This window comes from Stegodyphus dumicola, chromosome X2, assembly GCF_044657685.1.
Source record: "Stegodyphus dumicola isolate Sdum_Otavi_A_Nest chromosome X2, ASM4465768v1".
Classification (NCBI taxonomy): domain Eukaryota; kingdom Metazoa; phylum Arthropoda; class Arachnida; order Araneae; family Eresidae; genus Stegodyphus; species Stegodyphus dumicola.
In genome coordinates, this window is record NC_140781.1 from 58,092,102 (window position 1) to 58,164,190 (window position 72,089).

At 33.9% G+C, this 72,089-nt stretch overlaps 1 protein-coding gene across 1 annotated transcript; it reads right to left on the reverse strand.

The window, feature by feature from the left end:
* Window positions 1–14,687: 14,687 nt before the first annotated feature.
* LOC118183288 (uncharacterized) lies at window positions 14,688–42,574 on the reverse strand. Its single transcript, XM_035352765.2, has 4 exons — window positions 42,501–42,574; window positions 35,258–35,342; window positions 24,656–24,846; window positions 14,688–15,293 (listed from the first exon to the last, which is right to left on the reverse strand). The coding sequence occupies exons 2-4, from the start codon at window positions 35,322–35,324 to the stop codon at window positions 14,799–14,801; spliced, it is 753 nt and encodes a 250-aa protein (XP_035208656.1). The 5' UTR covers window positions 35,325–35,342; window positions 42,501–42,574; the 3' UTR covers window positions 14,688–14,798.
* Between the last annotated feature and the right edge of the window lie 29,515 nt (window positions 42,575–72,089).

Genomic DNA, 72,089 nt, shown 5'->3' on the forward strand with positions numbered 1-72,089 from the left:
ACGTGGAACAATGGTTGTCAGAGCCTATTCCAAACACAGGTTGAACTTCTATTTTCCACCCCAATTTTGAGGGAGAGCACTCCAGGGGGCATCCGGTGGTCTTTCATCACACGAGAGAACTATCGGCTTGCCGCACATTTAGAGTGACGCCATGCCGCACCGACATTATACATTTACAAACATCCATGTCTTCTCCGGGATTCGAACCCAAGCCCTTTGGTACTATAATAGGCTTCCCTAACCACTATACATTCTGGGCGACGAATGTTTCTTGTATATAGATTAAATGATGTTTTGCAGTGGGCATATTGACACTAATAAATATTATTTTAATAATATTTACATATATATGCATAATACGTTTTTCAGAGTTCTGTTTACTTGTTGTTAATTAGGTCTTTTTGTACATACCAAATACGCTATTACAGATCCAAAATCTTTATATATATATACACTCTTAGCAAAAAAACACCCATTATGAAGGAGTTTTTCGAATGAGACGAAATTCGGAGATGTGATGTATAGGTATGAAAAAGAAACGATTAAAATTTTAGAGGAACTGAATGCTTTGTTTAAGACATATCACTATATATAGCAAATAAATAATAATTCATAATAATAATGAAGATAATCAGTAAAAGTGATCGTCGAATGAGGTCGCCCATTAGTCTGCTCAAATATAAAATCGGAGTGCCCCGAAAAGAAGGGCAACGCAACGGAGTGCATAATATCGTCAATATACCGCTATGCTGTAAAGGTATCACGGATGAGAACTAGTGGAATTAGTCTAAATGAAGTGACACCTCAGACCATATTTTTGTGTTGGAAGAACAGTCCGATCAGTACTTTACCTTTATTCTGAACGTCTTCAGACACGCGCTTGATGGTAATCATGAGTCATTTTTAAAGGAGATTCATTACTGAACACATTTTGTATTTTAATCAGTGAGATTCGTCGAACGAGCCTGTACAGCTGCAAACGCGTTTATAGATGTGTACAGGTAAGAAGTATTCAGCTTATGGGGCATTGTAAGCGCAGATCCCGTTTTCTGAGTCGCCTGTCAATACTACCTGCGCCTTTTAATACTGATGTCCAGGTCACACGTCGGATCGTTGATAATGAAGAGTGCTGCGAAAATTGTTCTGACAGTCACTCTTTCCTAATGCTCTGTCGCCATCTTAGATCGACCGGCTCCTTCTCGACGCTGTTTTTTGCCATGGTTTAACATTCCTGACAATAATCATGGAATGGCGATATCTCTTCGACCCAAACGCCGAGCGAACTTTCGATTTGGTCACTCTGCTTCTTTCAGGCTAATTGCACCTTCTTTCTCAACTAGTGATATATTTCCATAATGCACTAGCTCGTTTGCGAGGCACTATCCAGTTGATGTGAGTACACAGGACCAATTTTAAGTAGAACTTATGCCTTAGAACTAGAATGTCTTCTCTTTTATAGATCATTCGCATGCTCGGTTGTGATGTTCTATAACTCCAGTTACTCCTCCATTGGCTTCCAGAAGTTAATCATTTATATGTCGGATCGAAAGGTATTTGCCTACAAATGTTTCTTACAATCATGCAACTCCTTCTTGCTGTGTCCGAATTTTTTTCCTTTTGTATATGTGTGTCTTATCTTGTATATTCACTAGCTATCATTATGTATGTGTTTTGAAGTACTTCAAGTTCTACCTTATCACATCCAAATTCATCTCTACTTAAGCTATTCTAAGCTTGTATTTTAGAGACGAGCATTACGTAACCCTTAAGCATTATTTTCTTCGTTATTAAGCTGGAAACGAATGATACATAATAGAAAGATTCTTTTTCTAAAATTAACTCATTATAAACAAATTGCAATGCTATATAACTTAATTCCGTCTTTTATAGTTTCCAATTCACTAGTACTTGAACATTTTATCTTAATGCACATATTCTCATAGTTATTGGAACCAATCAGCAACCGCTTAATAGTAGATGTTACTATCACAAAAATGTGAATCGAATAAAATCACTGGCAGTTTCGTAAAGGGTATATTTTGCATTGGCTACATGAGTGTTCTTATGTGGTTGGTAAATATTAGAAAAGTCTCTAGAAAGGAATCCTTCCTGAAATAAATAGAGCTCGAATTGCTTTTCATATTTCTGATTCCTAAAAGTGAAATGTTACGACAGGCAAGATATGTAAAACGTTGTATTTATCAGTTAACTTACAATACGAAGGTGAAATGGTTTCAGTTGCAGATCAGGTCGACCAGTGTAATATGAAGAAATTAGTGTTTCGTAACTATCATAAGCATCAATAATTGCAGCTACACGGATATACGCAGAGAGGAAGAGACAATGGATGAGTGCTTAGAGTGTGTTAGTCCAAGCGGTTTTGAAACTTTGCGAAAATTCCTCTGCAGTAATTTGTGGTATACCAGTCATTGTGTGGATGTGGATCAAAAGTGTCAACAGGCGATTAATGCGATGAACGCTTAGGTGAAGAAAGAAATGGAATGTGATGACCAATCAAGAACTATTGGATGTTATGCCCTAAAGGCGGCTGTTCATTGTTCTATTGACAGTTTACCTTGATAAGGTATGAATATAAGGGACAGTACTTGACATATGTAATAATAACTGTTTAGCGTATCAGAAATACATTTTCGGTATAAGTGGCACTGGAAACCTAAGTAATTCCATCTCAAAGCATCAGGTGTTTTATGGGTAAAGTAATACAAGACATATTATGCCTGCCACTACGATTATGTGAGACAGAAATCATGGTGCAGCAGAGAGAAATAATAATCGTCAAGAACGATTCGTCATTCCATTCGCGATGTTTTAATGCAGCTGGAATTGCAGGCATCTGCGGTGTATAATCAAAGGTAACCAAAGCAAAGAGCGTTTTTAAAACATTCTTCGAAGCCTGCAGATGACGGTAAACCGCACACTCGGAGAGTAGTTGCTCTGTTAAAAGTCCTTCTTGAGCTATGTGTTTCGTAATGTGAATGGGTGATCTTTAGAGCTGTGAGCATATTTTACTGTAATGTGCTTTACATGATAATTATACCACTTATTGATATAGTTATGATGGAATTAATTTCTAGGTCAATAAAAACGTGATTTTGCTATATAATCAGCAACTATTTTTAACATATTTGAAATTGATTAAAATAGTATTTTACTTTAACTGCATATTCAAATTTTTATTACTTGTACATTTATTCTCTTGCATAAACTAAACTGTTCGATTTTTCTTCGAAAAAGAAAAACCCGGATTTATTATTTCATCTTTGCAAACTTTTATTACTTCTCATAATATGTAGTCTATCAACTGTTAATTTTTGAATGAACTTTGGATATGTCTGTATATAAATCAACGAGACTAGTTTGCAGCTGGAATCATACTTTTATTTTTAATTTTTTTCCTCTGTTCTACAAAGTGATTTGTTCTGACTGCTTACTTAAAATGGAGTTTAAATATGTGCATATAGGCTTCAGGGCTATTGTGCATATAGGGCTCAGAGCGCAAAGCGGTATTCCATCGCACACAATTTCGAAAAAAATACCCTGTTATTTAAAACCATAAAATCGTGATAATAGTTATGTATTTTGTTTGGTATCAGCTTAAAAAGTGATGGTATTGAAAGAAAATACATTTTGTCATAATACTGGTAGCATACAATATACATGATCTTCATCTGTGTTTTATTTTAGAATTTGGAAATTCCCGTAATTTAAAAATCAATATATGGTCGACTTTAGACTGGAAATCTGAAACAATTAAATTGTTTACAATTAAAAATATTCAATAATTTTCACCTATGCATTGCAACAAGTAATCCGTTTGTGATAATTTTACATAAGTTGGGAGAATGTTTTGAGAAAAAGCATGAGGTACAAATATCTTGTTTTGCTGCACAAACATGAGTTTTATTAGACTGAATACACTTGCAGTGGGCCATATACAAACAGTGGATTTCTACCATCAAATTTGAAAGATAAACTCCAGCCTGTATTTAGTGTATAATAAAGAAACAGCTAATTGGCTAACACCTTTATCCATTATCTGAGAAAAGCACAATCTCAGTATACTGCCAGTTTGTGTATAGGAGCAAAGCTTCCCAGAAGTGGACAAAGGTTATATTGGACTCATTCTTGTTGCTTCTTTTAAGAGGTGAAGCTTCATTCAAAAGTTTTCTTTTAATCTTAATGTGCATATCATTCTATACTAAAATATTATATTTCTATTTAACTGTACATTTGACTTTTTGTGCATCAGACTTAAAAGAAAAAAAGGAAGATTATTTTGCTGATTTTGAGAGGAAGCTCTCTTCTGGATCTTTATTTTTCAAACTGTTCTAATAGTAGACCAGGTGGCTTTCTATCATAAAGGATGTTAATTTTGAGATATAAGGCGTAATGTTGCAATTTAGGGTTCAATAAGCTTTCTTATATATTTTATACAGCTTTATGGAAACCAAACCCCAAGTGAGCCACGTGGAAAACTGCTGATATTCTAGTGGCCCATTACTACAGCAAACATGATTAAGCCTTGTTGATATGCTTATTATATTTTATTATAGGACAAAGGAAGCGAAAATGATAAAAATTATGAAAAGAAAAAGAACTGAGAAAGAGAAGTTACGAAACTTAAGAAATATGATAGTGTCATTTATTGGTAAGCAATAAAATATTGAGAAAACAGTTTTGTAAAAGAAGCTGAAAAGAACAAAGTTAGCTAAGAAAAACCCATGGAATTTCTTTTCAATTGGTAAAGAAATTAACATCACTACGTGGATTAAAACTAAATCAAACGCTGAGTTCCTTTTTTAAGAAGAAACATTTAGTGTATGGCAAAATAAGCAAAACTATAGCATAGCGAAACAGCCGACGAAATGTTAAGTTACTTTCTCAGAAGAGGACAACATTCCAAGAAAAAAGTAAATTTAGACTTTTTTGAAAGGCTATTCTGATATTAGAATGCAGACCAACTCAAAATTTCACTACAGAAGAGTATCCAGAAAAGATAAGCAGCTAGTTTTCAGAGGCCGGCATTTTCTAAAATACGACTGACTTAAAGATGCTGTATATTATCCACAGAGGTTTTTTGATTGTGATGAGACAGCTTTCTTTTTAAATCGCAAACCAGAGAAAAATAGTACGGAAAGAGGGTCCAATAAAGCATATTACTGCAGGAACTTATAAAAATTTTTAATTGTACTTTTAATTATTTGCAGCTGACTTAAACTAATTATGTTGGTTTTAAGTAAACTGAAAATTCTGTAGATCTAGCTCAGTAAACTGATATTATTAAAAGGGCTCTTATCCCACTTTCTGCAATAAAGAGCCTGTGATTGGAAGGGAAAAAAAGACAGAGAAAGAACAAAGGAAAAAAAAGAAAAATGTTGAGATGGAGTAACTATTCAAGAAAGACTACTTTAGCATGTTAGGAATGCAGTGCACCTAATGTCATTGGATACTCTCATAGCTGAATCATCCATAAATGTAACACCTCCTTTCAGAAGACCCCTTTTCTGGCAGAATTAGAAGCTGATAGGATAAGGAAAAAGAAAAGCCAAGAAAGCCTCTATTGTGATATGTCTCCAAATTCTTCAACTTGTAAGGTATATTTTGATTTTATAACAGTTATTTTAACTTAATTCTGCTTTCCCACCATTCTTTGTTTCCAGAATAAGTCCTCCCTACCAGAATAAGTTTTTTAAATCGCGTTGAATGCAGAGGAGTAAGAAGTAGTATTTAAGGAAGGTTCAACGCGTGCCTTTTGATATTCTTCGGCTAGTTTAAAATTAAGGCCCAACTATGTTAGATTTGAATTAGCTTAGGCTAAATCTCTTAGTTAGATATAGTTAGTTCTTATTTCTTATTTTTGTGTTTAAGCTCAAGTGAAAGCTTTATTGTAAGCCCGAAGAAAGGGGCCGAATGTTCATCTTATTTTGAGTGAAGTAAAGGGTAGTTAACATTTTTGAAATAACGATTCCTGTTATTTGAACTAACTGTTAACATTTAACAGGGTTCCTCGCCATTTACTTTAGTAGAATAAGAGTAAGGAACTCTACAAACTTTAACAGAAAAAAAAATGTTGAAAATATAAAAGCTGTAGAAAAAGAGGGGACAAAAGTGAAAAAAGAACAAATACAGATAAAAGGGAGAGTAAAAAGAAGAGCCAGAAATGTTTCTTTCGAGTCTTCCACCTTTCCCATCTGAGCTTCTACCTCTAAAGAATAAGACGATTCGATTCATTTGGGTATTAAACTGATGAAGCAAAAGAATTTTTAAACACAGGGGAGACCTGTATTTCAGTGATGCTTAACGAAAAAAAAATATGGGAAACTGGTTGTAAGAGAAAAAATATCATTAAAATAAGACTGAAGTTCAATAACCCTGAGCAATTTTCTTAAAATAATTTGTTACGTAATCAATATATCATTTTATTATTTTTCATATATTTCAACAATTATATCAATGAATATATACATATGGTAAATTGTAGCTATTATCCTTTCAAATTTGACATATTTGTGTAAGTCATATAACGTGGGCTTCTATAGGTACCTCAGAAATTTATTATGTCCAAAACAGGAACATAAAAAAGCAAAACATTTAATATTTTAATATAATTTTAATCATATTATTTGCGATTTAATGTGACAGTTAGTGAGAAGTGCGAATTTAAATAAAGAGAAGAAAATAATTTATTATAGAATTTTCTAATAAAGCTTCGATGATATTCGACTGAATGCCCTCAAGTGGCCCATAACTGTTATGTTTAGCCTAATTTTTCTAAATCAAAAATACTGTTTTTGAACATCAGGTATTTTACTTTTAAATTCTTGTTATTTTAGAAAAAAGAAAAAGGTTATAGCATATGATTGTACTAACTTAAAAGCAAATTGTATACTTTTTTCAATAACACTTTTCATTTTCTACAAAATAAACACATTTACAATTTGATTCTGTTTAACAGATTAATAAATTTAGATTAAATAAATTTTTGTTTACTTTAGTGCTTTCTCTTATTGACTATCATTGATTTATAACTGTGACATATTCAGGAGATGCAAAATATCCGTAATGAATGAAAAAATAAAAAATATACTAAAAAATTGTAAAATGTCAATAACTTACAAGTAAAATAACTTCGATACACATTTGTGTATTAAGAGGCAATGCATTTTTATTTTCATGTAAAAAGTTATTGTTTGGGAATAATAGATTTGATAATGTTTTTTACAGCTGGATCTTGAAACTTTTCATTAACTTTTTTTGTTAATGCGCACTCTAACTTTTCCATTATTAGTGGTTTGTATACGTTAAAAATATCCCTTCCTACTTTTGGCACGGCTTTTTGGAGTACATCTGAAAAGTCTCCACCTCCCAGGAAATTTTCCATAAAGATAGCCAAGTGCTCCCAATGTAGATCTAACTTCAAAAGACTCATCTGCATATTGTCTGAAGTAAAGCCAAGTTGTCCTGTGCCAGCGATGGATATTTCTGTTGCATTGATATTAAAATATCCCTGTCCGTATATTGGAAATATCTTGAGAAGTCTTCCGTTGACATTATAATGTCCTCTCACATATATTTCAGGTAAACTTAAGTTGATTCTAAGAAAGAATTCTTCTAGGTTGGGCTGCAGGTTTGATACATTGAACAGTGACAGGCAGCTGACGGTCAACTGAAAATGCAAAAATTCATGCAATATAGTTATATTTTTCATACATGTTGATTCAAAAGGTTTATTATAAACTTTTACATATGGCTTGAGAGTACTGATAACGAAGGAAAGCATAACCCATAGGTACCTATATTCTCTTTCTTAAATTCATTTTGGATTTAATTATCGTTTATTGCATTTTAGTTTTGAAGGAAAATAGTCAACCTTGTTATCTATCTGAATTCATTTAAGAATTTCAATGAATCTTGTAGCAGTAAAATTTTATCAATAAATACACTCTTTGCAGTATTTTATACATTTCTTTATAATTCCAAATGGATACTTATAGCTGTCTCAGTGAAGAGAAATCCATTTAGGAGAATGCTTATTTTGTATTCTATAGATGTTTTAGATAGATGCTTGAGCATGACAAAAACCGAGGCTTTTCTTTTTTATATTCTTGATACTTTTCAAAATTTCGTTAGTATTCAACACTGCATTTTCATTAAATGCATGTGGTTGGTTTTATTGTGATCTCGGCAGTTTACAATAAATTAATTTCTTTCCATTTTGTTGCAAAAATACTTTTGTGATGCATTTTTTTTTTTTACTTCTTAACTTATAATTAGGGACTTTAAGTATGTAAGTTTGATTAAACGTTTTATATAATAATGAATCAAAAGTTTTTCTATTCATGACCGGAACATTTTTCATAGTATATCTGAAACTTCAGAAAAGAATTTATTGAATGAGAAATTTATTCATAGGAAACAAAGTTAATATGTTTTTAGACCTAAAAGATTATTTTCTAATTTAAAATGCATTACTTAAGCCTTTATTTGGAAAATGATGTAGAAGATCCTGTGCTTTAAAAAAAAGAAGATATTATAACTTATATTTTAAGTTCGGAAATATAAATATATTTAAATTCGTTATATATTTTGAAACAAAATATTTTTTTGCACTATTTGTTTGAATATTTCAAAATATTTGCATGATGAAGTCCATCATATGTTAAAAGCTTTACATTTATCAAATAACAAATAATTTTAATTATTTTCATAAAAGTTATTAATGAAATTTCATTTTTATTAAAACCATTATATTAAATTTTGCCGTTAATGTTTAGAGTATTCAGAATAATATCAGCTGTTATTTCTAAACTATTTGTGTGTCAGTAAAACACAACGCAAAATAAGTATGAAATAAAAATATCTCTGTTAATAAATTTTAGTAGTGTTTGGCAAAATTATGTAACGCATTTTGAAGAAAGTGACTTTATTCAATGATTTCCTGATATTTTGACTAATCAGAAAAACATATAAATAGTTGCGATCATAACAGTTTACCATACATATTTAATTTCTAGTGATACAGAAGAAAGAGACAAATGGGCACTTCTATATTTAAATGAAGATACCTAATTTTGTTTGAAAGTCTTACAGATTTTACTTTAAGTTATCTGCGTGGGCCTGAATTCAACTTAAAGACCTAGCTTAAATTACTAAACCATATTATTATTTGTATAAGAATAAATAATTTACAAAGGCAACAAATAACAATATGCTTATATTTATTTGAACAGTCATTTGTGGGGGTATACAGTTATTTTGCAATACTAATTTTATCCCTCAAAGCAACACTAATCTGCAGTTCTAACTACCAAACCAGTTTTCATCTAGATGTAATTTACCTCTCTAATATTAATAATCACTTACTTTAAGTTTCTCAATTCACGATCAGCGAGTAGAGCAAAAGCAGTCTGTAAAAATGGACGAGGATTTCCTCGAAATTGGAATAATCTTGGTAAGACTTTATCGTAAGTTGCAGCTAAGAAATCACGGTATGTGAACATACTCTTGCGTTACTGAGATTTGAAAAATTTCTACATCAAGCAAATTAATTTGATGGAAGTCAAGGAAAAAAGAGATAATGCAAAAGTTTAAATTTTAGCTGTTAGGAAATTAACATCAGTTGCTAACAAGTTAAAACGTTTTGAGACCTGTATCATTGAAAACCAACGTGTACTATTTATTTTCTATCGTAATACATAACCGCAGAATTATAGATACTTTCTACTAGAATTTCGTTGAATTGAGTTTATTTGTAACATTGATAAATTTTTTAGTATTAGATTCGTATTACATTAATATTAAAATTACATTATTTAAAATTATTTTCTACTGAAATTATACAACATTCCTAATAGAATTATAGTATTAACTAAGAGCGTTTCCTTCCAGAATACATCTGTAGCAATTTTTTTCTGGTTAGAATTAAACTGCGCTTTTACTACAATTTAACTAATCAAAATAATTTCCTACAGAAGTACTTTTCTGATGCATATTAATTAAGTGTATTTCCTATTATTTATTCATTATGACTATTTTACTACTATTACAATTAAGTATTTGCTATTATCATTTACTAGTATTATTAACTAAGTATAATGTGCATGATTAAATGTGTTTTCTACCTCTGCCTGAAAGGCTTGTACACAGAAGAAGTAATTTTATATTACTATACTTTTATAACAAATATCAAGAGGTTACATTGCGCATCTTATTATAAATTAGTAATAAATTATATATTATTATAAATAAATAATAAATTTATTTAATCTTGCCGGTTATCCTGATACCTGAAAAATAGTGCGCGAAACATTTTAGATGAATTTTATAGAATAATTTTCCCAACTACATTCGAAATGAAGTCAAGCAGTTATGAAATGAAGAAGAAATTTAATAATAATAATAACTGCATGAAATCAAAAATAAAAAGCATAACTTCCATCGCCTTAAAACTATTATATATCGTCTAGAAATTCGTTAAGGAACAAATTCACTACGTTCTTGCGTTTTAGGAACATTGTAAACGTATTAGAAGATGTTTCATTTGCTAGTTGTACATGTTATCACTTGCAGCATAAAAGCATTCACAGAATATTTATACATGGAAGAAAATATATTCATTAATACCCTAAAATATAATTTTTTCCATCGTTCTAAAGAGCATTTTCCAGTTAAAATCACCCGCAATAATCTCACGAGGGTGACAAGTGTGAATCATCTACATCTAGCGTATAATATTAAAGTCGTACAGAAATGAATGACACACATGCTGCCACCAAGCCCCGCCGGAATACAATTTATTAAAAAAATACTGATAGTACTTCAGTTAGAAATAATCCCCGCCCAAGTCAATACACTTCTGCTATCTGGCTGGGAGGTCCGGAGGGCTTTGGTAAGCTAGTCTGTGGGGGTGTTGGTGCACCACCTACGGACAATTACATGCAATGCGGCAGAAGATTCAACATGTCGGCGCCTGACTGCGTCCTTCATCTTGCCAAGCAAGGCGTAGTCCGAGGGGGACAGATCGGACGAGTACGGATGGTGTGGCAACACAGTGAAACCCAATACCTCCTGAGTGTTACGTGTGTTCTGTCTGGTGTGGGTACATGCTGCAACAGCACATGTTGTGCCCGTTTGCTCGGATGGCGCTGTCGCAGCTTTCTGGTAAACTCACAGTACCGGTCGCTGTTGATGGCGCACATGGGCTCCAGCCAGACCACGAAAAGAATGCCCTGGACATCCCAGAATACAGTTGCCATTTGTTTCCTCGTGTTCAACGCCTGCCTAGGCTTCTTGGAACGTGGGCTTGATGCATGCTTCCACTCCATGGAGCTGTATTTTCTTTCGGGAGTGTCGTGCAAAAACCAAGACTTGTTTCCCGTGACCAGGCGGCCGAAGAATTCATCCGGGTGGACATCGTGTAGTGCAAGAAGTTCGTTGCAGATGTCGACGTGCTTCTCCTTTTGTTGTGGTGTGAGTGCATGGGACACCAACTTTGCACACACCTTTGTCATCTCCAAACCACCATGCACATTTGCCTGCAATGTTCCTTGCGCAAGCCCTGTCTCTTCCTGCAACTTGTTGAACGTTATGCGCTTGTTCGCCATGATCAAATCCGATATGGTTGCCACATTTGCTGCTTTTATTTTTATTTATTATTTTTTATTTTTTTAATTTCATTTTAATGTTCCAACAGTTTCATTTACCTACGCAATACTGATGGACGGGAGCTCCAAAGATTATTACACCTTCCGTCTTAGAAAAGACATTTATTCTTACATTTATGCTTTTGGAAGCATCAGTTGTTGAACTTTTCAAGGACAGTGTTTTCTCAATATGATTTGTATACGCTAATAATACCAGAACTCAGTTATCTCAGAAAGTCCTCTCAAGTGGTTGATCGTAAAAAAAAAAGAGGGGCGGGAGAACCTCGGATCACCCCCGGGGTGTTCTCCCTCAAAATTGGGGTGGAAAGTTTAACAGTTAGCTAGGTTCAGCAATACCTCAATTACCTGTGCTACTACGGAGGTGCTGGCCTAGCTTCTACCTGTACCTGTATGTGAATGTTGCTGGTCGTCCCGCGCTGACACATTTGGCTGCGGTCTCCATTCCACTTCTGAACTTGGCCAATCAACGGGATACGGTACGTCTTGATGGTGCTTTGTTTCCGCACACCGACACCATGCGACGATGGATCTCACTACCATGTATCCATTCCTTTCATAGGAACCACGCTGTCCAACGCTGATCGTGATAGTCGCCTTCCACCATTGCTGTCCACGCTCTCAATGACGCCGCGGAAAGGGACGGGCACTGACTTATACCGTTCGGGGTATGCGGCTAGCGCCATCTAGTACAAATGCATATGTTTCGAAAACTGAATCTCAGATTTACGTTTTAATTCGACTGCTATGAATCAAAACACTTCCTGTGAAACTGATGGTTATTTTGTGTAATTTAACCATCGCTTTATTCGAAATTGCCATTAAACATACGCATCCCCCACCTCTTTTGAGAAATAATCTGATTTTTCATGGAAAAGGGGCATTTTTAAACAAAACGGTGCACTGTTACTGGAGTAAAGAATTACTATTGTCAAATTTTTAATCTATTACTATAATCAGTTATATACAGCCACCGTGAAACGCAATAATCATACCAACGTTTAAATATAACGGAAATTTAGTAATTGTACCCGAAAGTGCTATTATCATTGCGTCAAGACTTGATGATTAAATTTAAGCTGTCTTACTGGTGCAACAATGACATGAAATTTAACAAAAATTTTGAAAATGAAAATTCAAACTAGATTTCTTTCAATTCACCGAAAAATCTGTATTTACAAATTATTTTTAGTTTGATTGTACTTGAAATATGTGGCCTTAATCAAATACACTCGTGTGCTAAATTAAGAGAATTTGCAAATTATGATTGTTTTTACGAAAAGAACTGAACAAAAGATACTGATTATGCCGCAGAACAATTATGGAAATATTAAGAGTCGAATATGTAAGCATACACAGGCGTGTTTGCGAAGCTGCGTTTGTGGAGAGGGTATAAGCGCAGGATGTGTTTTGGGCGATTCGTCTGCTCGTACTCTTTCACGACATTCTCCATGAAGAGTTGGGTAAATTTGATAAGGTATCGAATAAAATGAGTAGCCGTAAACAGATGGATTACGGAATGAGATGGAGCCGCTGGTAAATTGGGAGGCCCGTCCGAATCGCAGGTTACTGAGCTCATTTGTAACGTCTAGCGCCTTATGTAATTTATGGAAACAGTTTCAGGTCCCTTGATCAATATTGAGAAGATCGAACAAGGACGAAATGAGGATCGTAACTTGGCACTTTCAACGCGGCGATGCAGGACTGCTACAGCATCACAGATCACACGGGAGTTGTATGCTGACACTGGGACCAGAGTTTCAGGATCTACATTTGCCCCGAAAGCTCCATGAGATAGGGTGATCAGCTGTTTGCGCCCTGCTCACTGCAGAGCACAAGAGAGCTCGTTTAGCATGGTGCAGACAATATGCCCCTTGGACCAGAGTTCTGTAGAACACCGTTCCTTTAACGGATAAGTCGAGATTTAGCCTGGACAATGATTCTCAGCGTATCTGTATCTGGAGAGAGCCTGGAACATGATACCATTCCTCTCTCAGAGAAACACCTCGAAATTGAAAATTGCTTTGTTGCATCGACTGCAACAAGGACTCCTCAGTCGCCTCCTGTTTAATATAACGTCACGCTGCACGACATGTCTGGCTATGAGAAGAGACCATACCTCATATTAGACTTATTTTCAGTTCAATATCATAACGTAGATTTTGGACATTCATGTTCATCATTGCTATCATGCGTGCATAAAATTGGGAACACTGCATGTCTTTCTCTGTTATAAACGTATATTCGTACCAAATTTCATTATAATTTGTCCCTTAATTTTCAGAAGTTTAACATAATATGCAAGTTTTCTTAATTTTTACAGACGAATGTGTTGCTACTTATTAGTTTTCATGAAACACTAATTTTCAGAATTGCATAACATGACAGTTGTACTGAATGATAACTTTAATTTCTGAATTTAATACAGTAAAACTTCTCATAGCAGTTACATACCTAATGTTACCGCTTCCGAAAATAACTAGCATTTGTGAGAAAATAATTAAATAACTGAATAGAGCAGAAGTTTTCAACATGAAAACCTCTCACAGTTTCAGGAAGGGGGATGCGGAAAGCCTTTTGATTCCCTGTTAAGCATTTAGTTCTACTATACTACTTTTATTTCTACAAACTAAAATGTTTTTATTCTAATTTGGATATTTATCAACATTTGATGCATTTTTCCTGTTTGATTTGCAAAACTCATTAAAAAGTAGTCTAAATTTATATAAACGTAAATGTATTTGTCGAGTTTGGGAAAGAAGAGGGTGAAAATGGTCGTTTAACAGCAGTGAAAAGCGTGCATGGGGCAAAAAGGCTGAGAGCCCCTGCTGTAGAATATTTCCAAAAAGTATTGTTCTGTCAGAGCCCACCCCCCGCCTTTGCAAAAATCAAAATTGTCGACAACGTAATTATTGGTCTTATGCTTTTTACCAGGGTGCTTTTTTACAATGAGCCATGAAGAATTTGCAGTACAATGAAATGCCTCCAGAAAAAGTGACATACCTATATGTTCGATAGCATTTATTATGAAACATTTTTGAGTACACAATTTATTTTAATGAGAATGACTCAAAATTTCACTTTTAATAATAACTTATATTGTATGAATAGTGATCACTAATCACCAGATTCCATATCTGGTAGTATGCCTTCAATAATCTTTTTAACCTCAGGCTTCTTTAACTCCTTATTTACTGCATCCATCAAAGCAGTGTTCATCATTCTTAAAATATCTGGTTTAAAGTTGTCAAAGACACTTTTGCCAACTGCTGGAAGCATTCTTTGCAAAACTTCTGCAAATTTTCCTCCTCCAAGAAAATTTTCCAAGAATATATCCAATTTCTTCCAGGTCAAATCCAATTCCAGTTTTTGCATCAGCAAAGTTTTATTAACAAACTTGAGTTGTCCTACTCCACCTATTTCAGCCACAGTTAGATTTATCTTAAAATTTCCATCGCCTCGGAGTGGAAATATTTTCAAGAGCTTTCCGTCCAGATAGTACTTTCCCCATGAACTCACTTGAGGAAGTGTAAGATTCACTTCTAAAAAGAAGCTTTCGAGATCTGGATATATATGAGGAACTTGAAACGTAGATAAGTCTGTCACGGTTATCTGAAAACAAATAAAAGTTGAAATTGGTTTATGAACAAATTTCATGAATAATAGTATATTTCTCTGGACTTGAGGAGATTTACCAATATTTATGATTTTTCACCAATATGTGTTATAAAATTTCGTTTTATTGGACAATGATTCGATTACATTTCAAGAAAATGAGAAGAAATATATTAGATTTCAGTAAATTAAAATAAGGTAATTATAAAACTGGAAAATTCATGAAATTTTTTATGAAAATATTTAAATTTCAGCTTATGTATGCCTTCTCTATTGTCAAAACAATAATCGAAAGCTTCTTTTTATATTTCAGAAATTACTAGGTATTGACTACTTCCTTTATCTCATATTTTTATATTGATATTTATTTGCATGTGCATAAGAATATAGGAATTAATTACTGAACGGCTCCTTTATATAGCCACTTGTTCACAACGCACATTCTTTTATATTGAAGAACAAAATGGATTTTAACTTCTAATTTCATTCTATTATTCCGATTTATAATTTATTTCATATTATTTGAAAATAATGATTTTACGATCTGTTATATTATTTCAACTTTTTTCCTTTTATTTGAAACTGAGGACAAAAGTAACTAGTAAGAATACGAGAACTACTGTTGTAATTTTTTTATCATTCATATCAAAGGGTAAGGCAGAAATAACCTTCTCTAATAACATGACTCGTTTACGCATTTTTGTGATTCCTACGCACATTTTAATAATTTTTGCTCTCCATAACGCATAAGCTTCGTCTTTGTTTGTAAATTATTAATAGTTTTGAAAATGTGCAGCTTTAATATAGTTTGAATCATGCATATTGAGAAGGGGTTAGGATTCAAAATAATGGGTATCAGCAAAGAAAGCCACAAAATTATTTATGAAACAGAGGAAATGTTGAAGTACTTTCATTTACATTCATACAAGTAAGAGAGGGGAAGATACATCCAAGTAGGGAGGCATGAACATTTTCAGTTCGACATGGTCTTCATCTCGATCAAAGAGCTGGCAGCATGCATGTTTTCCTAGTTCTCTTCATGTGCAATGTGAATGCCAGGAATTTCTCTTAGAATGACCATCCCGAAGGCATATTACTACCTTATTCAAATAGTTTAGGCATGCTCTCCGCAATCGAATAAAAACAAATAAACCGCAAAAAGTTAGCCTTTAAGAAACAAATTCACATTAATTTAAAATTCTGCCAAAAAAATGCAATCTTAGTTTGGAATAGGTTTTTGAATAAAACTTTTATCAATTTTGAGGACAAAAGAAGCAGTTCCTTCTTCTTCAGAAGTAAAATGGGAGGAGCAGTAACCGTTTTTATACTGAAAGCAATCTTTTGAGGAAACTAGTAACGATACCTGAAAAAAAACTAAGATTTCAGAACTCTGGAAAGTGGTCGGATAGATTGGTTTGGAACTAATGTCATTGACTGAAGAAAATTAATTTTTGTGGAAATGGAAAGCTTCAAGAAAATGCATTTCACCAAATAAAGAAGCTTTAGGGATAATCTTTCAAAACTAAAGTTGAAATTGTGATTAACGTGTCCAACTGCAATTAGCTATCGAGGATCACGTTTGACGATAAACATTTACAAGATATGTTATAAATTCTACAAGAATTAAAGCCGGAGATGGGATCTCAAAGAATCGAACACAGACTTTTACTGACACATGAGAAAATTACTTGAATGTTGAAATACTGGACAATCTGAGCGATTTTTGAACTGAAAGAAGGATGGAATGGAATAACGGTAAGATTATTACGGTTATTTCTAATAGCGGAATGCCTTTTTGATGACGAAACGAAAAATTTTTCATAGGCCTTTATCAATAACTGAAGGGAAAAAAATCCTCTGTCAAGAGCAGCGAGTTGCTATTGTATCTGTTACTAATGACAGAGGATTCTTTGATTGAAATTTTCTTCCACAGTCGCTGATAATGCCTGATTACACTTGTTGGTAATGCCTTTAAAACATTTTTCTGTAGCCATTAAAAGAGCACATTAAAAATAGTCATTATAATCTTGCCATTACACGATTTCATTCTTCTATCAGTTATAAAATGGCTAGAATTCTTCAAGAGTTCAACTTTCATGTCAGCTTTCTAGTATATTACTAAAATTCGACGTTTCACTTTAAAGATTCCATCTCTGATTTTAATTCTTGTGAAATTTACGCCATATCTTATATATGTGGTATGTCATACGTCAGCCAGACTAAACGAGTTTTAAAATTTCGGGTCAACGTACAGGAATTTTACATTCGAAACGGAGAAATAAACAAATCTTCTAAAGTTAGTCATAGTCGGACACGTAATCACTGTTTTGACTTTGGTTTTGCAAAAATTATCCGTAAAGCTTCTTTAGCTCGAAGATGGATTTCTTTGAAATTTTTCAAATTAAAACATATCTTCTTTAATTAATGACATAAATTTTAATCCAGTCCTTCTGAAAGCTTTTAGAATTGTAAGTTTTTTATTCCTTACTATTTTCTTTGACATATAATGCTACTTTACTGTTTGCTTTACTTCTTCATTGCCTTCGATATTAAAATTTTTGTGACTTCTATCTCGCGAAACATTTTTTTCTTCCAAGGAAGAGGGAGCTGTGCCTCATAGCTCTCGAAATCGATAGCGTTTTATTCAAAATTTGAGGTTCAAAAATAAAATGCTTTTTATAGCAGTAAATTGTTTAGATCAAAGATAACAGTGTCTTGAACTGAATCTGTGCAGGTCGGTTTGAGCGACTAAATAAGCCATTCTTTCTTTGGCTAAAAATGTACTAAAGTTGTAAGGGACCGTGATAAAATATTCTAAATCATCCAGCTCACGTTAAAAGCAAAAAATGAAGGCATTGTTTACAAAACGATTTCTACCAGTGATGTGGGGGCCTCTCTGTTGATCTTTCTTAAACATCCATACATTGTGATACTAAAACAAATCTTTTGGATCAGATTTAATGAAAATTGAGACAAATTATTGACTATCCCATTACCATAATTGCTAAGTGAGCACTGCACCGCTGCAAGAAGATGCCTTTGTCCACCGATTTATATAAAACCTTCAGAGTTTCCACCATGAAATTGGCCCACCAGCGGCCGAGCGGTAAAGTCGCTGAACACTGGTAGTTCGGTCCGAGGTTCGAATCCCGCGAACGGGCTGGCTGCATGGGTGTTTTTGTGGTTTTCCCCATGTGTAACGTGTATACGAGCCAGTTCCCCTTAAAAAGTCCTCCACGAAGGCGTCCCTCCTCTTAGGCAGATAGCCCTAGTGTGCTTTGCCATAATTAAAATACACTTCACACTACACCACCATGAAATTGATTTAATATGTAAATATGTCTACTAACTAAGGGAAGGCAACGAGTTATAGAAACTATTGTATGGCATCAACACTTGAATTTGGAGATAGGGGAACAAGGAAAACTTCATTGAGTTCGATAAAATATCTCACTATAGCGCTGGAATTAAAAAATTAACTAATATACGACTGTACAATTTAATGTGTATAATTTACTTAAAAATTTGGATCTTCTTTTACAGTCGGGGATGATCAAATTAATCCGACCTTCCAAAGAGATCTGACGGGGATCAGAATGCACAAAATAATCAATGACGTACTATATTTCAGTTTGCTGAAAATGTTGAAACTAACTGTTACGTGAGATGTTTGCTTCAGGTAAAAATAAATTTAAATGTTTTTAAGTCAAGATTCCTGGTTGCAATATGGGTTGTACTTGGTATTACTTCCAGCTCTAATTTCATGGAATCAGCGGAAGTTTCAGGAAATTCCAAGCATAGCTGAATTTTTCCTTTTTCGTCTTCTCTCAACTTGAGTATCTGTTATTGCCTCCCTCCAAACCTAGCTGTCATAAACCGATTTGTATATGCTATGTATATACTGCCAGCCATTAAAACTCTAGCACCAGTAAGGCCATTAAGATTTCAGGTATGTTGGAAAACTAAATGAACTCCAAATCTGGCCACCATGAATTAGAATAATTCTTGCTCTATCGTTGCCAGAATTCATTTGCTACAGCCGCTGATAATCTGTACTGTGCAGAGTATGTGACTTCATAATCCAGATGTATTAAATAGAAAAAAATCCGATGCACGTACCGGGCAAGGCGAAACCTTAAACTTTATGTATCAAGGAAACGTTTGACTTTGTTCGATGAGTTTTCTCGCATTGTACTATTAGAAGGTAGTTCTATAGTACTTCTTAATTGGATAAAATTCTAAGCCTTAATACACTAAAAATGCAACGCTGGTTGATTAATTTGCCGGACATGCGTATGCGACCCGATCAACGGCCGTATTCAGTCGCAATTATGATGATTAATAAGGCAAGATTCCAACAAGCAGCTCCCGGAAGCGCCGTACGCGCATCCTTCATTGTGATATTACATGATAATGATGGACTTGTCTAACAAGGCTATGCCATATCATTCAGGCTTCTATGCACATTGTTGAAAGCTTCGCTATAGCAGCAGAAGCCTGTGCTGTACCATTAAAGTACAAAAACAATTTTCACAATGAGGAAATTCTGTGGGATCCTCAAGACGAAATCTTATCATGCATAGAGACACTTCTTGTCGTCATATAACGTATGGTGCTAGTTTCCTTGATGTCGTTCTACGTTCCACATAGGTGTTAATCACACAAGATGCTTGTCCTCTCAGGCACTGGGACATCAAGGTCCATCTAAGTGTGAATGTGCGTGTCGCTTCTTCCTTCCTTCCTAGACCAATTAATTCCGTATTCATATGATAGTCTGAGGACTTCAATTAACATGTGCAGCAGCTTTTCGGTGTAACAATCTTCAACTAAAGCACTCTATTATTCTCTCATAATCAAACTAGGGCACATGCTGCTGTACATTCCATCTTCTCGTTCGTGCTTACGCTACACGTTTAGTCAAACTGCGGCATTATGTTCAAGTTCCACTAATTATTTTTATTTAATTTACATCTTTTCTTTTGCTTCATTTCGCCACGAGGTTTGCTCATTCCAAAATTTATGTAGATTTCAGTAGCGAGCAGTTCTATTGGAAAGTTAGGAAAAGAGCTCGTAACTCGTATGAGAGGTTTGGCGTTAACGCTGCCTGCTTGTCACGGAAATGCTCTCCTGACGAGTAACCGTTGTTTCCCGTCAGACTCAGAGTCGTATGATAGATTTTGCTTGGTAAGTTTACAAATTCTGAGTAACTGTAGCCTCTGGTTAGCATGAATCAGACATTGTAATTAGAAACAGTGTAGCAAGAGTTTCCAGCCAAGTCAAGGTGCCTGATATTTCTGTGTTGTATCACTTTCGTTTAACCCTCATAAGTAGTCTGATAGAATAAATTTTTAATTTAGGGAGGATTTATTCAATTTATTTAACAATTAATTTATGTTTAAGCAGCCTTTACTATCGCCCTTGCTTTCAACTCAGACTTTCTTGACAGAATGTAAGTGATTTAGCACGCATGTTCAAATGAAGTAGAAAGGGAAGGTTATGGAAGTAGAAATCAGACCACGTTGTTATCGTTCTTTACCAGGGATTAGATTTCTGTGGCGTTGAGCGCTTCTTGCCATTAGGCTTGTTTGCGTCGACTTTCAACTTGGCCATAATTGGGCAATTGGGCCGTAATTAACCTGTGAAGCCGTTAGGCTAACTTAATTTAATTTTAAGTTATTACTTATCTTTTGAGTTAAGCCAAAAGTGTTGGCTTTTGTAAGTAAGAATTGGTGCCATCTGTGAACTTTCATTTCAATCAATTAAGGTTCTTTATACCCTTCTTATGACTTTGCCCTACTTCAAGGCTTAGGGATAATTTCCTAAACAGTCTTCTAACGTCGAACTTATTTTAGGATAACAAACCACAAAGCACGTTATAGTTCATTTGTGTCTGTTTGTATGAAGAAGATGAATAATTCTAGTGTTGAAAATTAACCCACAGAATACGCGTAGTACTAGTTAGACTCACAAAGTAAGCTAGCTGAGTTAAGCTCCAGCTAAGTATTACAAAACAAGCAATGAGGAAACAACGATAACATTAAGGAAAATTGCTCTTTTCCGTATTGTTATTAGCTTTGTTCTAGGTGGCGCTGTAGGTGTCCTTTATTTTCCTGTGCTCTACATTGCTAATCATTTTCCTGCTCTACCTGTTAGAAAAATTACATGTTGATCGGCTGCTTCCTTCATGATATAGCAGTTTTAAAGGCCAGCAGTGTACGAGCGAGTTTCAAAACGCTACAGCATGGTTAACAAGTATGGCACCAGAGCATTCTTCATAATTTAGATTCAAGAATCAGCCCCAGAAGCTATGGGTGGTATTCTAAAAATATCATATAGTGCAACACTGAAAATTAATGGTGTGACGACAGATCTTGGGCAGCACGTATATAAAACAACTTCGATACCAGAGAATTAATTATTTACTCTGACTTCAATATAGAACTGACTAAACAATTTCTCATTCATCTACGGACTTCCTCTCTCATTACAATCTTCAAACTCTGATATAAAACTTGCTTTGCATTTTATTAAAAGCATACTTAGAGTCTACGAAAGTTGCGACTGAAATCCATTATAAATAAAACCTTCGTAAATATAAATAATAAAACATAAAAGAGCACTGGTGGTACTTCTTCGCGGAAGAAATCCAAACTTTCCGCAGTGTATCAAGTTAAAATTTACCAGTGTCTAGCTTAGACTAAACTTTTTTTATCTTTAAAATAATTTCCCAGAGGAAGCGATGATAAAAATGGGTTTGCTAGTTCTGACAGTTTCTATCATCTTTATTTGCATTTAAAGAGAGATGATTGTCGTCTGCTTCCATTAGTTAGTTACGAAACCATAGTCACCGATAACATTAAAAATATTCAAAATTTCTGAAACAAAATTGCTTTTTCAAGCAGATGCTTTTGCCATTAAGCTTCTTCCATTATAATTTTTACTTGATTAACATTGGTAATTTCTTGAGTGACTTCCACGAAAATTTAAAAAAAAAAAAAAAAAACCTTGTAATAGATTCCTTCATATGGTGTCACTTCAGACAACGAAAGGGCACACACATAGAAACTGCCTGGTGTCACGAGAAGGTCCACTATTTCCACAGATAATAGAAATCTTCCTTTAGTAAAAACCAAAATTAATACTATTAGCTCTGCTTTTATAACATATCATGAACTGAATTTTTATATTTAAACTTCGGAAGAAACAACGTGACCATCTTTATGAGACTTAGCACTAGATGTCTGAAGTAAGTGGCTTTTGTGGATGGTATCGAAATTTTCCTACAGTACACAAAAAGTGAAAGCACCCCAGATTCTCCACAGCATATACTGCGGTGCACAGGCACCAAATTCTAAATATCTGCTTCAAACGTACCCCAAATGCTCTTAAGTTAACTCTGTACAGATGTTACAGTGTACCACCTACGCAATGGGATAAATACTACCATACTAAGCAAATTAAGGGACTAAAACATTTTTTAAAGTATAATATCCCATGGAGAGGAATTATATAGCTCAGAAAAAGTTATTATTATCCCCAAAAACAAAGTGAGGCATTTGTTATAATCATGGATGTCAAAGGAATTTTGCAGTTTGCCCTGAAATTCCTTTCTGATATGTTTGAGGTATAGTTGCTAGACTAGATTTTAGGAGACCTCATTTATATGCAAATTTGTTTTATCTGTTAACTTACGTATTTGTCCAACTGAATCAGGAATATAACTAATTTTAAAATTAAATTATCCCTTATTGACATAAAGGTTTTCATAAGAAGCAGTGCTATAAGTGAAAAAAATTATCAATGAATGCCAGTTATTCTTTTTGCACCAGTTATTCTGTTTGCCACTGTTCTTTTTGCCACCAGTTATTTGTCACTATCCACTATTGCACATCAGAGTATATTCTTATATTTTAATAATAAAAAATAAAACTTTACGCAAATTTTTACAATTTTCATGAAATTAAAATTTGAATTTTAAAAATAATATTTTTTATTGTAACATTTCAAATTCGATCATGAATTATTTCTTAAAACAGAATAATTATACTACAGAAAAATTTAGACTCTAAATTGGCGTTCATTTCACGTTTTGTGAACTACAATATTTAAATCAGTAGTAAACCTTGAATCCTTTCAGATGAACATGCGTTGATTTCAAAACGTATGAAACTTGATAAAGAATATAATGAAATTATTACTAACATTAATATTTACATCAACCCTCTGATTAAATTTAGATTGGAGAAAGATATGGTACAAAGAAATATTTCTATATTGAATAACTGAAAAATAGTACCTGATTAATGATACCTTTTAATGATTGTAAATAATATATTAATCAGGGTTGGAACATTTTACAAGGAAGAATAATATTCACATATTATGCGACGTTTGTCTTAAAGATGCTTGACTTCACTTTTCTGAAACTTTACTCAAACAATGAAATATCTTGAACTGAATTAATTATAGTACTTAGTACGGTGTAATGTTCTGCACTGTTCTTTGTAACTTACCTATTGAATAGCCTGTTCCATTATATTAAGGATAAATAGCTGTATCCGTAATACTTAAGGAAGTTTATATACTTTTGTCCTCTGGCCAGAGTTTGTCTTGTATGTATGAGTCATGATTATAGAAGGCTTGAAAATTCTAACTTCTCGACAATGACTCGACGGTTCTAATAGATGGTAGATTTGTTTTCAACTGAATCAGTAATCATCGTATATCTGTTTATCAGGATGATTTACTGCTTTCGCATCAAGCTTTCGTATCTTGCTTAATTGCATACTTCCTCTATCCATCAGTACATCAATATAGTATACTGTAAAGAAAAAACTGTTAACATTTCCCATTATGTGCATACTACAGTTCTCTCTGCATTGAACAGTTCTCTCTGCACTGCATTTTTCTATGAATTTCAGAGGATTTTAATGTTTTTTACTCCCCAAAAAAAGGAAATTATTTCTTTCATTATGCGATATTTACATTCAATGGATACATACATGGAACGCAAGCAGTTTGCAAATAGCGCAATATATTCTACGTCGTTAATATTTTTCGAGATACTGAATCTGGGTGCAAAGGTGGTTTTTAAAATCATACTTAAACGCTCTTAATTATGGACAGCGGAGAAATTTTTTTTATTTCGTTGCTTACGCTAAGTCATATGTACTTTACTTTTCAATTTTATGCTCTGAAAGAACAATTTAAATTTAGAATAGGCACATGTTAAAAATATAACAAGCGTAATCAATACACATGCTAACTTAACCTATGTTTTCAGCAAGTAACTGCTGAATTTACAGTGTCGAATAGAATTGCTTTAAGAGAATGTACTGCATAACATTATTATTTCTTACCTCCTTAATTTTTAATGTCATAGTTGCGAGATTTTCATGGACGTTTATGTCTAGATTTTGCAAATGCAGGGGATCTAGAACCGGCATATTGATAGATGGAATCCCGGATTTCATCTGCTCTCGAAAGTTTTCAAGTGCTTCTCTCAAATATTTTTCCAAATCCGGATCTGGTTGTACGTGTAGGCTGTTTTCTGCAGATGATACAAAAAATATTGATTGTAATGATTTCAAGTCTTAGTTCAAAATAAAAAAAGAAAGAAACGAAAAGAAAATCTTTTAATGATAATTTATTTTCATGGATTCCTGCTACCAACTAATCCCCTTGGGCTCATTTTGTACAATGCATAAAATTAAAGGAAATTTAGAAATTCACTTTTACTTGTTAAGTACTAAAAAAATTCTTCATTTCTATAGAAATTTTATCACAGACATATCATATTACTTACGTATCGGAGATTTTGACAGTAAAAATTTATATAGGACATGCATGCGTGACTACAAATAAACTGTGATACTTTCATTATCTTGGACATCAATAGTTTGTTAATTATATTATCATCCTGAACCCTTATGCAGGTAATATATTTACACAGAATAACTTATATCTCGAATTTAGCCAGTTAGGATTAAAACCAAATTTTCTAGGCTCGTAAATATGAATTCCTGGAGCAGATGGGTTGGCTAAATCTTGACATCCTGAAGACATTACGAACATATTCAAAAGTACTGGGATCTGGAAATGTTGGAGCTACAGACCATTGTAAAGTTTTGCTTCGATTACAGAACTTTACCAGTGTACCTGTGGCCAGTTGCAGAATTTCTTTTGTAAAATCTATAGACCATTGAGGCTATCTATCATAATTTATTCTCAGATAAGTAAACTGTTGCCGTGACAACTGAGCCTTTCACAGGCATTCTGTGCATTTATTTCATGCATTTATTTTAAAATGTTTCGATATTTTTTTTTCTTCTGAATAAGAGACTTTGTAAGTGTCCTTGGAATCGGCATACTTTTATATAAATGTACGTAAATTTAGGTTTTTTTTTTTTTTTTTTTTTTTTTTTTTTTTTTTTTTTTTGTTTGTTGTTGCTAATTTCATACATTTTACATAACGTGCATTTCTTCCATACACTGTGATGTTCTGTGAAATGATTTAACCTCTGAAGGCATTCAGCAGCACCTATTACCAGTCATTCGTCCCAACTGACATTCGTTTTAATGACATTCCTGAGCTATAATACACAATATTCTCCTTTATGTAACTTTGCTTTTACGAAAGATTCATGGTCTTCTCAGACCTAGGGAAGCGAAACCAACAAGGAAGTTTCGAGAAATGCGTTGCTTCCGGAACTAATTCAAACGGCATGTTCCTCCCCGCAATTGCTTTCAACGATCTATTTTGCTCACTTACTCACAATATTTTATAATGTGCTGAAGAAAAGATTGTACAGGAAGCCCTGTTTCGTCTAAGTCAATAATCAGAGGAAGCTTCTGTGTCTGTATAATTATACTCTTAGAAAGTCTTCCGTAATACTCCTGGAAGGAATGTGGTTCTTGGAAAAGTTTTTACCGCGTTTCGCATCCTTAGATCTGATAAGGTTTTTACACTAGTGCATTTTTAATAAATGGAAGAAATCCGACCACGATTATACATGTTACCTTAAGAGATCGTATCAAAATTACGAACATTAAGGTTTGATTGACATAGAACTTGCAGATTTAGGGAAGTTTTGAAGCATTTTTTCAACTACTTAGGACAAACTGTGAGATGGCGAAAATGCGTTTGGTGTTAGTTGTGAATAGTATTTGGTGTGCTGTGAATAGTTTGGAACAGCATTCTAAACTACTCACATGCACAGAGGAGAGTATTAACGTGGGTTTCCTCTTTTGGAATACGCAGATACAGGAATTCAGACGCAATGAAGATAAGATATTAATCAATGATTTTTCATTTTTCTCCTTATGTCCTAGTCTCCTTTATCCTTCCCAGTCTGAATATCCGACGACTACATTTAATGCATTCGAAGAATCACACTGCGCTTCCTAGTTTTAGAAAATGCGCTACATTGTCCATGGAATTAAATTATACATATTTATACTATATATATTAAATAGGTTGTATATTTAACATAACATTCTTCCGTTTCGTTTCATTTAGATTTTAAATTTATTTGGTATTCTCAGAAGCTTTCCTAGAGACCTGGAAACACTCTATTTTTTTAATAATATATGCTTGCTTTTTCGTTTTACGCCATTTCAGTTTATGAAAGCTTTCAATAAACACTATGTTCACGCAAAGGGGAAAAATTGTATTTGGCAGTATGTAAATCTTTACTAATTCATAAACTTACATAGAGCGAGACTATATATTAGTAGGGTTTTGTAACTTACTCATTTTTTATTTATTTGCATAATTTACAAGCTAATAGAAGCGCAGGTATATATTTTCTCTTGGGGTACTGCCTTATAATAAATAATACGTGTGCGCATGAACTTGTATACTTAAATAGTGTAGAGGCTTACTTTGACTGAGAGAGGCTTACTTTGACTGAGTTTTTCATCCAAAACTATGCTTGAATTAGCATTTCTTAAATTTTCCTTTAACTTTGTGCACCAAGATATATTCAAATAATTCTTCAGAAGAAATGAATATATATTCATTGACACGTGAAATAAATTTTTAATGAGCTATCCGTGAATTTTTCTCATATTTTGCAATCTTAATCTTCTTATGTTTTGCTGATTTTACTTGATTTTTATATATTACTAGATGTCCAAATAAATTTTTTTTTCCATAAAAAGTGAGATTTCATTTCAAGTGCTTTATTGTTTGCTAATAAAATTGATTAGTTCTGAGGAGGGACTTTTGGAATATTTAATGCAGCTTCAAAATTTCAACTTTGGCAGTTAATCAGAATTTTATATTAGTTATATCACTTTTATTACTTAATATCATAAATTGATTTCTTGATACTTATTTAATTTTCGACTTCATAACCAAGCAAGTGCTGAAGGGTTCGTAAAGGAGGAGATAGGTATTTTTAATTGTTTTAAGTTAAATGGTTCTGCATTACAATTTTATAAAATATTTGATGTAACTAATGTAGTCTACTGTTAATCATGAAATATTTAATAAAACTAACGAAATCCGCTATCATTCAGAGCGCTTTTATTATTTAGTACTATACTAATGCTTTGAGAGCCACCCAGTTCTTGCTTCATGAAGTTAAAAGGCCATTGCAATATCAGAAATCAACTTAAATGTTTGCTAGCTTACTATTAGGAAGTCTAGAGCAAAAGAAAATGTGATAGCTATTAAACAAACACTACGAAGCTAAAGCATTTTAATACTAATAAATGATCATTTTTATAATTATTCAATTCTTTCTACTCTGCAATACACGCATTTTTTCATTCTTACAGAATTTGAAATCTGTAGTTAAAACTTACATAGCGGCTTAGTAAAATTAAAAAAAAAAAAAAAAAAAGTTTAATATTTTCCGTGCTTAGTTTGCACATTAGTCTGGTAAAATATTTTATCAATGATTTTCATGCATAGGCTTTGGGGTTAATTGTTATTTAATTATACTCTATTTTATCTAATTTTCGAATATCGTAATAATTTAATACTAGGTATCACTGATAAAAAGTCAGTAACTCAAGTAAACTCACGCCACTCAAAGGTGATACTGCGTATTTAAGACAATACCTAGAAAGCAAAGATAACTTTAAATTAGTAAGTATTCAGGAACCTTACTGAATACTTGCTAATTTAAGGAACTTTATTGAATACTTGCTAATTTCAGGAACCTTACTGAATACTTGCTGTGTGATCTCATTTGATGTATCATCGGCATTTAACCTTCTCTGACGGCCGGCCTTACTCCAACAGCTAATTTATCTAAAATGTCCAAAACACACTTCCAACCTTATCAAAAGTTACCTCAACAATAAGAAAGTAATTTATGAAAGAGATGAAGGGAATAATTATAACAAAGGAGCACTGCAGGGCTCATTCGTAAGTCTTATTCTATGGAACAACGCCTATCGCCAACACGGATTTAAGCATAGTGTTTGAAGACAACGCTCAGATTCAAGCACATGCAGATGATTTAATCCTAATCATAAGTAGAGGCGATAAGACGACCATAGAGCGAAAACCCCACAATGCCCGAGATAAAAATACAGCAGGGAGTGAAAAAATGTAAACTAAAATTTAGCGCAGAGAAGACCAAAATGATAGTCTTTCCAAAAGGTAACAAATTGGTAAAAACCCTCCAAGAACCAAATGGCAAGATATATCACTCCGATGCCAGGGCACATTTAAATACCTCGCTTTCCTGCTGAAAAAAATTCACATGGGAGCCGCATATTGCAGAAATCAAGATTAAAATTAGTACAATTTTAAACCGTTTAAACAGGATTAAAAGGATGCCTACTGAAATAACTTTACCTTCGAGGGATGGAAAGTGTGATTTTATATGATTTTCCAATTTTGATGAAGAATATAGTTCGAATTAATCAAAACCTTCTACAGATCCGGAGAACCGTCCTCTTGAAAATAACAAAATCGTTCTACACCACATACGCAGGAAGCGTACAAAGTCTCGCAGGAGTAATCTCGCTCGACCTTAAGGCTCTAGCGGATAAGAACCTATTTAGAATCACTCGTTATCAAGACGAAGTCAAAATAAATGGGGACATCATAATTCCTAATCATTGCTTAAAACCAAGGCATATAACATCCAGCCGCAGCTCAGGATTTCCCTTGGCATAGATGCCTACAGAGCGAGCAAGGTCTAGAACTTTTCACAGATGATTTGAAGATCATCGAGAAGGTAGGAGTAGTCTTTGTCATCTTTCATTACAGCAGATATTATTTCGAAGTACTTCCGGTTGATTGACACAGCTTTTGTATTTCAAACAGAATCCTCAGCAATCAGACGGGTGGCTCTTTGGGCTAGACAGTCAAACTTTTCCAATATCTCGATCATCTTGGCCAGCATGAGTGTTCTGAAAAGTCTTAACAAGAAAGGCAACAACATCTTTGCGCTCAAGAACATCCTTTCCACATGGAACCCGGGCATCACACTCTCACTTGATTAGGGAGCACGCCAAGGCACAAAGGGTAACGAACTTGTAGATAGCCTTGCTAAAATAAGGCGGCTAAAATAAGCCGCCAGAAACACGTCAGTCAATGTAGAGATCCAACTTGCAGAAGAGGTTGCCAAGCACAGGATCCACCAATACACTATAGGGCTCTGGCAAGACAGATCCTCCCCCCTACATCATCTTCCCAGGCGTTTCAACATCTAGGCTCAAGATAGACTTCTTCCTGATGGTAGAGATCAGCCTACCTCAACCACGGCAGATTTCCAGCCTACCTCGACCACTTTCTATAACAAGATGTCAGGTGCTAATGCAGATAGCATTCTTCAGATGCAGACGCTAAGGAATATATCCTGGACAGTAACCAGACAAAGATATTGCGCGACAAACACTTCCCGATTAACTACAGAACCACAGAGCTGCCAGTTCTATACTATAATGATTACTATTGTCACAAAGGGATGAAAGAAATCATGAAAAGTGTAAAAGTCCAAACGGGACATCATAATAAGACCGTAATAGAAAGTCTAAGTCTACAGATGATGTTCAACGGGCTGCAAATCCACTGTAAATATTGTATACATTGTATCGCGTTTATGTTTATTTCTTTCTTTTTGTAATATTGTTTAAAAAAGGAAATATCCACACAAAACTAGATTATTGGCACAACGACCTGAGTGTTTTGTCATATCTGTAGTGCCAATGGCGAAGCAGGTCATGGATAATTTTTATATATAGTTTTCTAATCAAATATAGATTAACACTGGTAATAATTTAAGTATTGTTCAAAATAAGTTTAAGATTTGGCATTTTGTGCGTATGGTTGGTAGTAATTTGTTTCTTATTAACACTACACTTCGAGTTTATATTTGTGTCTGTCTGGAGGAATTCCACTCATAGATGTATGCAAAACAAATACATAAATATGCGTTAAAATAAAATATTATAAAGAGAGAGAAAGATGTAAATGCATATGTGAAAAGAAACCCAAATCTAATTTACCTCTGGAAGAAGAAAAATCTTCTGTAACGCTGTTTTGTCAACTCTCTTTACACTGCACTGAGAATTCCATCATAGAATATTTTCTTTGAGCATAAGGCAGCAGTTTTATGATTATTATTGATTACATTCATAATATAAGGTTCCCAAAACAGTTCTTGTCGTTTAAACAGTTATAAAATACTTTCTAAAACATATTATTTAGTGCTTTTAAAAATTTTCTTATATTTTAGCTATTAGAAAAGGAAAAGTTATGTAACAGTATTTAGCTTAATGTGAATTATTATGACAAATTTTCTTGCGAAGAGGTTACGCTCTTCATTTTTAAGCTACTGAAATTTGCTTGAGAGTAACGACTTTGGCATACTGAGAGTATTTTAAAGTAGAGAAAAAAATACGAGACCTAAAAACTGTGCTGAAATATACAAAAATATTTTGAAACTGTGGGTAAAAATTTGGATGTTTATCTAATTTTTAACTCATAAGGTATTTTCTCCCTCCTTTCCATGCCTTCGGCGTATAATTGGAAGCATGCTCGATGCGTAATTAAGATGTCCAGTGTTTGAGTTCCGGCGAGGGCATTGTACATTTTCACGTCTCCTGCTTCAAAAACTTCTAACCTTTTAGTTCGGGCGCTACAATTGGCGCCCGAACTAAAAGGTGGTGGACGATTATTCGTAATTGCTAGGAGTTGCCGATTGGAGTCTCCTAATCCCCAGTCGCTCTTTTAAAGCGGGAGTGAGAAAATACCTTGATGCATACCTTCGAAATTCGATGCATACTCGACGCGTGTGCGAAAGATCCAGAGTTCCAGTCCCAGCGAGGGCACTGCATATATTTCACACCACTTTCTTCAATAAAACGTAATGACTCTGCAATCTATTTTAATCTAATTTACATAATTGACTGCATGCAACGGTTTTAAAGCCTTTTTGTGAATAAATCATCTTATTTTAAATTTATTCAAATTTATCTCTTTTATTTGCTTTTAAACCGTCTTTTGATTATGAGCTCCAATCCTTAATCTGTCACTAAATGACAATATTCGCATTAAAAAACAGTTTTTGATAGCATTAGCTATATAAAGCTTAATATCGCTGGAATGAAAACAGCCACATTTTAGGAGACTGGAAGAGACTTTTTTTTCTGCAAAAATATGTAGTTTTAAGCAAAACTATATACGGAAAAACTTTCTTATAAAATCACCTCATGTAGGGTCACAATTTTAAAGACCCAGCAAAATGATAATTTCAAGGATTTCAGCTGAATTAGAGTTAAATTTATTGCACGCAGTCTCGGATCGGAAATATCTATATCATTTACATCGTTCCAAACAGAGACATCATTATGAAAAGTCCATTAAAATACCGCTATTAAAATTTTAGTAATTTTCCTTACCTTATTGTAAGCTGTTGTTTTTATGTAACTTTTTTTTTTTTTTTTTTTTTTTGTATACTATTTCTTACCTTATTGTATACTATTTCTTACCTTATTTTAGGCTGTTATTATCGTTGTTTGTTAATCTCTACTAGCACGATCCATCTGGTCCACTCGTTTGCAGAACAGGAGACATGAGGGATAGAGGTGATAAAATGATGAAGCATGATTTGAAAAACGGTCTTAGAAAATAGTTGTAGAGACATTATGTTAATTGGAGGAAGGCAAGATGAAAAATTAGCAACCGCCTTCGCCGGGAATCGAACCGCGGACCTCTGGGTACTGGCCCAGCGTGCAGAACCACTTCACTACAAAGGCACGTCAGGAAGGTGGGAGAAATACCTCATATAGTCTATAACTGATGGAAAGAACACGGAATTCAGCACACTCTATATGGTATTTTCTCCCTCCTTTCTCCATGCCTTCGTGGTGTAACGGTGGCACACTCAGCGCGTATTCAAGAGGTCCAGGTTCGGATCCCTGGGAGGACAGTGCGCATTTTTTCACGTCTTCCTGCTTCAAAATAACCTAATGATACAACAGTGGTTCCCGAACTAAAGGGTGTGGATGATGACTCTTCACCACCAGGATTTGGTTACTAAGTCCTCTAGTCCCCAGTCGCCTTTTAAAAGTAGGAGTATATAAGGTATTTTCTATCTCCTTTCTGCATGATTTCGTAGAGTAACGCTGGCACACTTGCCGCGTATTCGAGAGGTCCGGGTTCGGATCAAGGCGAAGGCACTGCACATTTTTCATGTCTTTCTTCAAAATAACCTGATGACACTTCAACTCTACAGTGACAACTGACAACACTCCTCTCTCTCTGTGTTGGCGGGACATCTTCGAAACAGATTTTCAGCCCCTTGAGAAATTTTTCTGAATAAGTATCTTTGAAAGAGCTATTGAGAATGAATTAGAATGTGTTAAGACAATATTTTTCAAGCATGTAATTCTGACTGCATTATTTCATAAGAGGATTTATAGTCAATAAATGGTAAGAAGTGTTTGACGTAAAGATTGAGCTTATATCTCAATGAAAAAGCGATAGCTAACCTGAAAAACCAACAATTTTACGCACTGTAACAGGAGATTTTAAGATTATATCCCATGCTACTGAGGAAAATTTCAAAATTGTTTATAATTTTATAAACTTGCTAAATTTTTGAAATTTAATGTAATATAATCACGTATTATGATCTCTTCATATAGTGACATCAAAGAATTTTTGAGTTAACGCAAATTTCTCTACTATATTGTACATAAATGAAAGTAAGTAAATAATTTGTGAATGGAAATACTAATTATTTAAGTTTTAATTATACTAAATTCATAAAGTGATGCATTGAAATTAAAAGTACGAACCGAATGTATGTATTTATCTTGAAACTTTGTTTTAATTCACGATGCAATTGAACATCTTTATTATTGCATGGTTGCTTGGCCATCCTTCTCATTATTTCGCCCCAACGTTTGCTCAAGGGCAAGTGTTTAGGGAGGATCTTATAATGAGATTTGGTTACATACATTTTAGCCTAACTTACATTGCATTTAATTGCAGGGAGACATAGATCACAAAGTTACATAAAATATATTAGCACATAAAAGTAAGAGATAATATTGTTACAAGACATTCGCTAAACTATATTATTAACTGTTACGTTTATTCTTAAGTTTAATTTGCCCATTACTCGAGAAGGCAAAGGCAGATTACAAAATCTCATTAGCTGAAACATTTTCGTTGGTAACGTATGAATTTTTCAGTTAAGTAACAAATAACAATGAGAGTATGGGGAATCAATGAAAATAATATACCGCTGTAAAATTATGCAAACAGCCATCCATAAATTATGCAGTCCGTACCAAAATTGTGTTGTAATGGATTTGGGTGGATTCATGGACCGTAGGCTCGTTTCCATCATGTTCCATAAATGTTTTAAGGGGAAATATTCAGAGGACTGTGAGAACCAAGTCATGGTAATTCAATTATTCAAATCCTGGTATACAGATCACTGGAACATTTTAAATTAAGTTTCGAAAGAAGGTTTTTAAAATTAATTTTTGAATAAATGCTTAAAATGTTTCACAGAATTGAATTTCGCCACGTTAGGTTTTTTTATAAAATAGATGATAAGTAAGGACTGATTAAAAATTGTCATTAATATCATTAATTACTCGTAATGTGAAACGGTGCAGAAAAGTAAAAATTTTAAAGTATCTTTATTACTTTGTTCGAATAGCTGTCACAAGAATTCTTGAAATGTTTCTAGTTTTCCTAAGGTTTGGTTTAGTTTATTTGATTATAGCAAAGCACTCGAGAGAATCTACCTGCAGGAGGAGAGGAAGGAATGGTCTTCATAGAGGATTTTATAAGGCAAGCTGGCTTGTATACACGTTACACAGGGGGAAACCACGACAATGCTCATACAGCCAGCCCGTTCGCGGGATTTGAACTGCAGACCGAACTATCTGTATTCAGAGAGTTTATCTCTCAGCCGCTTGTAGGCCATTTTTTAAGGATTTGAAATGTATAGAAATTTATTCTTTAATGTGTATATATTATATTCATACATATAATGCCTCAAATAATTTTTGTTGAGATTTAAATGGACAGACTAAATTTTTTTAAACATCTGTTTAGTGAAATCACTACTAGACGATGATAAATTTTATTCATATTATTCATGACGCTTTACGAAGTTCTTAGAGAAATTTAAGTTTTTAAGTAATTCGATGCTATTTAAAATTCATTGCTTTTAACAGCTCTACACTTTATTTCCATGTTTGTTAATCCTTTGACTATTGCGCTTTCGATAATTCCAACGGCGATGTCCTGCGTATAAAAAGAGTTTGTTAAGAGATTAATAATATTTTTTACATTATTAATAATCCTTGTTTCAAAATTACAATGCTATTATCACGGTTAATAATGATATCACGTTAAGATAAAATTCTTATTCCAGCAGGATATCGAGATTTTCTTGCTGTTTGTTTAATACCAATTATTACTGCCGTCTAAACTGATTTATGTTCATAAATTATTAATCAAAGGTACTTACTGTCTGGTACAGAAACTGCAAAACTACGGATGACCAGAAGAAGGAAAACTACAGTTGCTGACAGCATTTTTAAAAGATTCTTCTCCTGCAAAAATAATATCTCATGTATAGCGTAGCTAATATTTCTTGCAAATCCAAATGAGACATGAAGAAACGTTTCGTTCTACTTATGATAACACAATCTTAAGAGGATTATGTTTATAATTTTATCCAACAGTTTGCAACATCAATTAATTTATGCATTTCTTTCTTTTTTACATATGTATCGCCTCAAGAATGATGAAACTAGCGAGCTATTCTAAGACGATAGTAGAATAAATATAGAACACTAAGATGAAAGGAAAAAGAATGGAGCGAAAATGTAATTAGTGAATCTTATTTTGAAATCAATCCACGGTATCTAATTTTTATTCTGCTATAAAGCTCTTTTAAGTGAGTTAGAAATCTTTGAATTATTACTGATGTGTTTGAACATTTTAACCCAAAAAAGTAAATTTTTATTATTGTATACAACGGCATATTAATAAATTCCCTTACTTTTTTAATCTTATTCTTTTCGAAGGAGAAAATGCGAGATGAGTTTCTTTAACTCTTCATTAGGAATGGCTTTGCTTGTCTCTGAAAGGAGTAATTTGTTTTATTCCATTCATTACAACTTCAAGCTGAAGACAGCTTGTTAAACAAATTTTGTTCAAAGCTTTCTTTTTCTTTCCCTTTTTTGATTTAAGGCTTATGTATTTACAGTTTGATTAAAATGCTTTCTACGTTTTATGAACAGAAAGAAGAAATTGCTCGAGTAAAATTTCGGAACTAATAGATTATTAAATTGCTTCATGTTGGGGGGGAGAGCATGAAAAGAAATCCCAGCTTGTTATTTTCTAAATCAATCTTAGTGAACTCAATACTTGTTTGAATACGAAGTAATTCTGCAGTACTTGTCATTTGATTTTCTTTATATTTTTTTATCTCTTTTCTATTTATCCGCAGATAGCGGTTCAGTTCTGGATTCTTTACTTTACTGTCGCTTACACAATATTTTAGAATGTTTTGTTGCAAAACTTCGAGGTTTAAATGCGTTGCAATTATTAGTGTTTGTTACACATCAGTAACACTGAAGAATTACTACTTTTCGAGGTAAACTGAAACTAACAAATCAACACACGTTTTGACATATGCATGTATTTGCTCCGTGTCGTATATTTTTATGTCAAAAATAAAATTTATTTATTAAATTAATCAAACTCTCTCAGCATGAGCTAGCAATCTGAACAGAAACTTTTTCATTTCTTTTTACTTTTACTTCGACTGCTTTCAGCTTATGGCATCAAATGCCTTTTTCATGCCCACGGCTATATATGACGTTTTAAAATGATTCTACAACTAAATACATTTTTAACAGATAAAATTAAACGCTTCAAATGCGGCAGAAAGGGAACTTTAAACAAAGTAGTACATTGGAAATGATTTTAATTTCAGGTACTCGCGTCATGTACGTGAAGTAACAAGGTAACTACACTCGCGAGCGAAATTAAGATAATTTACAAATTATGTTTATTTTTACCAAACGTTTTGAACCAGAGGTACTAATTATGCTGCGCTAAGAATTATGCAAATATTCAGAGTCGAATACTTAAGCGTACACATGCATGTCTGCAGAGCTGTGATTGTGAAGGGGATACAAGCACAACGAGGGACTTTCAGCGATTTGCGGGCTGGTACTCTTTCACGACATTGCTTATGCTTCTTATGCTTCTCGCAAGAGTCGGATAAATTTGATAATGCATCGGGTAAAATGAGTAACCACGAACGCGCGGATCATGGAATGAGATGGAGCAGTTGTAGACTGGGCCAGTCACAAGCGTAGGTGGCTGCAGAGTTTAATGTAACGTCCAGTGTTGTCTGCAATTTGTGGAAACAGTTTCAGACCTGGGAAAGTTAGACCAAGTTCCACAACGACGAATGAGGATCGCTATTTCGCACTTTCAGGCGTGGTGAGACAGAACTACTACAGCTTCGCAGCTTTAACGTGAGCTTTACGCTGCCATTAGAACCCGAGTTTCACTGTCTACAATTTCTCGCAGACTTCTTGATATAGAGCTGTATGACAGAAGACTCGCTGCTTTCGTCCCGCTCACTGCAGCATACATGAAAACGCGTTTAGCATGATTTAGACAACATGCTGTTTGGACCAGACTTCAGTGGAGCACACTGCTTTTTACTAATGAGCCGAGACTTAATCTAGACACTGATTCTAGGCGTACTAGTATCCGAAGAGATCCTGGAATATTATACCATTCTTCCCTCATCAAGAAAACTGCTCATTACGGGGGTTGAGGTGTAATAGTTTGGTCAAGCATTATGCTAGACGGGAGCTCACCCCCGAATGTGTTCGACAGAGGCTTTCTTACTGCTATGAAATATAGAGATATAGAGAGGAAATATCAGAGTATGTGTTCAACTGTTCGGGAACGCAGTTGGTCCTAGGCTCTTGTTCAAGGACGACAACGCTCATCTACGATTACCTGAAAAGTGACGATACTCGCCGCATGGATTGGCTAGCCAGATCTCTTGATCGTAACCCTATACAGCATGTCTGAGACGCTATTGGGAGAACAATTTCATCTCGCAATACCCTCTCCCGGGACTGAAAACACCCTTAATGCAGGAGTTTTGTCGACTGCCACAGGAACTCCTCAGCTACCTCTTGTACATCATATCGTCGCGCTGCGCGACCTTTCTGGCTGTGAGAGGGAACCATCACAGTGTGGATTTAGGACATTCCTGCACTATGAGCTTTACTGATAATTATGCGTGTGAGAGGAAACCATCACAGTGAGAGGGAACCATCACAGTGTGGATTTAGGACATTCCTGCACTATGAGCTTTACTGATAATTATGCGTACATAAAATGACTTTAGAATGATGCATGTCTTTCTCTACTGTAAATTATAATTTATATGAAATTTTATTTAAATCTGTTAGTTAGTTTTCAGAAATGTGACATAATATGGAAAGTCTCTTAATTTTGTACACTAGTGCAGTCAGAAGCAGAATTACCATTTTGGATGAGGAAGCCGTTAACTCAAGCTGCTAACTAAGTTTTATTTGAACGAGAGCTCTGTTTGTGTTTTGGGATACTGTACACTAAAAATCTAGTGAGTTCTTGAGCAAAGTTTGATCTTATTTCGAAAGTTTTGGAGAGCCTTCACACGGAAAAGCATGTTTCTAGGATTCTTGATTGTCAGGACATCTGTGGATTGAGCTAGGTAGTGACCTGGGTACTTTATAGAAAACGTCTACTCATGTTAGCAGTGCATGGGGAGGTGTTATAATGCTAGGAAATACCATTTTAATGCCGGGAACCTGAGGTAATGAAACGGAAGCAGTACATCGTCAACACATCAACATTCAGTCATTATAGTTGTGATTCAGATCATCGGCTATTTATGTTAATGCCACACCAAATCATAACTTGTCAATGATAACTTCCAAAGAATCGAGATGAACGTCGAACAGAATTCTGTGCCATTCGTCACCATAGCTAACGGAGGTGAGACTGCACTGCTAAGCAGTCACTTCAATGATTTGAAATTAATGGCATCATAGAGTCTTTATGTTCCAACCTTCTAACCACTGCCTGAAACTTCAACTGACAGTTATAGTATGCCGTTGAATTTCCGCCCCAATAAGACGCAGAATCCAACTAATTGTATTTAGGTACATTATTAAGCCTCCAGTAATTACATTTATTTGACAAAAATACTGTGGATGGTTGATTTCTGTAATAATTTTTGCCTCTAAATCTTTATTCTGACACACGCATCGACAAAACAGAATAAAATAAATCAAATAAAAACAAAAAACTTAATTATATATATATTTACTAAAAAATATTGATTATATTAACTCCTAATATTAATTTTAGTAGAAAAGGAGTGAACCCATAGCTAGGAAGTTTTGCTTCCTTTTAATTTAATTTCTTTTTCCAATTGAAATTTTGTTATTCATGATTTACTTCAAGTCCCCGTAAAACATTTTTAACAATTTACATTCAAGTTACTTTAAAACAATTTTTGGAATTAAACTTCCTACCTATGGGTTCACTCTTTTTAGATACATCTACTAAAATTAATATTAGGAGATAATATAATCAATATTTCTTTAGTAAATAAATTATTATCATCTTACTTTGCAGCTATTGTGCAAGTATTAGAATAACTTTTTTTCGAACTTAGAGAATTTAAGATCATACAACATATATATATACATATATATATATTTCTGGGGCATAGAAAAGGAACTTTATGATGTAGGAGAAAAATTCAGTTTGAAAGGCTTTAGATTACAGTCTAACATGCAACAAAATAATTTACCTTTAAAAATTTCGAAACATATTGAAAAATTATTTCTGTTTTAACACCTGAAGCAATTATAAGCTTAACTATAACTATAGCTGCATTACGTTAAAGATTGTTAAATTGCTTAAGTTCACGCCGGGAAATAATGTTATGAATCTTACTTCACGGCACCAATGTTATATAGAAGAAAGTTTCGACACCAAGGTTAAATAGCTTTACTTCAGGGTACCATGTTATATCTGAAATTCCTATATGTTAAATGTTAAATATGAAACTACTTGCCGTGAAAGGTAGTGATCGTATAGTGAAACGTGTACAGCATTTTTGCGTTGTGAAAAAAAATGCATTCCGGGACCGCGCCGTGAGAGGATCGAAAACATAAAACATATACAAGATATAAAGGAAAAGTTCATATTAAATATATAAAGAAAACATGCTGTAAGAGGTTCCAGATTAAATATCAGTTTATTCAATTACATCACAATAAGAAAAATCTTAACCTCATCTGAGAGTCTTTTCATTTAAATTCATAAAAAAACTTAAGGTTTGTCTGGTAATTTAAAAAAAGGAAAGGGAAACAATTTAAGGCCTGAGAGTTAAATTTTAGATTCGACGTTGTTTTACTGCTAAGGACGTTTTTGAAAAGCTTGCCTAAAGTTCAAACACACCAAAAAAAAAAAAAAAAAAAAAACTTATCTTGAGGGGACATCTTGAAGTGGACCGGGCTCATCTTTACTCGTTCTAAAAGGGTCGGCACCAATTCCCACTGTCGAACAGAAACAGGAGCACTGCTGCCCAGGACGGCTATCCGCTTGGTCCTGAAAGTCCTATGTCAACACGCAGGTAACTCGTTCAAATTTCGCCTCTTTACCAGCACGCCGCAATGAAGAGGGTTTTCAGCCTCAGGTCAGAAACGTTGTTTCTAGGCAATTACGGCTCGCCTGTTCTTACTCATCCCAAGAGCAAGCTTCACGAGTAACGTCCCAAGTAAGTTCCACCCGCCAGTCAGTAAGAGAGAGAATCCAACTCGAATTTCCTTCAAGCCAGTTTTCAAGAGCAACGTCCACAAGTTCAGCAAACCCGAAAGTCAGCGAGTCCAAGAGTGAGTGCGTCAAAAAGTCGCCTCTTAACCCAAAACGCGGCCGGGGAGCATATTTGCCGCTCCCCGCCGGAAAACATCTCTCGTAGTCAATTACATTTATCTCCTTCAAGCCAGTTCTCAAGAGCAACGTCCACTAGTCCAGCCAGCCCAAAAATCAGTGAGACCGAGAGTGAGTCTCGCCTCTTAACCAAACGCGGCCGGGGAGCATATTTGCCGCTCCCCGCCGGAAAACATCTCTCTTCGTAATTACATTTTGTCCAGCAAGCCCGTAAGTCCAGCAAGCCCGAAAATCAGCGAGTCAGTCAGAGCGTGAGCCAAAAAGTGAATCCAGAGTAAGTGTGTATCCAACTCGAATTTCCTTCGTCTCCTTCCCAAAACGGGCTCCCACTATGGCTTCACTTATCGCCCCCTTAATTATGGCAAAATCTTCGTTTTCAACTCCAGAATGCGGAAATAAGGGTGATCGCGCATGCGCGCCCTTCTTCACTTAGCCAACAACCGGACCCTCAATCGCCAAAAACCTGAATGACTTACATTGAAAGACAAGTAGCAACCTTTGACCTTTCCGTCACGTACTTTCCTCTCTTAAGGTCAACTAACAATGAAAATTCTTTCTCGAACATTCTAAAGGACAAGGCGCGCGAAATCATGACTTGGCAAAAATTGCCTCCCTTTCCCTGCTTCTTTCACAATGAATAAAAGTTTGTACAAGATTTGCAAATAGAGGAAAATAAATAATATTCATTTAAACTAAATAATATTTCCAGAAGCATCTGTTTTTCCCCAAAATTAAAGCCTTAAAATAAATAATTCATAATCAAATAAAAATTAAGATTTCCATAAATCATAAAATCATTCACCTAATTTTTTATAACGCTATCAGATAATTTCTCTACATAACAAGATTAGAATTCAGGATATAGAGCAAAATATGATGTACCTGAAATGAGCTGTTTAAAATAGCAATATCTAATAGTAAAATATAAAAGAAAAAGAAAGAAAGAAAGAAAATAAATTTGTTGGAATATTATTCCACTGTTAATTAATGCCACGTAGAAAGTTTTCCCTTCATTTAATAAAGAAAAGAAAAATTATCCAATATGTAGATATGCACTTTTTCCATTAGATCACTTCTACACGAGCCCTTTTTCTGAAATAAAGTTGAAACCAGGCACAACGGTGACGGAAGTATGGTGGTTGCTTCATAGAAAAAACTAGAAGAGGAGCCAACTTAGCTTAGAAAAGTTATAAATTTATTTTTTAAAAAATGATAAATCTCATCTTTCAACTATGAAATACAGATGCAGCGCTTTAAATCATCATAAATAAAGTTAAAAAAATTTATTAACCCTTTGCACTCCAGCTTAGTTTTATGTAATGCAGCTAGGGAACAAATATTTCATTTTATTGCAGCAACCATATTTTTTATATTATATATCCGGATGGCGGTAGATTCGTAGTGTCAATTTAAGAACTGAATAAAATAATATAAGCTTGCAGTCAATGAAAAATTTGATCACATGATATTTTTTCGTAAAAATATAGAACATTTAATTTTTTTATATGTTCCGTCTGCGGAGGAAATTCCAGTTAATAAATTAATCATCATCTTTCTAAGTATTTTTATAAGGAAAACCTAGTTCTGTGATATGCAGAAATGATCCCAAAACATTTCCAATAAAATTATTTTTCTTACAATTTACGAAAGAATAAAATTAAGTAAACAGTTAACAAAAGCGTATTTTCAACTAACCAAATTAAGAAATTAGATTTGTTACTTACGTGTGACGATGTCTGTTTATGACAACTATGTGTGTGACTAGACTTACAACTGTTATCGATTGGTAATGCACAATATCAGCTTATCAAGTATCCAATAGGAGTTTTTTCCATGACTGATTTCTTATCTAACAAAAAGTGTTGAACGTTTCCATGCTTATCTAACTTTCAACGATAAACTTCCTTCGTTATTGTTATTTTCAGTCAATTTTTATATCAAATATGAATATTCATACTAGCAAATTTATGCTTGCGATAATTATTTTAATTTCGATGTTTAACATTTAAATGTTAATCGTAATAAAAAATGCATTGACAATGAATGCTTCTAATATTTAGACATTGATAAAAATAAAATATCCTGAAGTTTAAGAAATTATTACTCTTATTTGAATCAACATATATTTTGTTTTGCAGCTTATGCTTTGAATAAAGTGTCACTTTTAAGAATGACGAAATATTCAGCTCAATTATAACTCAACTTGAATTTTAAAAATCAAGCTGAATGTTCTACGTTCTTTTGTGCAATTTTACTAAAGTTTCTATTGTTTTGTCGTTATACTGAAAAAATGAAAATGAGTAATTAAATACTAAGGAGAAAAATATCACTCTTATTTCTGCACAATGATCCCCATTTTGAATCTTTATTGTAAAAGAACAGATAGTTAAATCCATTATTATATAAATAAATGTTAAAAATAGGGATCATAGGCTACAACTTGAAATAATCAGCGATGACATTATTAAATGATGCTATTAAGTTGTTAGAGTATTTGCATACTGAAACGAAATATACCAGTCTTTGAAATTCTCAAGGTGAAATGTAATTCTTTAACGTTAGAAATATCAGTGGAGTAACAAATAAAGTAAGAAGTAACATATAAATGATAAAAGCTTCGCAATACTCATAGTTGCAAATGCAAGTCAAGACTTGAAAAATGGTGTTATAAAATGTAGAGACATTATCATTAACATCTGTTTCAAATTAAATCTAAAAAAACTATGCAAGAATAAAAGAAGTACATCAAGGTTACACATAAAAAGCCTGTTTTATTTTACATTTAAGCGCAATTTACAATAAATTTCATTGTTAATATTTTATGCACATTAGTTTTCACTCTTTACTTTTTCATATTAAAGCTAATTTACACAGATATCTTTGCCACAAAACTCTTCACTTTTAATAAAAGCTACAGAAAAAGTTGTAACAAATTTCTACTTTAGCTACTAAGACAGAAGCTGCATGTGTAACGTGTATACGAGCCAGTTTCCCTTAGAACGTCCTCCACGAAGGCATCTCTCCCCTTAGGACGATAGCCCTAGTGTGCTTTGCCATAATTAAATAAATCAAACCAATACAGAAGCTGTTCGCACATTTTTTTAGACGATTTTCTTTACATTTACAGAAATATTTTACCTAAACTTTTTGTGTTTTAAATGTTCTATTTGATGACCTTTATTCTCCACTATCTTTCTACACTGTAATTTCCGAGACAATATGGCCTTTTGTAGTATCAGAAGAGGTATTTTATTCCATCCCCAGAACAGCTTTCCAAAGTCCAAGGAGGGTTGTACGCCGACACTTGGATTATCCACTTTTCAAAAGCGCAAAAATCCAGGGGTTATACGTCAAGAGATTTAGTACAGATAATGTGCTAAGGATATGAACTGGATACTCGTTTCATGTTCCATTTTTTTCCAGGAAATTAAGAGTGGATTTTGACATAGGGGCTGCTAGCTTTGTCTTGATACACTTTTACTGATTGATGACACTGTGGGTAAAGAGATGGTATTTCATATTTGAAAATTGAATATCAAATATGCTTCTGACAATATGTGAAATTGATATTAAACATTTTGTTCCACTCGTTTTGCTTTAAATTTGTTGCAATATGAAAAACCAACAACATTCATAAATCTCTTTGAAAACCTTTCTTTGACCCGCGCTTTAAGATTTTTTTCTCCTCTTTGATGATAATAAATTAATCTGTTTTTACTACAGTCATTTAAATACACCCACGATTCATATATTGTGACAACATGTTTGTATTTTTGTTCGGGTAAATGTTTCTTATAAAGAATTATGGAGTGAGTTCTGCTTTGGGCGATATGTCTTAGAGAAAGACGATGCAAATTAGATTCAAATCAGCATTATTCACTTTATTTACAGTTAACAACAAACATTTTAATGATTTTTCAGCTGTCCTTTGAATTGGTGGATTTTCTTTTAACTTTAAAGATCATGCCTTTGCAATATTCGACACATTCCGTTTTTTCCCCTGGTTATGTATTTGGAACAATTTTCCCATTTGAAGCCAAACTTTTTCAAACAAAAGTTTTTTCTTTTCTTTTGGCTATATTATCTATCGTAGCTTTAGGTATCGAAACACCATAGCGTTCACAGAGCTTTTAATAACGCGATGCGAGTAATTTTCTTCGGGAAGGACAAACATAGCTTTCCTTCCATTGCTTCTTTGAAAGCGCCATTTCGCATGAAAACAAAGCTGTCAAGTAGCAAACGGTAACTTATACTTTCAAACATATAGCTGCAGTTAAAAAACAATTTTCAAGGAATCGATTTTTTTATAGCAAAGCAAAATCATCTAAAAATTGTGCCATGTCTCTGTACATTACTGTTCTTAAAATAGCTTGTTAACTGTATATAGTTGCTTGTTCCGCATTAATTTTTAATTTCATTATTTCAAATGAAAATAATTAGAACCATCTTAGTGAAGCTTGATCGCTTATTAATGTTTACCAGCTATGGTCTAGCACTAAGAAAATTGTCAATTACATTAATAATGAATTTTCGTGGTCCTACGAATCGATATGAAACTTTGTCCGTCCCATGTTTAAATTTATGGTGATATATTACATTGCATATATTACTAATATTTACAAATGAGATTTTAGAGCTCTAATCTCGTTAATTATCATTATATTGCTGAAAATTTCATGCCGTCATTGAAATATGTATTCACAGTTTTTGAAAATGTCTACAATGCGTCCTAATCAAGGAAGTGAGTCGAACTGCCTACTAATAGTTTAAAACAATGTTGCAAATCATGTTTAATGTAAAGTTTCTTTTCTCATACATTCACTAATGCTGAGCGTGAAAATGTGGACATTTGCGTAACACTCATTAGAGACGTAGCTGATATTGTTTTCATGATAATTAATAACTTTTACAGTGGTATTTTCATTAGACCATAGCTTTTATTTCTTTACTTCGGAGGCAATAAAAGAGAAAGATTCTTCCACAGGACAGCACAAGAGAACCAGTTTGCTAACACCTGCATAAACTAATTAGCCTATATAATTTAGATTATGGTTTTAAAAGCCTCATTGCTTTCTACGGTGTAGTTTCAGGAATATGGTATATTTCGTGAAAAACAGGATTGTGTTATTATAACATACATAATTAATAAAAAGGGCACAGCATTCAAGAATCTTGGCAACGATCCAAAACAAAATGGAAAGTAACGTCAAACATCGGGTAATCATGTTATCTCTGTCAACATTTTTTCTGAAATACGACCGGGTTCTATTTGTTAAAACATGGCAGGATCTCTAAGTTTAAATATTAAGTGGAGTGATGTGTATATACCTGCGCACCTGAGCTACAAGGCCCTAAAGCACATCGAACAAATATTTTTTGTTTTTCATAAATTGTCATCCATAATTTATTATGTTTCTAAACGTTTTTATGAGAATGATATATTTTTATAACAATATGGAATGGAAAAATTCCAAAATAAAGTCCGGCTCGAAAATTAGATGGAGCTGGTGATTGGAAACGGTAAATTAAGTAAGCGTGAATTTTGGTTCTTTTAAAATAATTGATATATCAATACACACAACAAACACAGGAACAGTAAGACAAGACCATACATAGGCGAGTGAAGAAGCGCGCATATAATGAGGATAAACATTAAGTATGATATATATAATTACAGAATTTTGCTATTAAGAATGGCTTTCGGTCTATTGCTGAAAATAGGGTTATTATAACCGTAATCACAGGTCTTTATGTCAGAATTATTAATTTTTCCCTATCTGTCGTGAAACTTGCGTGAAGTTTATATAAATGCAATAAACGTAATAACAATGAGTGAACTATTTTTGCTCCTTCAGATTTTCTACACCGTTTCTCTGGAATTCAGATTTCTTCATACCTGATGATAAGCTCTGCTGTTGCAAAATAAAAATATGCAACGTGTCCTTTTTACTAAAAGTGTTGTGTCGTTTCAAAATGTTTCACATCTTTGCCAAAAGATGGCACCACCAGTTCTGGTATTATTTCTTCCTCGTCAAAGTAAAGCGATAACATTTCTCATTTGTACGAGTTATGAATATTATTCATTTATTAAGAAGTAAAAATTGTATTTAAAGATCGCAGTCCATGGACATTCATATTTTAAATTACTGAACGTTATTTCGTTCGTAGAGATTGTGGGACTGTTCGTAAGGCAAAATACCTCTAAATTTGTTTATGAGGGGAAAACAAAAGACAAAGCAAGGAAAAGAGAGAAAGATAAAACTAGAAGGAAGGGGGATACGCAATGGATGAGCATGCTTCCCCCTCATAAAGCTCTTTACTGATAGTTAGTGTTTACGGCTCGTGCACTTTCAGTAGGTCAGCAAATAAATAGTTGGCATAGAAATATATTATTATTTTAACTCTAAACTAAATTTTTAAATATGAAAACGGGATACGAGATTCCCTACAGCATTTTTTACCCGAGAAGAGAACATAAAGTGCCCCTAAGTGATTTCTTGAGTATTAATTTACGGGAGGAAGTCCCTTTATCCCGGAGCTGAAACAAATTGTTTTTGTCCCAGCCTTTTGCCGAAGCTCAGAACAAACATTAATCCGAATCTTTCCTTTTATCTTTCCTTTCCTTTTTTTTTAAATACCGCTTAAGTTTCTGCAGCGAAGTAATCGCGCGAGGTCAAATAGTCGAAGGAAAATGCAATCCCGGGAGTAATCAATTTAATTTTAAATTATTTTTGCACTCCACTCAGAGACGTAACTTATAAATCAGTTAGTCGAGGTAATGAAATCGCGGCAAGATTTAAAATTCAAGCAGCTCAACAAGGCACCAACCTTGAGCGGAAGAATAAAGTGCAAGAAAAAATTGCAAGTAAATAAACCGCCAATGCAAAAACAACAGCATTAAAGGAAAAGGAGGAGACTTGCCGCTAAAATTATCCACAAGAGGAAGATGAAATTAAAGAAAGGAAGAAAAACTGACGAAGAGGTTTTGTTGGCGGCAAATTTCCTTACGCACGTATAAAATGTCGTTTATCTCATTACTAGAGTTGATGGTAGTGTCCTGAGGCACGTCTCCGAGGAGATGACTTTACAAGCTCAACCTGCGTAATGCAATAGAAGGCGAGACCGTAAATTCCTTGTTAATGGATTTTTTATTGTGCTCCGACACGGCTTTTCGTGAAAGCTGCCCTAATATATGTCCGACCCGGCAATTTAAGTTTTCCATTTCGTAATTATTTAGCTGCCCTTGCTAATAAATCTATTATTACTTTCAGCAAGGTTTTTGTTTTTAAGCCGATTTTCTGCGTCGTTCTCCTCCCTCTCTTTTTTTCCCCTTCTTTTTTAAAAAAACTTACTTTTCATTCCCTTAACCCTCACTTTCTCTGTTTCCAGTTCAGTGCTGCTAGGCTTTCTTTACATCTAAATGAGACATAAATTTAAGTCTTGATATTTTTCTCATTTGTTTGTACGGGATTGAAGGAGAAAGACATCTATAATGGAGTGGATGGTTAAAAAATTCGGCATAATGCTTTGACCTTTTTGAGCAATGTTCAGTTTTTTTTTCCAGAAAAGCTTTATAATTTCTATACAGTAAAATTAATCTTGGACCTACCATTCAACCTAATGGTTAGCAATAGAGTCATCTTAACTCTTTCTCGAGCTACCCTGTTGCAGTTATTTAACTGTCAAATATAAGCCAAGTTAAGATCATACAAATATTTATTTAGCCACTACTAGTGGTTTACAAATTAAAATTCTGACACAAAATAAAACGATTTATCCTATCGTTATACAAAATTTCATGATGATGCTACTTGTCTTGGTTGCTAAGATCCAAATTATTTGCATAAAAAAAAAAAAAAAAAAAAAAACCTAAATTCGAAACTAATCACCTGGTCGGATACACTATCTCCAATTCCGTAAGACACTTACGATAGCACAGCGATTATCTAACTTTAGCAACTCACGAGCTAACAGCAGCGATGTGGCGAAACCTTCAAGATACTTACAGCTTATATCAGCTACGTACCTTTAACTATGACGCATGCTATTTACATGTCTTTTTGGTCTGAGAGAATAATTGTGTCAAGAGATAGGAGGGGTAGTATAGAGGTTAATTAAACTCTGTTAATTCTCACAGATTTCCGTCACAGCTCCTTTTTTTTATTCACGTTGTAGAGACATTAGGAATTTTTGGAAGCCGGAGAGATAAAAAATTAGCAACCGCCTTCGACGGGAATCCAACCTCTGGAATAACGGCCCAGCGTGCAGAACCAGTACACCACGAAAGCACGCTAGGAAAGCGGGAGAAATACCTTATATAGGTTATAGAAAAATAACCATTCATGAGAAAAGATCAAAGTTAGAGACATTTTAAGCATTCCGTCTTGTTTCAATATTTACCTAAAAACTCAATAGAAGCATGATATAAACTCTATATTGCAAAAGAAATGTGTAAAAGTTTTTGATCATCACAATATGTATATTAATAAAATGTACTCAAGGATTTTCCTCCCTGTTCATTAAGATAACTTTGTCTTCAGATTTGCATTCTAGTTCTCGGTTAAAGGATTGATTGCGGTGCAATTATTTAGAATCGAGTCAACAAACAAATTATTGCCCAACTGAGAAATTGCATTAGGAGCAAGAAAAGGAAAAGCAGTAACAAAAAACTTAAGAGGGGGGTGGGAACTTTTTATTTTCATGATTACTATTATTTTGATGGTGGAGCGGCTTCATTGTCTAATTTTATAAAATGAAATGATCACTTCTAATGAAGCAATTTGTAAACCTAGTTAAACATGCTTATGCTCTCTTCACGATATTTAATGTTAAGTAATTTTTCAGCTTCGGATGTTCCTTTCTCAGTACTTTTGGGATCTTTGTGATCATTATATCTATGCTAAAGTTTAAGCATATTGTCGGATTTTGTTAGATTTTAACATCCCAATTAATGGATTACACTTTTGCCACTGAACTTCATTATTAGCATGATCATCAAACATTACCTTTACTATCCCTTAAAATTTAAACTATCTGGAGCAAGCTTTAGTAAAATGCAGTGATATTTCTGAAGTTACTATTAAATATTGTGTTGTCCCATAAAAACTGCGATTTGATACGTCTTTTATTTTTGAAAATTAACATAAGCAATAATAATGGGTGTTTTTTAAATTTCAGATACATTCTTCTTTATCCTCTGCTAGTACCTCAACAGTTATAATGAAATTTTGTTCTAAAAGGGTTTGCAGGAACTCCTCGTCGAATTCTGCAGATCTTACACAATGAGGCTCATTTTCTAGGCTGTAGTTTCCGTCTCGGAATTTCTAAAACCTCCACTGATAGTGGTTTACGCTTATTGTCCGATCCCATACACTGCATTAATATTCCTATTAATAATTACTTAACTGAATTCATAAAGTAAAATGCACCTAATAGCGTCTTTTTTAATCACCATTTAGCTTTGAGGGGGGGAGAAAAACTGTTAAATCTAACTACAGTCTTCAAAACTTAACACAGGGAGATTCAAAACTACAGAAACAAACTTTTAGGAGAGATATGGTATAACCTAGACGACTTGGAATCCCATAGCAAGGCAATTTTAGGGGCTGTCGCGGGAAAACTGTCGACATTGAAAGATCAAAGGATTAACATAACTCATGACTTCAGATAATGAAGTCGCCCGAATTTTGTAACATGGACACCGCATGGAATCTCGGATGTTTTGAAATACGCCGGATATCCGTTGGTCGTCAGAGGTAGCCACGAAGATGCGCCATTTCAAAACGCCCAATGCATTTCAAAACATCCCATATTCCATGTTTTACACCACGTTATGAAGATCTTCATCATCAGGAATATCAGGACTTATTTTAAATCTCAGTTTGCTATCACGACGAACTCCAACATTTTTTTTGTACTATCTCTAATCAGCTGAGGAGAAACAAACATGCAGTTGTGACAAGCCAATAATGAGTGACAAACACTTTATTTAGCGATAATTTACAATACATGTACACATTTGAGTTTCACATTAAGTACTCAAAGTTCAGACCATCCACCCTCTATCTCGTTAGGAGTTCATTTCCGAACCTGCATTGCTATGGGATTTCGAGTAAGTCTACGTGTATCCTACTCCTCCTAGAAGTTTGCTCCTCTAGTTTTTGAATCACTAGAATGAAAGAATAAGAACAAGGTAAAATCACAACCTTCTTTTACAGCAAGTTGATGCAGGTAACTTAGCCCGGTTTCCTTTGATTTTTATTTCAATAAAAAAAAACCTTCATTATTTATGGGACGACCCTAATACTTAAGAACAATTTTGCTTTAAGGGGACTCGAATCAATGAAATTACGGATTTTCCAATTTTTTATTGGAAAAGTACCTTAATACCCTTACTACACTGAAGAGAAATTTTGAAATGATCTGACGATAATAAATGCTATAAAAAGGTTTTTAAAAATTTTGACACCCCTTTAAATGCCACAGCCCCTCAGTGTTTTTTTTTTTTTTTTAACTTCTTAATTTTTTTCAGTAACTTACTAAAAATCAATGTAAATGAAAAGGACTGTAATTAAATACGACTCCAACTATCAAAAAACTCTGTTTATGTATATATGCTGATTTATTTAAATACAATTTAAAGTTGGAAATTTTTTTTCACCTTTAAACTTTCAAGTTTATATATTTATACTGAGCTCAACAAATAATTTTATGTATATTATCAGTCAACTTTGCTATGCGTATTCAAAAATTGAAATTGTCTATGATTAGACACGAACACAAAGATGTGGTGTAATGAAAGTGATCAAGTTTCTGACTGTAGCATTATTGAAATAGTTCTGGAACAAACATAAACTCTTTAATTAATTAAAATGCACATAAATTAATTTAAAATGCAATCTATGTACGAGAAGAAATGGTTAAAATAAAAGAAGAAATCACATAAGCTGCTGAGTGGTTTTACATAAAATGTTTAATGTCTGTTAAAATTTCAAATTTTGCTTTTTTTTTAAAAATGAATAAAACTACAAATTAATATTATTAATAATGATTATAAGCGTTTAAGAAAATATATTATAATTAATTCATGCATTAAAATTTTTTTGAGCTTGTTTTAAAAAGCAAAAACAGGTAAAGAAAAATTCTACTTGCATTTTATGATTTTTTTTTGCAATATTTCTAGCCAGATAATGTTTTAAACAAAAGCTTGTAATTTAATGTTCATATTAATCAATTGAGCAGTACTAAGTTTTATTTCATATATATATATATATATTGAAATTCAGTAATAAAATTTTTAAGAAATTTGAAATGATTTAATGATCATTCAGACATTTTATATTCTTTAAACTGCGTTTTCTCAGTTTGCAATTTTTCAATATATCCTTTTACTTAAAGTCCTAAAACTTGTTCAGATATAAACCAAATTATTTAATAATTATACTGCTTATTTAAAATTAAACTCTTAATAGAATCAAGGATTGTTTTTGAAAAATAGTGAAAAGAAAAATTATTGGAAGTGAAAATGTCACTGAAATCATATTTTTTTAAAAAATTTTTATATAAAAATGTGCTTTTTATTTTTTTCTCAAAAACTAATTCATTAATTCCAAAATCGATCCGTAAAGTTATTAAGAACACTATTATAAATACAGTAAAAACGTTTGAAGCAAAAATATTGCAAATGGTGGAAGAAGAAAGAATTAAAAAAAAATAAATTAAACAAAAATTAATAGCAAAAAAAAAAAAATATTTTCAGCTTAAAACCATTTTGTCTCATAAAACCTTTAATATTATTCACAAAACGTAGATGAAAGTTCGTAAATAAAAAAATCATTTAAAAGGCATCGAGTCCCCTTAAAATTTCTAATAAAACATCAACATCTGTCAAATAAAATAGTATTGATTCACAACTAAAAACTTCAAAATAATTTCTGAAATCTATTTTAGATCTATTTTTCTTCATGATATTTCCTGCCTGTAAATAGCTGTGAATTATTTAAGGAAAGAGCAGAGAAAAATTATAAATATAAAAAGTCACTATTTTTTCTTGCTGTTTTAGTTCCTTAAAATCTAGTGCTAATTACCAGTAATGAATAATTATTTTTCCTCCCTCCTTTTTTTTATTATGTTAAATGAAAATGGCTGAAATACACTGAAAATGGCTTTCGACAAAATAATAAAAGTACTTAGAATACGAATACTTTCCATCATCATTATTATTTAAAACTATTAACCGTGTTCCTAAAGTTACTTAACTTATAAAAGTTAAGAAAAATATATTAGAGATATATAGAAAATACTTACTATTATTTAAAGTTGCTGTTTGTGTTTCAAAATTTGCGTAACTTCCACAATTTAAGAAAGTTATTAAGAAATATATGTTAGCGATAACTAAAACACAGGTTAAGGAATATATATATTAGGATATAACTAAAAAATAGGGTAAGGAATGTATGTTAGAGATAAACAGAAAACAATTTGCTCATTTTATTTCTATGTTAAACAACATCATATTATCTGTTCATAATATCTGTACATAACATCTGTTATCGGCTGCGCAGAAAAAGTTCAGAAAGCTTGGTTTGAGTATTTGAACATGGCAAAGCATAAGAGGGCTGTCTGATGTATTCGTGGAGGAATTTATAAGAAAAAGTGGATCCTATTCCCATTGCACACGAGGAAAACCACTAAAATCAACCATGTAACCAATCTGTTTCCGGGGACTGAAATCTGAGACGAACCATTAGAGTTAAACAGTCTCTAGCCTCACGACCACTGGTGGGCGACAAAGCACGGAACGAAGAGCTTTATTTTAATAAAATAAATAATGAGTTATTGAAACACATTGAAGAAGAATATCAACATAGTTAAAAGTGTTTTTACATAACAAAAAGAGAGTTAAAGTGAATTGAAATGGTTCCATTTCTACAGTTCCCATAAAAATAGTGTAAAACTTATGAAAATGGGTGTTTCATAGCCATAATTATAGCAGGATTTAAGCAACATCCATCTTCACAGGAGAAATATTTATGAGATCTTTGGAATTTCTAGTGGAAGAGCGTGCATTTTATCAAAATGTAGAGACATTAGGTACTTTGGGAAGATGAAAAACGAGCAAACGCCTTCGTCGACAATCTAACCACGGACCTCTGAAATACCGGCCCAGAGTGCAGAACCACTACACCACGAAGGCACGCTAGAAAAGTGGGAGAAATACCTTATATACTCCCTTTTTTAAAGGACGACTGGGGATTTCAGAAGACCCAATTGCCAAATCTTGAGCGTGGAGAAACCTCATCCAACATCCTTTTAGTTCGAGCACCACTGTAGAGACATTAGGTATTTTTGGAAGAGGGAAGATGAAAAATGAGCTAACGCCTTCGCCGGGAATCGAACCACGGACCTCTGGAATACCGAACCAGCGTGCAGAGCCACTACACCACGAAGGCATGCTAGGAAAGTGGGAGAAGTACCTTATACAAGTACTTTTATTTTTGGCTTCCATGATAATAGTGGCTTCCACACAAAAGAGATTCAAGAATGCCTTAACAGATGAATTTCAACAAGAAAAAGAGTCAAGTTTATGGAAGTTTGAAAGCATGCGAAGCACTTAAAAGATATAAGATTTTTTTTTTCATTTGAAAACAATAATAACATGTAATTTTAAAAACATTGTATTATTTTGTGTATTATTCTGCAAGCTAATTGACGTCTTTTTCTAGCTGCTCAATTTAACACAGATAATTGTTAGTTGCCTTTAGCGTAAGGAAATGAGGTTAAAGAATTCTAATAAACGCGACCATTTTTTAAGAGTTGGATTAGAGCTGGTTGTTTTGGCGATGACACGTGTTTTAAAGCAAGGAGTTTTACAAAATTCACTGTGCTCTTACTGGAAGACCAGTGAAGTCCTTCAGATGCCCAGTTCCTAATTTCTAAGCCATTTTATGCAGTAATACCTTTAAATGACTTATCAAAATAGGAAGAGAAACTCACCAAAGTAAAATTTAAAATTAGGCAAAACAGCAACTTTATTCTGTAAATAAAACTTGATCAATTTCAAAGGCTTCAGGTACAAAAACAATCTGCTGACATTTTCCCCCAAATTCTGCTAAAGGGCGATAATTTTTAACAGAACTATTTGATTGCTATTTATATCAGTTTAATGTTTTTAGTGAGCTGTCCTATTGGCATGGTGAAAGGAAATATGGGGAAAGCGCAGAATCGCCTACTGCTCGGCGCGTTTTTAAGAATTGCCCATACTCGGTATTCATGTACACATCGACCTATTTTCACTTTAAAAAATCCCAGAATTGCACAAAAATGGCATTGTGCACTCCCTTGATTTTATCCATGTACACATCGACCTATTTTCACTTAAAAAGTCAAAGAAAATTGACAAAAATCCAATTCTTCTTCCTCTTGCAAAAAGCCCCAAACAAACGTCAAAGTGCGCGATTCTGCACTTTAGCCGGGAAAACTGTTACCATAGTCTGGGCCTTGAATTAAATCCAGAAGAAGGCATGGATTGTGTGAACAAGGCATTTATCCCCTCTACCCTACTCCTTTCGTGATATTAAATGCTGTTAAATAATAATATGTTGTATGTGAAAGCAGAAACAGGATTTGAATTTCAAACTGCCTTGTGTTCTGAGGTAGAATACGCAGTATTCCATATTTTAGTATTTGATGTGGAGTATAAAGTGTAGTGATTTGACACAAAGCAAGGAGGCGCGTATTTAATGTATTAAACATTTATGCTATATGCAAATAATTTACAAAATAATGTTTCCTGATTCTTCGTCGAAAAAGAATAAAACAGAAAACAGATGATGAACAACGTCTGCTAAAGTTCCTGTCTGTTAGTCAAACGTTAAAGCTATCAGAGGCTCTTCTTTTTGGTGCAGGGTAAAATTGCTGTGTAAAGCAAATAGCCTTGTTTCCTTTCCTGGCCGTTCCAAGCAAGTTGCTGTCAAATTAGATAGCGGAAAATCTGGCTACCTGGGTTACTGGATCTCTCCGCAAAGATAAGAATGTTCTTGACAGAGTGAACGAAAAAATTTCTCCTTACAGAAACTGAAAACGCAAGAGAGAATGTTTCTCTATGTTTCACGAAAACTGGCTTACCTTTTCTGGAGCGGAGTTACCTGCTTTTATTCAAGATTTCCTGGATGTGTCGGGAAGACGCTTTGTATTCTCATTTTCCCTAAATTTTCAGAGCTTCTCTCGACTGTTGAAAGCATCCATATCCTTATGATTGTTTGCGGGTATGATGTTGACAAGGCCCGGGAGAATTTCCATGTGAATTCTCAGGTTCCAGCTTAGAATATGATCCTGGTTTCATCTGCATCTAGTTGTTCGGTGACAGACTATCGATACATAACACTACACCCATAAACAAATGCGCGGGAATTTTGAATGAAGGACTCCCACATTCCTGTTTTTCTCAGGAGGAAAACAATATTTTCCTTCGGACCACCAGGAAAGGAAACAAAGGCATCAGAATGGCACGGGACTACAAGCCACGTTCAGCTTTCCCGAAAATTATTAAGAGGTCATTAGAAAGTGACTTTCCAGAGAATTTAGGGAAAATTATTATAGCTGAAGATGTTACGAAAGGTTCAACTTCAGGCCAAAATAGAGTAATTCTAAACTATCTAGTAAAAAATGTAGGATGGACTGATAAGTAGATTTTATAATGGAATGTGGTGCAGAAATGGCGACTGTAAGTCCTAGCACGTAAGCAAGATATGAACAGAAAAGAATTTTAATGATTCTAGTTTTTAGAATAGATGCTCGAAAGTGCGACTATCAACTGTAACACAAGATTCGCAGCGGGAGGTGCATGGTTAGAATACATTAGTAATGATCTCAGGAATTTCAGACACATTCTAGCAGCAACTGACACTCTGGTCACTAGTACCTCGTTGCACTCAGTTGTACATTTGTAGATCAGACTCTAAATGTGCCCCAAGAAGTAGACATCCTTACTTGTCAAATCTGGTGATTACAGTAGCCAAGGAATATGTCCATCCTAGTGCAAATGATCTGCGATACTTTCGCCTGCCCACATCACGATTGCAAGCATGGAATGATCTATTCTCGCTCAACTCCCGGTTAATATACTTGTATGTTTGGCATTTCGGCATCTCTTTGTTGGGAAATCATTTGAGCAGCTGTTTTTTGTCCGTAACTTCACAGATAAAATGTATGTCGGCGAACTCCACGTTTGCATTTTGAGTCCTGCTTGTCGAAATATGCACAGGGAAAGACGATTTATGTTAGCAAACTGCTTTCACCTACTGATCTCAACAACGTACTCTACCACTTACATGAGTCTTTGTCAAATATTTCCGAATCAATCTGTACGTTCTCTTTTTATATCCATGATAATTTGTACAATTTATTGGATTTATTACTGTTAATTTTGATGTAGGTGAAAAGATTATTGTGCTTGCTGATGATAATTTATGAAAAATTTAAAAAACATGTTCAGCCGTAATAGTTAAATATCCACACAGTAAACAGTTGAAACATTAGTTTTCAATTTTCTTAATATTTCTTGTATGTATAAAATTTGTCGATTGATTTCTTCCCCCTTTCCACCTTAGGTTATTACACTTCTTATATGTAATAGACATCGAGTTAATCATATGGATTTCAGTCAGAATACAAGTCTAGAATACAAGTACGAATAGACATTCTGTAAGTTGGACTAGATTTTTGGATTTGTATCGAATAATTTAAAAGCTCATGATACCCTAAATAACACACGGTACGTATATTCCAGTTTATATATATATACAGAATAAAATGATAAAGTAAATCAACTAAGATAATACATATTCTGATGAAAATTTATTAGTGCAGTGACAAAAAAAGTAATGAAACATAAAAGATGCATGTAAGTATGAAATCCAGTACAATCTCACTACATGAAATACAATAAAATACAAAGCATATCTAATTAAGCAATTTTAAAATGAATTCAGATGCAATAAGAAAAAATCATTATAAATTTCCTGGAGGTTTTTGTGATGTCTACTATCATAATACAAAATTGTTAATTACAGTGATAACACTAGCGATCTTATTGAGTATGTGATGCAAACAGATCACGTACTTTTAAAATCCTAAAACAAAAGGCTAGATCACAGAAATACAGGTTACTAAAATGCATTTGCTTGAATCACTGAAATACGGTTTTCTCAATTTCAGATTTATTTTGGAGAATAAAGAGGAGTCGAAGATAATTTTTGTTATACTACAGGGAGACTGAACTTGAAAGGGGAAATTTTAGTTATAAAACTCTCATTTAAAGTAAATACTCATACAGAAAGTTTTTTTTTTTTAATTACAAAATAGTCGTTGCACTTGCAGATTCATTCATTAGTTGGAAAAAGTTGAACTTATTGGTCATGTACCCATCTCATCACCGAAAGAGTTGCCGAAGATACACTATAGGGGATGATTTTATCACATCCACAAGAAGAGGGAAAGAATATATATAATCAGAAATGCATTACGAGGGATTCGAACCCACACTATGGAGTTAAGACCAACAGTTAGCCTCCAATATGCATTCAGCGAAACATAATTTTACATGTAATATTATAGAGGAATTTCGTTTTCCACTACAGTTATTTTGATTTACATTGAGTTGCAAAAATATTAGAGAGATCCATTTTTTATCATCTATCAATCTTACAATGATTTGCAGTGCCGTAACAGCTAGGAATTCCTTATATAAGATACTACTATATATAACTATAATATTGAGAACATTTAATTTTCTTTGTAGTTAGCGCCAAAATGGGTAAAAAGAAAGATTTGAATGTCTTTAAACGAGGCTTGATTGTGGGTGCAAGAAGATTTGCTTTTAACATCTTTGGAGCTGCTAATGATGTAGGTTTTTCTTGCGTAACAGCACATTAGATATTTAGAGAATGGCAGTTGAAAAAAAAATACTTCAGACAGTAAGTAAAATTCTGGCCGGATTGTGCTTGTGAACGACAGAAGTGAAAGGCGGTTAAGAGGAAAAATCCGTACAAACAAAAATGGCAACAGCATCACAAATTGCAGGTCAATATAATTCAAGTACGTCCAAAAAGTATAGCCGAACGCACAACATGACGGACTTTGCGAGGAAAGGATTTAACAGCAGTAAAAGGTGCTTATGCTATTTCTGATAAACAGGAAATCACGCTTGCTGTGGGCCCAAGAGTATTGAAGAGGGACTCTTTACCGATTGGAAGAAAGTTACCTGGTCCGATGAATTTGGGTTTCGACACCATCATGCAAATAACCGAGTCAGAATATGACGCAAACAGAACCTTATTCCCTATTCAGCGTTATGGGACGAAGTGAAAAGATCACTTCAAATTTGCAAAAGGCATCACCAATCTGAATGAAATTAGAACTGATATTATTTTAGCATGGGCTAATATTTCTCATGAATGATAGTAGCACCTTATTGAACCCACACTTAAAAAAATTTCTGGCCTTAATAAAAATGAAAATTGGACCATTGTGTTATTGGTAGATATCTCTAACATTCTGGCTCCTCAGTTTATGTATTCATTTAATTATTATAAATTTATCATAATTGTTATTACACTTTAGTGTACATTAAATATGGATAAAATTATTAGCTCGGATGTTTTCCATCTGTTGGGGCATAAGGTTATCATTATTTAAATTAACCAGTTATTATGATTTAGAAGTTTACTATAACTTCCCTTCCTGATTCCTCACCAGAATGTAAATCAATTTGACAGCATTGAAACCGAGTATTTCATACGGTAAGACAGAGCGTATTCATGTCTCACGAGGCCACGTTATTAGGTTTCACCAACTCTGATAAGATTGTAATTATTCGACTTCGCGTTATAGCTGCCGTGATTTACAATTTTACACCGCTAAGTTCTGAGCTAACTTGGAGTTAAATTGTGCAGTCCTGTACTAGCTTGCAGTTTACATTTTGAATTTAACTGTTACTTTAAGTTGCATCACTACAGGTGGTGGCTGGTTATGTGAGCACGAGACTTGCATTTTATGTTTGAACTCTGATTTAAATAAAAAAAGTTTGTTTTAAACCTTTTTAAGACTCTGTAGTTCATTTCAGACAGAGTGATAATTCGTTTAACTTCTGTTAGATATTTGGTGCTAGTTTATGTTGCTAAAGAAAGTCATATTCTACAAGTGATTAAAATTGTAATTATCAGACTCTAAGATATTTTGTGTTTATTAACATTTTAGTACGGTTTAAACTTTAACTATAACTTACTCCTTTCCTTAGTTCTCGCTAGAATGCAAATTAGTTTACGTATTAAAGCTGAGGGTTTTTAATGCTCAGCTTAAAGCTTCTGGCAGCCTCGTCTCGTTGCTACGTATTATAGCCAGTTCTGCCTACTTTGATATCTGACTTTAGTATTTTGCTAACGACGTTTAAATACGCCCATTAACTATCTTGGGTCAGCTTAAGTAGTTATTTTGTGTTGTAGTTTGAGATTACGTTACTTACATTCGAATTTAACATTGGTTTGGTTTATTTAATTATAGCAAAGCCCACTAGGGCTATCTGCCTAAGGGGAGGGATGCCTTCTTGGAGGACTTTCTAAGGGAAACTGGCTCGTATACACGTTACACATGGGGAAAACCATGAAAACGCCTATGCAGCCAGCCCGTTCGCGGGATTCGAACCTCGGACCAAACTACCAGTGTTCAGCGATTTCACCGCTCGGCCGCTGGTGAGCCGAATTTAACATTGTCTTATGTTAATTTAAATAAAGTAGCGTAAGTTCATCCGTCGCATAAGTAGCGTCTTTTTATTCATTTAAGAGTTAAATAATAGAGGTTATCATAATCTTCTGAAGACGTGATTTGTTTGAGATCAAGGAAGAACTCGTTACTGGTCTAGTAGGGTTTGCAGGACATTAACCATAGGCTGCTAAATACAGCAGAATACTACAAGACATAATCAAGTAAAATAAGTTTGACCCAATGCATGAAATTATAAAACTATAGCAGGAAAAACGTCATTGAAAATACTTAAAAACTGGTCAGTTAATTATTTTTTTACGAAGCAGAAGTAAAATACGCAGTCAAAGAGCTACGACTTACTATTTATTGCAGCATTTATACTTATGACGCAATACTTCTTGTGCTTTTTAATTTTTCAATAACTTCCCTTTTGACTTTCAGAGGTATTTCTCATTTCCTTATTCATTGTATTCACAAAGCCTTAAATCAGATTACATTTCTTAAATCAACTAGTATATTTGTGTCTTTTCATTTAATTTTTCTGTTAGTTAAATGTATTTATATAAAATAAAATGAAAAATTTGAAAATATTCTGCAGCAATGCATTCAGTATTATCTGAAATTGTCGAACCTTAGGTCAAAGATCTGTGTAATTGCTGTAGCCGAAAATTTCTGAGAAACTGATTGTTCATTTTGCGTCAGGTATTTCTATTATCCATAATGAAACATTTTCAATGTTTATGTAGTTTAATACTTAAACCGCAATTTTTAACGTTCAATTTCATTTATGTAATAAACCGCAATGAAGTTCAGACTGCATTAAATCTTTCTGAAGTTGAAATAATGTTTGTACAAAAGCAGAACAACCGCTAATAGCAAACTAGATCAAAAATTGAGCATTTTTTCCACACTAAAATCCGTTCCGAAAACAAATCTTGTCACGTTCAATATTTAACTTCGAAATTTTCCTTGAAAAATCTCATTGTTGTTGCATTATTTCGAAACAGTTCTACATTAGGTAGTATTGGAACAAAGCAGACATTTGTCGTTGAGTTTGTTCTCCCCAGGCGCGCCCAAACAAAACTGAAAAATTCGTGTTTTAGCCGCCAGCGAAACAGTTCTGCGAATAAAACCAAATTTACGATGCATCAAGCAGTAATTATGAAGAGTAAGATGATTCGAAATGTGCTTGGTTGTTAATTGTATTCATATGGGAAAGTTTGCGTCGGCGGAGTAATATTTACTATCCTTTTTGATCACCATATTTATTTTCGTCGTAATCCCTTTTTAGTCGCCCGATGAATAAAAAGAAATTAATAGCGTACCGACTAGTAAAAGGAGCTTTATTTTAAATTAAGTTAAAGCGGTGAAGCTGCAAAACCAGACTGTAATGCATGCCGATAAATCGTCGGTTATGCGGATTTAATTTTGGCGAGGCAAATGTTACGGGGGAATTAATTTGTTTGAAAATTTAAAAAGGCCATTTAATTGCCCCAAAGACGTTAAACTGCAGAAAGGTCGGGAAATTCAATTTAAAAACACATTGTCATTGTCACTCAGAATAATAAGTTTATTTTTACACGGCGTCGGAGATGAGAAGGCTCTGCCATTCAAATTTCCGCTCCACTTTTTCATTCGGTGAGTGCCTGCAGTAAAGAACTAATGAATTTTATCGAGATTCCAGAGGTTGTCTTTTTCGGTCGGGATGAAAGCAAATATCAGGAGTTGATGAATGGGAAATTAATTTAGTTTCATCATAAGTGAAGGGAGCGAAATATTTCTTAATTAGGATTTACACAGTTGTTTATGGTATAACTTATTCGAAGGAAAAAAATTCTTAATAAGGGTATCGCGTCAGACTTTATAAGTTGGGTTGTATGTGGCATGATTAGATAGCTGGAGAGGAAGACATGTATTTTTGTGCTCACATTGTTTTTGCTGTTGTTTGAGGAGCAAAACACGAATCCCCCAGTGGAAAAATAACAATAAGTTATTTGAATAATGTCTAGCTTTTTTGTTTTAACTATGTTATCCGTTTATTTACCGAAGTCTTTAACACAGTTTCATATTACGACGGTAATTAGCTTTTGCCTCATGAGTTTCGCATGCTTTCTTATACTGAGGTGATTTAAACGGCTTCATCTATCAACAGACTCGCAATACTTTCTGTTCCTGTATTTGGTACTTTTAAAATCTTTCAGACGTTATTGGCTATCACCATTAATCAAGCATATTACTACTGTTGTTGAATACCATTCCAATTAAACAGATTGGACAAAATTGGATTATTTAGTTTCTGGCAAAACACAAAAGGACTACGTGCCTAAGGTAACGAATGTCTTCGTGGAGGACCTTTCTAGAGGAAACTGGCCCGTATTCGGGTTGCACATTAATACCTGTAACTTTATAGACGTTATAAAAATCGAGGCACAAGTGTCAGACAGAAAGTTGTCTTAACATGAGTGCTCTAATCCCCACATTCACTGTAAAATATGACGCTGCAAACTGAAATAGGCCTATTTTGAAAACAAAGAATTTACTTAAGAGCATTATACACAATTATTTCACAAAAATATTATTAGAAACATTATTTCTTATTCATTATGTATTTTCTTTCAACAAGCAGCAAGATTCGTAACTCTTTGAAAAATAACAGAGAAGGATTTCATGCTTTAATGCAAAGGAGAAAGATTGTAATTTAATGCTTTCCGAATAAAGTGATTTTTTTTCTCTTTTTTAATATTGGATTTAATATTGCTGCTATTGGCATAAACTAAATATGTACTTCTATCACTAACTTTTACGCACAATCTTTTATGCCTAGTTATTATTAACTGCTTGCTACACAGAATTTACAAAATCTACTCAAGAATATTTCAGTATTTGGATAGAAAACCACAATAAGCTAAGATGAAACTAGCATTTTCTCTGCTGATAGGAAATATTTTATCTTTTTCCTTATGAGGATTTTTCTTCAGAACTTAGAAGGATAGAAGGCGATAGATAGAAGGAGTACAAGTAATAGGAGCTTAAGAATTAACTGCATGAGGTAATCATTCCGTACAGTATCTTTAGCAAAGGTATCATTATTTATATTTGAATAATGAAGGAAATATCATGCATTTGATGATTAAATTCCCCAGACTTAAGCTTGCCATAAACTTTAATACTAGCAGGCATAAGCAGTCATGATCCCCTGAACACAGCAACAACAGCACTAGGAAGTCCACCAGCAGAGATAATTAATTATAAGGATATGTAAAATTTTTAAAGTTGGGGCTTAAGAAGGGAGAAGGAATAGATCTCTCATAGAATTTTGCGTTTTTGACTAAATGAGACAATTGATCAAAGGACAACTATGACGAATGAAGCTAAGGAATTTGGTATCATGTATAGCTTTATATCATGAGAATCGGTAGTCATTAAGCGAAGAGCTGGTAAAAGTCAATCAGAAAAAATAAGCCCGCTTTTTGTTTCTACATCATCAGAAACATCGTCACCTCAAAATAAGTGGAGAGATCACTAATATGAAACTATCCGACCAAGTGCCACAAAAATGCATGCTATTTAATCTACACACAACACTACACACACCGTTCTTAGGGAGGTAGAGAATATAAGGACTGTTGACCGGTTACAGCCAAAAACACCGCGGCAAAAACAACGCGGACGAAAACGTCGTGGAGAAAAAACAACGCAAGGTGAAAACGTCGTGCTACAAAACATCGTGGGAGAAAACATCGCAAAGAGAAAACATCGCACTTCTAAAACATCGTGGTAAAAAGCAAAGCGGTTCAAAAACTTCGCAGTTTAAAAACATCGTCGTCGAAAATATCGTGGGAAAAAATAAAGTATCTACAAATGATCGCACGACGATAACATCACAAACACGCTTTTTTCAGGCTTTAATAACTGTAAATGGATATTCCCATAATGATTTGTGAGCACAAGACGGAAAGAAGGATAAATTTATACTTTCATATTTTTTATTAACTAATAAATTTTTGCTAATAAATTTTTTTTATTTTTTACAGAAGCAACTTTTTTTATAGATAAGGTCATGTAGTTACTTGCATTTCTTTTTCTAATCTTTTTTAGATTGTACTTTTCATGAAAAATTACCAGTAAAAACTTCATAAAAACTATCTATTAATGGCTTTTGTTAGTTAACTATGTCGGTTTAAAATTCTATTAAATCCTTTAAGTTGCATTAATTTTTTATGCTTAAGTTTCCTTCTTTATCAGCAAAAATTTATTAGTGAATAAAAAGTATGAATGTAAAAATTATCCTTCTTTCCATCTTGCGCTCACAAATCATTATGGGAATATCCATTTACAGTTACTAAAGCCTGAAAAAAGCGTGTCTGCGATGTTATCGTCATGCGATCATTTTGTAGATACTTTATTTTTTACCACGATATTTTCGACGACGATGTTTTTAAACTGCGAAGTTTTTTATTTTCGACGACGATATTTTGTACCACGATGTTTTAGAAGTGCGATGTTTTTTCTTTGCGATGTTTTCTCCCACGATGTTTTGTAGCACGACGTTTTCGCCTTGCGTTGTTTTCTCCGCGACGTTTTCGTCCGCGATGTTTTTGCCGCGATGTTATCAGCGGACACCCTGTTGACTAGGTGTGGAGAACATAAAGATAACTTACTGGTACTAACAGTACTTTATGCCCCTATTTCAACAACAGAATGCGAGGATCAGTACAAATAAATTGTGTCTTCTATGATTGTAGACCTCAGTTAATAAGGAGAGAGTTTGAAACATGATAGTGTTTAAAAATATTACCAAGAGGAAATCAATATGCGGTTGCTGTATTGTTCTTATATGGGGAGTTATTATGCTGGGTAAACAAACGAAGTCCGAATACAAACTGATAAACTTCAACTTGCTATAAAGAGGTTTAACTTTTTCTAGAATGTCGTTTTCGAGGTATGATTGGCTCCAAATCCTTGCTTTATGGATTACTTTGACGCCTTAATCAAATTATGGCTGTTGTTTGTTGGAATGGAAGAACATTAACTGGATAAATAAAATTCACATTCGATAGATCTAAAACCGCAAATATATTTATGGAATGCTCTGGGGAGACACCTTATAACACAAAAGTATCCTCTGAAAAATATTCACCAGTTGAAGATGGCGCTTAAGAAGAAATAGGAGACTTTACTTTCGAGAAACGTCAAAAGAAGCACGCGTTACACGCGTCAACAAGAAGCACACGTTAACGTTGATACCAAATCTGCATGGTTCAGATTTGGTATCAACGTTATGGAGGATTGTACCTACTACTGAAAATCTTCCTTCCCCTTTGCAAAGCATATAGCAGTGGATGCATCACTTTCATGGGGCAAACTATGCTATGTACATATTTCTGCATAAAGTTCCTCTATATATTTTATTATCTTTTTTTGTGACTTTGTTTATCTTGCTATTATCATTTCTTGCCTAAAAAGGTTCCTGCAGTTTGAAATATCCAAATTTACCCATAACGTTTTTTAAGACGGGATATGTGGAATCCTTATAATCTAAAAATGTTGCATTAACGTGTACTTCGGGATTTTGTTTCTTTCCAGTAATTTCTGAAAATGCCATGTAGTAACACAACACTTTATTTCACGAGAAAAATCAAAATGTACTCATTTAATGAACTTCTATAAAGTAAATAATATACAATCTCATGTTTTTGAGTTAAAACGAAGTGTGTTACAAAGGCATATTACTTTCCTTTAGAGAAAATTCAGATGATATATAAGCAAATTTATACCAAAAAACAATCGATTCCGCAAAATATTCTTATTCAATGAAGACACATTTATAAACACAAGACCTTAATTTGTAAGATTTTTTAACTTTTCAGGGACCTCTTTATAACCTCTTTTCGGGGAATCAGCATTAAACACAAAAAGAGCTCAATAAATATGGGAGAGGTAACCTGTATAAGGTAAACCTGGCCTAACAGTTTTGAAAAGTATATATTTCGTTCTGATTCCGTTTGAATTTAATATCAGGCTATAGAATTGCAATTCCATGAGTTTTTAATACATTTTCATCTGTTTACAATGTTACTCTGTTACAATGCGCAACTAACACATTCCATTAAAATTATTTGCATGAAGTTACACAGATGTAGAGTCATCAGTACTTTATGAAGCAGAAGACGTGAAAAACGAACTATCCTCTCGCTGGGATTAGAACCCTGCACTTCTTGAATATGCGTCGAGTATACTTCAAATCACACCACGAAGGCATGCGGAAAGGAGGGAAAAAAGCCTTATACAGATATTAAATTTATGAAGAACACATTTATATTTTCTTTTCAGCGAATTGAAAAGAATTTCGAAATAGTTAGTAACATGAGACACAGGTAAGAAAATAATAAGCATAAAGTAAATGAGGTATCCGAGCCGAAATTCTGATAGTCATTTTCCTGTAAAGTAAATGCATTAAGGGGATTTCAAAGTTTAATGATAACTAAAAAGAATCAATTTTGAAAATAGCACCATAAAACTATATAACATCAAAATTCGTCTGAATTTTCATGAAGTGTAAATTTTAGTAAAGGCAAAGACAGAATCAGCTTAAAAACGACGTCTGTCACGTGTTAATAAGTCAACGGATAGATGGAGGAGCTATCTTCTAAATTAATGAAATAAATTATCATGGCATGATCAATATAAGTTTTGCTTTTCAAATACGAATGAATTAATTATGTACAGATTTAAAATCACTCTCGATTAAATCTCTATGAAAGTAAAATTTTTCTTTGAAAGAGCAGAAATTTACTTGTGATGACAATTAAATTCTTTTATATTAACGTTAATTAACTATTAACTTCAACAAATTTAGACATAAAAAGTTATAAAAAGCTGATTTAGTATGAAATTATTAATCCAGGTTTTGAGACATCAATTTGATGTATTTATTGTCGTCTTTATCTTGACTAAATTTTAAAACACGAACTTAATAATCAAATAACATTACAATTTTGACATTTTCTAATAACTACTGTCGAAATATTCTGAGTCAGAATTTACAAAAATAAGTTGTGCTTTTGAGAAAACATCAGAGAAATAAGCCAATAACTTAATTGTTGAGCTTACCTGAAAGTTAGTTAACTGTTAGAGCAAGATGAAAAGGCCTCCTTTAGTTGTGCTGAAAGAAATAAATTACTCTAATCAAATTCTATGCGTTAGCTAGCAATCATTACTATGAACTGTAAACCGAAGACTGAGTATCCATAATTTAGCCCTTCGTAACAAAGTATTTTGGTTTAAGCTTTACAGAAAACAAATACAAATAAATAATTATTAGACGTATTAAATGTAACAGATTCGTTTAAGCGACAAAAATAATGCTCAAGTTGTTACCTTTCAGCTCTTTCCTGCCAACTTTTTACGGATTTTGTTCATCAGTTATGCATATTATGCTTTCTTTACTGAGCTATATGAATAGGATAGCTTGCTTTATTTTTGTGAGATAACCTATCAAACAAATTAAATTAACCTAACAAATAAACAACCTAACAAATAAATTAAATTAATCTAACAAATAAACAACCTAACAAATAAATTAAATTAACCTAACAAATAAAAACCTAATAAATAAATTAAATTAACCTAACAAATAAACAACCTAACAAATAAATTCAATTAACCTAACAAACAACCTAACAAATAAAATTCAATTAACAAAATTAAGTATAACTTTTATAGTCAGTTTATATCATACATTTTTATTAATAAAAAAATATATAAATGTCTTTTTAAAAAACGCTGTTAGGTTTGCTAAAATTACCAAAAAGATGTTAATGAAATTTAGTAAATGAAGTACAGGATTAAACCCTTGAATCTTGAGGTTCATTTTCTCACTACAATTTGATAAACATATTTGAGTAGCTGCTCTGATTTAAATTTACATTTCAACATTGAGCAAACAAAGCCTGAATAGTTCAGGAAGTGGAAAGCTGAATAGTTCAGGTTTGTGTTGAGGCGTTGCTATGAAAAGTGGAAAGTTATTAGAAACAGCCAGGAGTTATTTGTAGATTATCTACCACCAGAATTATCGAGACGATGCACCGATTACTAAGAGAGAATTTTGAACGCATTCTTTTCGGATGCACTAATGAAACAGTGTGGTGATCAGGACCGTTACAGAGTAAATTTAGTGAATCAAATGCCCCTAAAATTTTAATCATCTTATACATTTTTTAATGAATTAATGAAACTGATGTTTTCAAAATTTTCAGTAAAAATGTTTAGTGAATTCCTATCTTAGGATTCGAAAGATTCAGCGGAAAGAAAAAACTGTTAAGATTCAAGTTTTAGAATTTCAGATCTGTTTGAAAATTCTCAAAATCTGAGAACTTGAATGTCTCATCCTTACTTAAGAAATAAAATGTAACTGATAATTCAATTATTTAGGGATAGGTTTCGATCTTAGTATGTTGGTTTTTGCGTCAATAATACAGGAAAAACTGAATTATTAATTTTGCATAAAATTCTGAAAGGTTTACAGCTTATTTTAAAATAATGTTCCTTTCTTGAAAAGCGTTTGTATGAGCCACAGAGTCTTTAATCCCTTTCCTTCGGCATATAACCCTCTTGTGCTCTACCATATTCAAGCAAACCTCTGTCGAATAGTGCTGTCCTGTTTCACCCATTTTACTCTTTGCAGAGAAAGGCGTACGAGCTGAAAATTAAAGAAAAGAAAAATCTCTGGATCTAATTTTAAAGTTATTGCTTTAATCTTCACTCGGATGAAAAAATTTTACTTTGGTGGGCTCACAAAGACCTTTACATATGCTTTTGATTTTAGGATACTTCGGCTAAAACCATTGAATAATTATAAACCTGGAAGAAGGAAATCAGAAGAAATTGTTTGGTTCTGAAATGTACACTTGCGCCGTACGGTAGTTTCAGGTCAGTATAACTCAGAAACAAATTTTCTTGAATACATAGCGAGAGAAAAAAGTTGTTATTTATATTTACATGTAGTCATATTAATTGCACTAAAATGTGAAATTCTCATTAATTTTCTTCAAAAGTTTCTTTGTATAAAAACCTGTTTCATTACTTTTAAAAAGACTCAGATAAGGAATCGTGACTCTAAGAAAATCAAATTGTGGCTCTTAAAGTTTCATCAGGCTCTTAAAGTACTGAGGTTTGGCCATCTCTGATATATACTATTCAAGGCCGTCTCGGCGGATTCATTGCTAAAAGACTATCTCAGGCGTTTTGGCCTTCAAAGGGTTAAATACATTTGACATTACCTGTCACACATTATATTAATAGCAATAGTTCATTGTACATTATACCGTACTGGGCTCGACGCGGTTAACACATGATGCAGATTGTATTAACAACAATTCAATAGAGTACTCAATTAGAGTTACTGTTTTGTTACCTCTGAGGTGGATTACAGGTTGCTGCACTCAGAGTGTGAAGAAATCCTATCTTCAGTACATATGATATTCACTATATGCCTTTTCATTCTGTGCCTTTATTATACAGTCAGTACTACAGCCATTGTGTGTCGGTTACTGTGTTTCATTGAATCAGTACTACTTACAGTTCTCAGTGCTATTTACTCATTACAGTCAGTGCCGTTGTCATTACAATGTCATCAATACTACAGTCATTGTGTTTCATTACGGACTACAGTCATTTTGTGCAGTAATCTTATATACAGGGCATATGCTATTCACTGTATGCCTTTTTCATTCCACAGGTGCCAGACCATAGAGGGCGGGGACACCCGGTTTCTAACAGAGGTTAACAGGTGTATTAATTTTTATTAACGTTAATAAAAATAAGCGTTTAATGTTTCAGGTCAATTCAACTATAATACTAATATATAACCACTATTTTGTGAAACCATCGCCAGCTGAAATTAAATTTAAAAAATAAATTAAAAATAATTAAAAATATATATACTGCATGGCACGGAAACAAAGAGGCTTTGAATGTCTTCCAATGATACTTCCTACTGAGCTGTTTCTTTCAAAATTCGCAGTTTATCGATGCTATTACTGATGTAAAATTATGGTCCAGTCTACATACCCGATACATGTTCTATCGGCAACATATCTAGCGAAGGGTAGGCCAGAGAAGAACTGGTATCTACGAGGGTTGGAACTTTAATAGTGGCAACACAGCTGAAAAAACGCTCAACAAAACCAAAGAATATCGCGTATACCACATGTAAACTACATACCTACCTTACCTCTCAGCAAAAAGACTCGTCCTGCCTACGTCACGCGCATGCGAAGTGACGCGAAGAACGAATCCTTGTATTAGCTCGCGGTCTAAAGTAAGTGTTGTCAGGATGCTTTCAAAACAAGAACAACGATGTTGGAGAAAAATTGAATGTGCCTGAGGTCGTACAGCACGACAGTGTCATCAAGGGCTTCAAGAGGCTTGAGGGGAATCTGCATTGCCTTACAGAACCGTAGCAAGATGGGTGAAAGCATTCAATGAAGGACGCCAAAACGTGGCAGACATGCTGCGGCCAGGTCGTCCGAGTATCAGCGATGCAGACGTGCAAGTTGTTGCCGCACTAATGGACAGTGATCACCGCCAAACGATTCGTCAGCTGGCCAGACAAACAGGATTAGCGCATACGACTGTGCTGCACATTCTGAAGGAACGCCTGTCCATGAGAAAAATTGCTTCACGATGGGTTCCACATCAATTGACGGAAATGCAGAAATGGCTACGATACGATGCTGCCCGAACCCACCTGGAGCGCTATGAGCGCGAAGGAGATGCTTTTTTACGCCGTATCATTACGCTGGATGAGACTTGGGCCCGATCGTACCAGCCAGAACTGAAACGCCAATCAAACGAATGGCGTCATCACGGGTCACCACGACGTTCGAAATTTCGTCAGTACCCCAGCAATGTGAAAGTTATGGTGATTCTCGTGTACGACTGTGATGGTGTCATCCTTACGCATACCGTTCCCCCACAGCAGACCGTCACTGTGCAGTATTAATGTTCATTTTTGGAGCGCAATCTCCGACCAGCTTTGAGAAAAAAACGGCGACACTTTCTGCAGAACGCTCCTCTCATTTTGCATGACAATGCTCGGCCGCATGCAGCGCAGGCTATGACTGATTTTCTCAAGCGATGGGGCTGGAAAGTGCTTTACCATCCACCATACTCCCCAGATCTAAACCCTTGTGACTATGACTTAATTCCTAAGATGAAGGAACCACTTCGTGGCACTCGCTTCCAAACTGTTCCTGAGATTCTTGCGGCAGTAGACCGGTTCATTCAAACTATCAACAAAACAGGCGCTGTAAGGTATTCTGCGACTTCCACATCGTTGGAAAGGGGTTGTACACAATGCTGGCGACTATATTGAAGGACTGTAAAACATGGTGACATGAATCACTTTTGTATTCCTTGTAAATAAATAGTTGCCACTATTAAAGTTCCAACCCTCGTATTGCGATATGTAAAAGACTTGGCCATTCAGTACCATATACGAACGGGCTTCATCTTGCTGCAATATATAGCTCCAGAAATGTGCGGCCTAC

Bases quoted from the DNA above. Each gene is read 5' to 3' on its own strand.
- LOC118183288 (XM_035352765.2), bottom strand. From the start codon at position 35,324: ATGCTGTCAGCAACTGTAGTTTTCCTTCTTCTGGTCATCCGTAGTTTT. The intron at 24,847-35,257 runs GTAAGTACCTTT...TATCATCTGCAG, and splicing joins TGCAGTTTCTGTACCAGACA to AAAACAGCCTACACGTACAA. The intron at 15,294-24,655 runs GTAAGAAATAAT...ATTTGTTTTCAG, and splicing joins TGACATTAAAAATTAAGGAG to ATAACCGTGACAGACTTATC.